At 36.4% G+C, this 72,089-nt stretch overlaps 1 long non-coding RNA gene across 1 annotated transcript; it reads left to right on the plus strand.

Moving 5' to 3' along the window:
- Positions 1–21,380: 21,380 nt before the first annotated feature.
- On the plus strand, positions 21,381–33,466 carry LOC134163881 (uncharacterized). Its single transcript, XR_009964883.1, has 3 exons — positions 21,381–21,882; positions 22,806–22,940; positions 30,987–33,466. It is a non-coding gene; the product is annotated as an uncharacterized LOC134163881 (long non-coding RNA).
- The last annotated feature ends 38,623 nt before the right edge of the window (positions 33,467–72,089 follow it).

The following is a 72,089-nucleotide window of genomic DNA, read 5'->3' on the forward strand; positions in this document are numbered from 1 at the left end:
GGTTAGGTTTTGCATGAGACTAATCATGAGTTCCAGAACTCAAACTCCCTTACAGACCTCTAACCAGATATATGTTGTGTATATCCCTGACCACTGGGATCATTTCCTGTTGAAACCCATTTTTAGTAAAAAAATAATCAAGATTGCTAAAGGCCTTCAAAATTTGATTTTGAAGAATCTGAATTCTCTGTTGTAAACATTGGATTAGAAACTATCCAACAAATTTGCGTAGTTACTGGCAATTACTGAGTGCCAAAACGTAACACAATGTTTTCTTATCTGTTTCATCTCTTGATCATGTATCATCATCTTTATGTTACAGTAGTTGAATGCTTTCAAGAAACATTGAATAGTCAATTGCTTACTCTTTTCCACTCTTTCAACATGTTGTGGTTTGTTTTTTTTTCTTGTTTGAGTTTTATTCAAGAGGCTTTGAGTTACCTAATAGTAATCTTGGAGAGCTCTTCTATCATAGCTATAGAGGTGAACATTTACCAAATCCTCAGATAGGTAACCCACATACTTTCTGAAATTTTGAATGAGCAACAATTTTGAAAATATGAATTTCCTTGGAAACAGACCAGTTGGCATTTCAGATTCATTTATTATTTTATTTCCATAATGCTTGTTGATTATGATAATTGATCACTCCAAAAATTTCAAAGATATAGTTAATTGGTAAAAGTAATTTAGTTGCCTTTTATGTGAAATATTCTTAATTAACAAAGAACATTTAAATTAATTACCATAATACTGAAGGTCTCACAAATATTAGCTGCAATTGTGCTCACTGTTGCAGAGATACATATTTCTACGAAGAGGCAGAAGGAATAAAATGAATTTCAATAAAATGCTAATAATATGTTTCTTTCATTGAAATTTCACTACAAGCATCTTATTCTACTTGGTCTGTTAGCTAACATCAAATCTAATGGCAGTTTAATATTAGATGTGGCAATGTAATTTAATCTACTTTCTACTTTGGTAAAGCTGGAGCAACAACTTGATTTGGTCTTTCTTTTCATCAAATACTGTAATTATTTTTTGCTGTAAAATCAAGCAAATATGATGAGGAAGTGACATACCAAAGGTTAACTGACACAATGACTTAATGAATTGTGTAGTACAAAGTGACACTACCACAGATCTTTTCCTGCCTCCATTTCCTTATCAAAATTTGCGGAAATAAGGCTGCTTTCTCGAGTGACTGGTAATAAAGCTTCCTCAGGCAGAGGAAGGAGAGAACTGCATTTGCCACTTTCCAGTTGGTAGCTGAGTCATTACTGTTAAAAGCAGAAAAGATGTAGGAGGAATTACCTTCTTCTTCACTGAATACCGAAATAAAGTTGTAGTTGTTACAGCGGTTAGCATGGAGGTGATGCAACTACCATGTTAAATACTGTCTTAGAAAGACCTAAAGAAATTTAGGAGAAACATTAGTTTCAGGATTCCAAAGTCAAAATTTGAAATGGTGCAAAAAATAAAAAATGAAATAAGAAAAAAAAGATATCTTTTTATCTAACATGTTTTTTATACACATTAAATATTAAAATTTCAAATCAAAATTAAATTCAATTTCAACTGAAGTAGTGACCTTCTCTAGCTGAAGAAAAAAATGTTGTTGACAAGATTAATGATATTTACATGCCAAATGACAGAACTAAAGCTGGAGTACTGATTAAAGATAATTAGTATAATGCCATTTTGAACCTATGTAAAATTTTATAAAATCAATAAATAGTCAGAGTTTGGATATGTTTTGAATCCATAAGCAGTAAGGATGTATTTGCAAAGGTGTCATCATGTTTACTTGTTTGCTTATGAAGACCATCTTTTTCTTCTGCTCTTTCAGTAGTTCTGAGTGCCACGATGACTTCTGCTGCAGTTGTGAAAGAAAAATATTTATGAAAATTACCCTTCTATAGTACATCCTCTTGAAAAGCAATTAAAACTGTTACCCCAGCTGTTGAAATAATACTTCACATGTGTTAGTACCTTGACTTTGACTGAATTTGGTATTCAGGGAACCAGGTCTGACTGAAGCTTTTTTCTTTGTACCTGTGCTACTTTTTCCAAGACCTCTCAAAACTTCTCTTCAGACAGGGAATTTACAAGGTCTGCCTAATCTGCTTGACCACATATTGCCAAAAATGATTAAGAACATAATTACCTTTGACTCTCTAATCACTCTGATGAAAATTGAAGGAAAACCATCAATAAATTCAAAAGGAAAGCATTGATCCACGGAAAAAGTTTGTCTAAGCACAATTTCCACAGGAAGTCAGATTAAAAGATCAAAGGGAATTAACACATAACTGAAGGCACAAAGGCTTTGTAGCTGTGAAAATCTAAGTACATAAAAGTAGCAAAATATGTAGGGAGAAATAGAGTATTTTATTAGGCAAACTGTTAGTATTGGAAACAGACACATTTTCAGTCATGCTAGACCTTCTGCAAAACATCTTGCCAACAGACAGATGAACCATAAAGAGTAGGTGCCAGTTGCTATTTATGCTTTCTGATCTGTTTCTGTGTCACCTAAATATGTGCAAAACTTGTTCTTAATATGAAGGGGATTAATGGAAATCCTAGTTCTGTTAGTCTTTCAGTCAAAGACTTGCTCAGTTATTTTAAAGGTTTTGTACAAATACACTTCAAAAACATCAGTGGAAGCATTGTGTGTTATCAAGTAGAAATCCTGATCCCAAGGAATGAACACTGCTTTGGAGGTAAACTGTATTTTTGCGTGGCTTGTTGCATACATCACCTTCATGTTTTAAACTTCCTTATAGTGCCATAAATGACACATTTAACTGTGTACATGTAACCTAATCAACCAAAAAAAACAAGTAAATGAACTCAAAGAAGCCTCTCTGTTGCTTTTCCATTAATGCTTTTTTGTGTCTAACTGCTTTGGGTTTTGATCAAAAGAAAAAATATTAAAGAAATACAAAAAAGGCTTTTTTTGCAATGGTTCTCATCTGTGGAATCATTCACAGAATAGTTAGAAGACATCTAATAGAAGAATATGAGCCATTTATCGTCTAATAGAGGAATGTGAGCCATTTATCCTACCTCTTCAGAAGTTTATCAAACATTACTCTTCCTGAAATAATTACACTAAGAATAGCACTGATCAAGAAAACAACATGCTGCAATCCTTCTAGATATTTTCAGGCTATAACAATGAAAAATGAAAGCAGAGTATTAAAATTATTCTATTAAATTTTATTAATCTTCTACAGATCAGAAAGGGTTAACAGCAACAAGAAAAAAAAAGTGGTCCTTAAAATAAAATGCTTTGGAGTAATGCTGTTCTGTACAGATGCCAAACAGAATTTACTCAGAGTACAGAAACTCCAACACAAATATTTAATGGAAAAAAACTTAATGCATTCTTAGCTCACTAGTCTCAAAGGAAATTAATTGTACTGGTAACTAAATAATTAGAAATGGGAATTTGTGAACATCTTTATTAAACTTATATTAATTTGCAAAATAAGAAAAGAAATAGAAAATTTTTCTCCCCAAAATTACTGTGTATAATATACAGAATAAATTGTAGCTGTAATAAAGGTCTGTTTCTCTCATTTATACAAAACTTATAAACCAAAAAACATTATAAATGAGGAAGTCAAAAATATTAAATCAAGCAAATTATTACCTTTATAGGAAGCATTTCACTTTCAGTAATGAGGGGTTAAACCAATAAAAACATACTTTTGGAGACTGAGGAGAAAATGTGTATTCTATTTTCAATTTTTACGGTAATAAGAGATTAGGTAGGAAAACATATCTTCATATCAGGAAATATGTCACTGCAGCTCTACCTTTCAAATTCTCTCTAAAGCAGGCTTCCTTGATCTCTGTGAGGAACAGAGACCTGAGGAGAATCTTATAGCTATGGGAGCTTGATCTTGCAAGCTGTCTAAGCATTGCTGTAAGAGCTGCAAGGCAAATAAGCACCACTGAACACTTAGGACAGATTGTGAACCATTTAGTCATACTAGTAAGCAATTAGATGTCATGTTAGAGCCAATGCTGGCTCCTGTTTGAGAAAACATTTGAGTATATGCTAAGTTTGAAGTCAGTGGGGCTTTAGTATGCCCAGCGGGATTTCCCTGAACTGAGACCCATAACAAAAATCGATTCTTAGCAAAAGTAGATTCACAATCTGGTCTCCATTGCTTACTAATTTTGTAGGGTAAAAAGCTTCCATAAACTAGAGAAACTGTTAACCATGAACATAATCCTCTATAATTCTGCCAAATGTACATGACTGAGGAGAAAGAAAAGCCTTTATGGTAGAGGGATAGATAGAATCTAGAGTACATACACTTAAAAACCTTACAGTGACCATATACATACAGGAACCATTTTTAGGAGTTTTAGCCATTTTTACTGTCAACAGAGGTGTTCTTGATTATGCTGAGGAAAATGGGAGTAAGGGCAGCTGTGCAGAGCAGACTCTGAAAGAAATGTTTTCAAAGTTTCTGTTGAAAAGGCTGTTTCTCAAAGGCAGTTGCTTGATGCCTCATAATGTATTCAAGACACAGTCTCCTTTCTTGGCCCATCACCCTGCTGCACCCTCTCCTCTAAGCTCACTTCACCTGAGTAGATCGTGACAAGAGTAACAAAGCGCTCTTCTCCAGCATCCCACAGAAACCTCAGCGATGCTTTCACTACCTCTTCAGCTGTACTGCTGCAAAGCCAAGCTCCTCGTTATAGACTGTATTTGCTGAAAGCATAAGGTACTAGCTATCTGTTTACCTTCCTTTCATTCTTCCCTGCTGCAATTTCTCTTTATGACTAAGCGACTTCTGCATGAGAAGTGCCTTGCTACTGCTCAGAATTTTAATACAGTGCCTGAGATCTTTCCTCCATTGAAAGTCTCAGAGGATGGTATTAATATCTAACTAATTTAAGATATCTTTGCATTCAGCAAAGGTGCTACTGGGCAAATTACAGATGACTCTATTGGCAAATGACAACATTTATCATCAAGATCTATTGAAAGATGTCCATGAGAGTAATTTACCATCATAATACAATTTAAAGCCCTGTGCTACCTCCATCAGTTACCTGAGATTAGGTCTAGCCTCTACTTTTAAAATCCCTGCTTTTAGTCGGGCTACACAGTATTCTGTCTGCATAGTGGGCACCAGAGGCTAGAAGATGTGCCCTGAGATTTCTGAAATATCAGTAACCTTTATCCTGGTCACCTGACAAGTCCTCTTACACTTTTCATTAGTTCCAGAACGCTACTACATCAACAAATATTTATTATGGCTTTTTAAAACACACTAATTCAAAATGTTTTAAAATAAAAAAGCATCAGAGTAAATCAGAACAGCAAAGCCCATAAATCTGCAAGTCATTATAAATAACATTTGAAATATGTACTTCTGCTGCAAACGTTTTTTCTGACTTTCATAGCTTGTAGTACCCTTTTATAAGTATTCTTCGAGATCTGAGCTGAGTTTTTAATTTTTCGGTAGAGTGAAGTCCTTTAGAGAGGGTTTCCTTTATTTTTTACACTAATGGGAGAGCTTCCTCAGTTGTGTCATTAGTACACCTCAAGCAGTTAGAATGGAAAAAGTTCCAAATACCCACGCAACCTGTGTCATAGAACTCCATCAGACTTGTCTGAAGAAGGGCTGAGTGTCATTGAGAATGATTTGGGCAGTAAGCAAACTGCAGACACAAATAGAAACAGAAGAGCTTTAGATGTTAAACAAATCTTACATTTAGCAAATTTGCACTCTGCTAAAGATTAATTAGTCTCCAGGATGCAGTTCAGAGCCTCTCTGATGAAAAAACATGTGTTGTAACATTCAGAAAATGATCACACTGTGCCTTTAAAATTTGCTGTTTCAGGCTTCTACAGAGGACATTCAGACAACTCTGGTTTAGTTTTCTCAACAAGGGACAGGAAAGGTTCTCCTAGATCCTTTCTGCATCAAGAAATAACACTGGAGTATTTGCTGGTACTTTGAATCATGAGATAAAAGTGCCTGACATTTCCAGAAACTGAAACAACCAACCACTCTAGCTATTTTTCTGCAGCACCTTACCATTTCTTTAGAATGCTGTGGCAAATCTACATGTTTACTATGGTATATTATTTCACCTCTCAAAGGAAAACTGAAACGTGGACATTTACAAGAAGAAAATATAATTATCAGGGAGTATTCTATCTGTGAGCACATAAAAAGTGGGCACATAAAAAGAATGAGATTATTTTCTCCCACAAATCACATATTTTAGATCAATCTATTTTACATCCTGTCCTCTCCATTGTCTGCCATTTTTCATTTTTACCCTTGCTCAGATACACTGTTGCCACTCTCTAGATAAAGATTTTTATTTTTTTTTAATGGGGATTCTGCAGTGCCAAAAGAAAAATATACAAAACTAATGGAACTCATCCCTCCAGGAAGAAAAACAATCAGCCTGAAAGGTATTCTTCACAGATGTTGCAGGAACAGTCCTCCCCACAGTGAGGACACAATTTCTGCTGAACATAAATGAAGCAGAACTCTTGACAGTAAAAAAATTATTTTTTCAGGAAGAGAGAATTAAAAATCACTGAAAAGAATCGGATAGTAGCAGGACTCAGTTATAAATATAATCCTCTCTCTACAGAGTCCTAGGTACTCAGAATAGCAATTGTAGTTTCTCAGAGCAAATATGATTTTCAGGCTTCTAAAATGAGTGCTTTATTTTTTATTACCAAGATTTTCCTCTTACAAACTACAGTGGGCTGGCCATTGATTTCAGAATTATTTTATTGTATAATTTGGGAGGACTCATTGGATCAGATTCAGCAGTCAGAGGCATCGGTTTGAACAGCTGTTGCAGAAAATTGTATTCCTACTTTGATTAATCCTGTGTTGTTTTTTTTTACAACTACCCTCCAGTTATGCATAACAGGTATCCAAACAATCAAACTTATAGAGTCAGTAGCAACAACCTGAGCTACTGTCAGGAGAAACATCAGGAATGACTGAAAGAATGTGAGCCAAAAGAATTTGCTTCTCAGGGAGAAAAATTTTCATTAAGTCCTCCTCTACTCATGCATTTGCAGGTCCCTTCCAACCCAAACTATTCTATATGCATGTTTGTTTCTAACAGCTCAAGGTTTCTCTGCTCATTTTCAAAACACCTTTCACATGAACAAAAATGGAATAAAAAAATACATTAAACAGTACGAGATATGTTGTAACAGCTGAGTAAGGGAGCTTAAAAGCTAGTTTGATGCATTCTAAAGCATGTTGTAACAGCTGAGTAAGGGAGCTTAAAAGCTAGTTTAATGCATTCTAAAGCCCTTATTCTTTTATCAGTGATAGAAGTAATAAAACCACTAGAATCAAATAGGTAGCAAAAGCTTGAATGTTCTACTCTTCAGCTATTCCCAGAGCCTTACTGTGACTAGATATGCTGCTTACCTCACCTGGCATCAGTCTGGGTCAATTTAAAACTTTATAAAGTATCCTGATTTAAAAAAAATTCAGAAGTCCCAATCATGAAATCAGATAGATACCTTTCAAAAACTGCACTGTATTATCACAAAGCAAAGTCTGATCTGTGGGCTACCTGCCAGTGAAGTAGGGGCAGCAGTTAGTACGACAACAGATGAGTATTATATAACACATGGTCTTAGAAATATTTTTAAATCTCAGGTGTTTTTTCTCAGATTATAAGGGGCAGAGAAAAGTGTGGTGCACAAAACTGGACTCTACTTTAGTCCCTACTCTCTAGCATTACAGCTGAAATCAGATACAACAGCTGTAGACACCCACAACAAGGCCTGAAAGCAGAAATTGCACCAGCAGCACACAGTGACACTGTAAAAAGAGACAAGGAGCACTCATAGAGGGTAAACCTTGGTTAAGATACACTGAGGCACCCGTCTGACAGCCTGACAGGGATTTACGAGAGGTTTGCTGCCTTCTGAGAGCTAAGGTCCAAAATGTTGCTGAGAGGGTGACGCAACTTGTCAAGAGCACAGACTACTATCTATGCTACTCTGCCATGTAGGCATGAATGATGACACCACAAGCCTGAACCTGGGCAGAATCAAGAAAGGCTGCAAAGTCCTGGAGGTGCAAGTAAAAAATATTGCTACCCAAGTTATCTATTCTTTCATTTTACCAGTTAGAGAAAAGACTGAAAAAAAGAAATAGATGTATAATACAAATCAACTTCTGGCTTCGGGGCTGCTGCTGTCAAGTTTTGGCTTTTATGACAGAAAAAAAAAAAAAATGCTTTGATGACTATTGCCTGTTAGGGAGGGATGGGATCCACCTGTCTACATGTTCCAGTGTTTAATGGGTAGCTACAAAGAGCATAAAGACTCCTTTTTACAAGAAGTCACATGGAAAAGACAAGGGGTAATGGTTACAATGGGTACAATGGGAATATTCCAAATGGACACAAGAGGAAAATTTTTCACAATGCAGGCAACCAGACATTAGAATAATCTCCCTAGGGAACTGGTGGATTCCCCAGCATTAGACACTTCTAAAATTTGGCTCGATAGGGTGTTGAGCTGTCTTGTCTAGATGATGCTTTTGCCTAGAAAGGTTGGACCAGATGACCCTTGAGGTTTATTTCAAACCTGGTATTTTATGATTCTGTGGTTATCACATAGTGAAAGTAAAATAAAGATTCATTTGTTTCATACATTATCTATTTTTTTTTTTTTTGTAGTGGTTTAAGCCCAGCCAGCAACCCAAAACCACGCAGCCACTCACTCACTCCCCCCGCCCCCTTCCTCCCCCTGCTCCCGGAGGGATAGGGAGGAGAATTGAAAGAATGTAACTCCCATGGGTTGAGATAAGAACAGTCCAGTCCAGTAACTAAGGTATAACAAAAACCACTGCTGCTATCACCAATGATAATAACGATAAGGAAAATAACAAGGGAAGAGAATACAACCGCTCACCACCCGCCGACCCATATCTAGCCCAACCCAAGCAGTCATCTAGCCCTTCCAGGTAACTGCCCCCAGTTTATATACTGGCATGACATGCTGTGGTATGGAATACCTTTTTGGCTAGTTTGGGTCAGGTGTCCTGTCTCTGCTTCCTCCCAGGTTACTCTCCTTCCTGGCAGAGCGTGAGACTCAGAAAGTCCTTGGTCAGACTAAACATTACTGAGCAGCAACTAAAAACATTGGTGTTATCAGCACTGTTCCCAGGCTGGAAGTCAAAAACAGCACTGCACCAGCTACCAAGAAGGAGAAAAATGACTGCTACTGCTGAACCCAGGACAACGGTTTTACAGCACTTTACCCAGGGTGTCCGGAAGCTTTCTAAAGCTGCAGCTTTTCCACTTATTTTACCTTACAGTATTACTGCAGGTAAGCAGACAAGGATCAGAGGAATTATGGCCTCTTTTCCAATGGTTTCAGGGACTTGCAATTCCTACTGTAATCATGAGAATTGAACTGAGTTGATGAGCAAAGCAAGAACATAAGTTAAATTACTGTGTAAATCATCTGCCTATAACAGTAACATTGGCAGAAATGGCATTCACACTCCTTACCCCTTCAATCAGGTAATAGATAAAACTGAGTGCAAAGTGTTTATGTGATTAAGGAACATCAAACAGTGCGGGTGCTCTCCCTCCTAGTACATGACACTTATGCAAGATGAGCTTCTTGACAATCAATATTTGACCTGTATCTGTAGATTTGACTCTGAGACCTGTGATTACACACTCTTGGCAGCTTTTCATTTTAATTACATTTATTTATTTATTTTAGTGGCTAACGTTTTTTTTGGCACCATGCACAGCAGTTATCCAGATGGTCATCTGTTGTAAGGTCAAGCAAAATAAAAGGACTTTTATGCATTCCTTCCCTGAAAGATAAACGGTGTCTGTACTATTGTCTCTCTTATGATATATTAAAAAAAATATACATTTTTAGAACTGGAATTGTAAAATAAGACCAGAAGACTGAATTACTCATGGGGAAGATCCATTTATTCTCAAGTGGACACTTGTATCTCGTTTTACTCCTTGAAAAGCTCTGATCTAATTATACATTGTATTTGGGTACTGTATGACATTGCAAAATAAATCGATGTACTGATAACAGACTAGTCATTCACTCTAATAAAAAGAAGAAATTTTAAAATTATATTACCTACTTTAAGTGTCCAAAATTAAAATTATTAGAATTACATTCTATCAATACACAGGTCATTTCTTTAATCATGAGGAAGCAGATAGTACAGAGAAACTTTTTAATTACTCTGTATCAAGCTCTATTAACATCTTACGATTATTATCTTCTATACTTGACCCCGTATCCAACAAACTATTGAAGTCACTCTTTTTGAAGAAATCATTATATATTTATTTTGCATCAGAGAAGTAATTTATGAGATGTGAAGTATTCAGTTCACCAGGACTTTCAGCATTTCACTGAAGCTGAGTCTTTTTCTGCTCAAAAATGTGCACTCTCATGAGAGGTAAAGCAAAATAAACAAATAGTTTCCTCTTCACATTTCACTTGCTAACAAACAGATGTACTGGGCTGAAAAATGCTTTACTGTAGTAAATATTTATCTTACTAACATGAAGGAAAAGAACTGTATAGCAGAATAACTAATACAAGTCGTTGTCATGTTTAATCTACACTTTGCAAAATGCAGGCTGCCATCATATGGTGGGTGTTGACCTGGAATCAGAGGTGAGTTCCATCAAGTGCAAGTAATAAGGCGTGTAATTCCATCTCAGCTTAATGTCATCTATATCCAACACACAGTGAAACCAGCCTCCTTCACTACGCTCAGTCTCCTTGGTTTCACCCTCTCCCCTCTGCCAATAGTCACATTTTAGAGACTAGAGCTGAACTCCTTTAGGAAGCTGATCCAGCTCAAATCTAACTGCCAAAAAATAAACAAACAGTACCAAAGGAAAGAAACCTTATTATGTTTTAATAGTGAATTTCCACAAGGTAATGCAGCTGTGGTAATGCATAGTGCATTACCACATAATGCAGTCGATATTTCAATTAGGCAGTTTTTGCCTTAAGAATCATAAATGACAAACCAAAATATAACAGGGTAACGACCACTGTAAGTTCAGCATTTACATAAACACACAAATATACTTTCACTGTGTATTTTGACTGTATTTAAATATGCTGCATATTAAGCATAGAAATTGTGAAATATGTTCACAGCTGTTCTGTTAACTGTTCAGATAACATAAATATTACTGACAGTATTACAGTGAATTTTAAGGTTCTAATGCAGATTTTAAATGTGTCTTCTAAACAGTGTTTCTTAGAACTCAGACTTAAATCCATTGATATATCATGCATTTTATTGAACAACAAGCTTCATGGAACTGTTTGGTATCAAAATACTATTGTAAAATGATTTTCAAAACACAGTAAAAGTTCTGTTCAAAAACCATGTGAAATAACCTGCTTATGTTAAAGATCCATTTTTATCGTATGTTAGGGCTGTGTTTCCCTGAATACATTTTCTAACTTTTTTCTGGGTGTCAAGTAGAACTTCTATTGCTGTTCTTGTTTGGTTTTCATAATTTTTTTCAGTATTACACCTTTCAGTCTAGTTTTCCTGTATTTCTGAGGTAAGAATTTGAACAGAGATAGAAAATATCTTTTCAAATCCTTTCCTTGCATGTATTAAGTGAATGTAAATTTCTAAAAAATATGCATTTATGATGGCATGTAGGTTAAATTTCACATAAAGGCTCTACACACCTTCGAATTGAGTATGATTTGAAAATCGAAGCACAAAGGAGTAACTAAAAAATCTAAGCATTTCTTGTTTTAAGATGAACTATAAATTGCTTTGAAGCCTTGACAGCATGAAAAAAAATATTTAATTTGTTTGCCCTTAGTCTGTGATTGAGAAACACTGTAAAGACCAATTAGTACTGACGTTTGCCTTCCCTGAAACAATATGTACTTTTGAATTTATTTAAGAAGTCCTTTTATGGAATATTTTTTCAAATTAGTAACTAATATTTCCTCAGGACCAAGATAAGAAGACTTCAGGAGCTCTAATAAAATATTTATACATGCTAAATTTTTAAATATCATTTAGTGACAGCTTCAAATAAAAATATGCCAGCCACTTTTTCAAATAAGGAACAGAGTCATATATGAATGGACTCAGATATTGTTTTCCACTAATGATATCCGTGTACCTGGCAGATGTTATTCACACTTTTTCTTTTTTTCATACAATTTTCTGCTATTCATATATAGTGTCCTATCGAAATTATGTTAATTTCTATTGAAGAATGGTAAAAAATATGTACTGAAATGTTCTGTGTGCATATTTATATGTATTTATTATATATATGCAATTAGACATACATAACTAAACAATTTCATGCTGCTAACTCTAAGAATTCCTCAAAGCCATTCTCCCTGGAACTGGGATTAGTTTTTCAGTTAAACATATGCTATTATATGCCAAGTACAAGCATAATGGTCATAAAATCATTTTATATATGTTATATATTATATATATATATTTTATATATGCGGCCTTATTTCAAGGCAAATTAAAAAGCCTCACAGCAAGCACAGCAGGTAAATATAGAAAAGTATCATTCTCGGTTCTTTCCTGTCATGTCATCTGAACTAACTCCTGCCATCAACAAACTAACTGGGTTGTTTTCCTTTTATTCCAAGGGCAATACAGATACCTGAGTCAGTTCCTCAAAAAAAAAAAAAAAAATGTGCAGAGCGTGTACGACTTGTACTAGAGGCTGGACTTTGAGCCTGGAAAGAAACAGCCACACAAGCTACGAAATGCACCACATCAGATTCAGTCATTTCATTCCATCTTTTAAACTGTTTCTACCATATTTCATCTCGACAAGTCTTGCCAAGCATTTAGTTTCAAAACTGAAGACATTTCAAGCTCTGAAAATGTATAAGCCTTCTGCAATATGCAGTCTCCTTGTTCACTATGCTCCCCTAGACTTCCTATATGGTCTGAATACAATAAGTGTTCAATTTGAACTACTGATGTCCAGATACCTCTGAACTGTTTCATTACTATTTTAAACCAGAATGTGAAAATAGATAACAGGGCTTCAGCTGGTAGTTGTAAAATTTTATGAGAAAAGTTTTGGGTGATGGGCATTCTTTATTAATAGAGGAATCTTCCCTAGGCCTTAAACATTCTCTTTCTCAGTGTTGTGGTTTAAGCCCAGCCAGCAACCCAGAACCATGCAGCTGTTCTCTCACACTCCCCCCCACCCCTTCCGGAGAGATGGGGAGGAGAATTGAAAGAATGTAACTCCCATGGGTTGAGATAAGAACAGCCCAGTAACTAAGGTATAACAAAAACCACTGCTGCTATCACCAATAATAATAACAATAAGGAAAATAACAAGGGAAGAGAATACAACTGCTCACCACCCGCCGACCCATATCTAGCCCAACCCAAGCAGTCATCTAGCCCTTCCAGGTAACTGCCCCCAGTTTATATACTGGCATGACATGCTGTGGTATGGAATACCTTTTTGGCTAGTTTGGGTCAGGTGTCCTGTCTCTGCTTCCTCCCAGGTTACTCTCCTTCCTGGCAGAGCGTGAGACTCAGAAAGTCCTTGGTCAGACTAAACATTACTGAGCAGCAACTAAAAACATCGGTGTTATCAGCACTGTTCCCAGGCTGAAAGTCAAAAACACAGCACTGCCCCAGCTACTAAGAATGAGAAAAATGACTACTACTGCTGAACCCAGGACACTCAGTCTCCAAAAGATGGGACTGTTGCATTCGGTTATCAAGAGCAACATTTTTGGTAAGAGATCTTTTCCCCTTGTGACACAATGCCACAGTTGCAAGCCATGAAGTTCCCTGTGAGTTTTAGATGTCATTCTCCTTTGTAAGGGTCTCCAGTCCCTTATGCAACTCTAAATGCTACTTGTTGTCTCAGCTTTCGTGACAAATTAGGTCAGTTGTGAGACAAAGCATGTGAAAGGAATCTTGCTACTAGTGAAGTATTTCAGACATGGGCTTTGCAGAAGCACGTAACTCTTTTCTAGTTCTTGTTTGTTTGTTGGTCTGATTTTTTTGCTAGATAGGAGTAGAAGTAGCTTACAGCTTATAGTGTTACATACAGTGATAGTGATTCAAAATATTTAGACAATTTTTTCATACCAGGAAAAAAGTGAGGTTGATTTGATATTAGACTAGCATATTTGAACAGAACTAGATAAAACAATGTTTTATTGTAAAAGCGTACCTAGGGGATGCTAAAATAGCTTCACAACAAAAGATAGTGTGCAAAACATGCAACATATCAAAAGTTTTGTAAGATTTAGACCTATATCTGAAAGAGGTCTTAGGTGCACAGCATAAACGAATTAAAAAGACTGCAACGAAAAATACCAGCTTGTATACATGGCATCCCATGAGATCACAGTGGGGCCTAATATAACTTGACTTTAATGTTATTGATTCCCTATAGTTCAACTTTGGCACATGCCTAGTACTGTGTCAGTACTGAACATTTCTTATAGTTAAGCTTCCATAAGATCTAGAAATGAGTGTGGATTAATCTTACCAGATTTCAGATCTCTACTGTATAGATGTTTTTATTCAAGCTAGGCAGCCTCTGTTTCAAGAGCAAAATAGGAAAGTTTAGAAAACAGATTATCTAACCTACTTCAGAAATCTACTCTAAGATGAGATATTCTTTTTTTTCTATTCAGTAATGAAGTCTGGGTGATTCAGTCGTAGATAGGCGACTACATTTGTTTATAAAGAATCATCCTCTAGTTGCTACAGTGCCTAAAATTCTTTAGAGCTGTGATGCAATACCCATATTCTAAGTCTGCTAATCACAGGCTGATGAAAAAGTTTATTTAAACAAAATCATGTTCTCATACCTACACTTCATACTAGCCTATGATCTACAGTATTACACCGACAGAAGCAGGCAGTGCTGTTTCAGTCCCATCCTTAGCCTGACAGAGGGCTGAGAAAGTTGGCGTTGTTCAACTTAGACAAGAGAAGGCTCCAGGGAGACCTTATTGTGTCCTTTCAGTTCTTAAAAGGGGCTTATAAGAAATACAGGGACAGACTTTTTAGCAGGGCCTGTTGTGATAGGACAAAGGGTAATGGTTTTAAACTAAAAGAGGGGAGATTCAGGCTAGACGTAAGGAAGAAATTTTTTACAGTGGGAGAGGTAAAATATTGTATGGGGTGTCCCAGAGAGGTGGTAGATGCACTATTCCCCATCCTTGGAGACATTCAAGACCAGGCTGAATGTGGTTTTGGGCAACCTGATCTAGTTGAAGATGTCCCTGCTCATTGCAGGGGTGTTGGACTAGATGGTGTTTGAAGGTCCCTTCCAGCCCAAACTATTCTATGATTCCATGATAGTTCTCATTATCTAAGAATTTTCCCTCAAAATGTGTTAGCTGGGAAATGCAGTTTCTTCCAGACATAGATTTCGTGGACATTATTTTGGATTTTAATAAGCTCATTTACTTCCTCTCTGTTCGCTAGTCCTCGACAGCCAAGCAACTGGACATATGGATATATATCTTCATGTGATATAGGATGGTAACAATACATGATGACTAGTAAATGTAAATCTCCAACTTGAAAGTAACCCAAAAAAGTAATCAGAGCTAAACAAAAGAAAAAAATTGTCAATCAAACAGATAAAAATACACACACAATCTAATTCACCATAGTTGCAAACTTAATTGTGCAAGCTGTTAAAACACTTGCAAAATATTGGTAAACTAAACTCCATTTTACTTTTTATAGCCTCTGCTTTGCATTGTACACGCTTCTTAGCTCATTTACATAGTAATGAGTCTCAGAGACGTAAAGCTTTTCATTTTCACTGAATACAACTTACAAGCATTATGCATGATAAATTGGAAAGAGAAAGACTTCAGAAAAGAAAATAGAAAAAAGTTGTATAGCTCTGTGATATATTGAAACAGAATTTCAAGTAAATATGAAAGTTTCTGAGTATTTGTAGGAAGAAGAGGATTGCATGTTTCTGCTATAGCCAAACAAACCCTTTACTGAAATGGTAGTGTTTCTATATTGTGATTTGCAGAGTCCAGAAAGTTTCTATATTATTGAAATCTAGAAACGTAAACCTAGCTTCTGTTTAAGGCATGAGTTCAATAGAGAAGATATGCTTGTATATGTTGTCCTAGAGAAATTATCACAAAATTTTTTAATCTCCTTTAGGAAGACTTCAGAGATTCCTCTGTGAGAAGGAAGACAGCCAGTAAAGGCTCTCCTTCTTTAGTGAGGCTGTCCTGACTAGTTAGGGGAAGAAAACTTTCTTTTGCCATACTGTTGGAAGTTCCAGGGCTTTTATGTTTTATTCTAGGTCTACTGAGGCAGTCTATGGCACAGTTCAACATATAATTTTACAGATGCCAGCAAGACAGCAATGCAAGAGCAGGAACACAAATGGGAGTTTAGTCATCCGGTAACACAGCTACAAACTCAACACTGGGTTTACACTGTTATGCAAGTAAACCAAAGGAAAAACACACAAGAAGGTAAAGTCAGTGAAATTTGAAGTTCTTCTAATATTAGCACTGTTATTTTTGCAATGGTTATCTCTAAAACGCTGCTTCTGGGGGAGGATGGTAATTATGTGATTGATAAATTATAAAAAATAGATTATATGTGAATAAATGCTTATGAATGAAGAAAGGAAATGTTCAATCCTGTATATATTTGTTAGGTCAAGTTTACAGTTGTGGTGATTGAACATGACTAAAGAATTTTAATGTATTATATATATTATATTCATATATTTCTAATTTTAATAATTTTAGTTATTAAATGAATACATAAGTATGTATTTTACAGATATTTTAATATATTTGCTTATGGGGTTAAAACATTTATTTTTCTTCATAATGATTATTTCAAATCAGTTTAAAACCATTCCTGGAAATCTTAACATACACATCTACTTTTGAAATAGAAACATAGGTTGTGTTTCTACATAGATCAGGTACATTAAACTTACATTATTCTTGCATTGTAAATCTATTTAGTATAACTTTAGGTATGAGTTTACATACTTCTATATCCAGGCATTGGAATTCATATCTTTTCATTGTCCTACACATATATGAATACTGCTTCTTATCAAAATGAGGGTTCAAGCAAGGAAGTTTTACAATCTTACCACATATATGGTTTTACGTGTAAGGACAGATAAAGTTGATGATAAGAACCCTTCCTACATAATGACTTTTAATGAGTTAGAATCACAATGTGGTGTGTTGATACGTTACATTATAGTATGGTCACATTTCTAAAACTATCCCTAAGTTCACATTTAATAAAACACTAGAACTAGCCAAATAGAGTTCTGCAAATGATAACATGATTACTTTCATAAGTGAATAAAATAATAAAGGAACATAATATACTCTAAAAGTGCATCAAGATTAACTGATCATTCTATGCGGGACTATGTTTGTCTGTTTTACCAGTTTAGATATTTTCATCTAACTTGACATGCAGTTGGCGGTATTTAATATAAAATTATGCTGTCTACTACACTGAAATAGCTCACAAGACTGTGATGGCTTAGACCATGATAATAACACATATTTCATAATATGAGCAAGCATCTTTGTGTGTACAATACATATTTGACTCATCGTTGTCAGCCTTCTTAGCACAGAAGTTAGGATATCATCCATTTAAGTACTCAGAGCAACCATGGCAAACTTTATAACGGGGCATGCACGTTCTGCCATCACATAGATTACTTTTATTCTCAAAATGCACCATTGACCCCAACAGTAATTTCTGTCAACAAACATCTTTTACCAAATCTGCTCTTTTTAACCTTTGGAAAGTCAGGTAGCCATCAACGTTATGTTAGTTCGATTCATCACAATAACAGATTTTTTCCAATTTGACTTCTTTTAGAGGAAAAACCATTGTTATACAGAAAACAGTCTATTCAAGTACTTGCTCATGTTGCCATTCTTTCTATCAATGCTATATATGTGTTCAAATTTAAACAGAAGCAGTTCAGTTCGGATATAAGGAAGAAGTTCTTTACTGTGAAGGTGGTGAGGCACTGGAGCAGGTTGCCCAGAGAAGTGGTAAATGCTCCACCCCTGGCAGTGTTCAAGGCCAGATTGGTTGGGGCTTGGAGCAACTGGTCTAGAGTGAGGCATCCCTGCCCATGGCGGAGGGATTGGAACTAGATGATTGTAAGGTGCTTTCCAACCATAACCATTCTATGGGTTTACGATTCTATGATTATGTGATTCTGTATTGAAATGGATGTTATATTTCACCACAAACAGTAATTATCTTGCTAATTTAATATGAAGTCTAAACTTAAAGCTTTCTACAGAGAAAATTTGCATAAAACAAACTCTTAACTGAATTAAGTAAGAGTAAAAACTTTAATTGCTGATAGAAATGGTACTATTGGCATTGCGATATATGAAGATAACAATGGAAAAATAGTATTTAAAAACTCCATATGGTCATAAAATTTGAGACATCTCAGTCCAGAAAACATTTAGCTTTATAATTCTAACTACCACAAACGACAGGGGTGCTGACTCTGTTACTGGAATGAGAAATGATGAGACACTTAAACACTTCTCGTTTCCATACCCAATTGAATCATAATATATTACAACCAAATAAATGTATATATACTTCTATTAGCAGTCTAAGCTCCCTAGCAGCTTAGGTCATGATATTAGCACTTATATGAGCATTTATACACCGTTCTATTAAAGAAACTCATCCTTTGAGGAACTGCTTATTTCAGCACTTACAAAACAAGTTTAGTCAGATGTTGACTTCTTTTGCCTTTACAATAAGCATTTATTTTTTGCCTTTCTTTCTTTCTTTTTCACCCTTTTGAGGAAAAAAAAAATAAAACTCCCAATTCCTTTCAGCAGTAAACACATTGACAGGAGTCTTCCAAACAAAAAACAATGTTAAATTTATTTTGTTTTGCTGAATGTTCAAATACTCAAACATCTCCAGCAGGAGTTCTTATGAGAGATGTACACCAGAATAACAATTGCCTTAGTAGTTTTGGGTCACCAGATAGGTTCAAATGTCTGGCTTGAGTCTATGAGACAGCTTAAGCTTGTCTCAGTTCAGCTACTGAGTTACTTGTAGTAAGCACAGTGACAAAGGTCTCAGATTTTGCCCAGAAATGTATTCTTATTGAAACTAATGTTTACATTGAAAACTGGTTTTAATAAACTGGCATATTCCTAATAATAAGGAGGTGGGGGAGAGAGGAGGTGAAGTAAAAATTGTCAAATAGATGTGACCACAATCTGGGCCTCAGGCAATGATACAGTTTGTCTACCAGATATAATATTAATCTAGCAGGATTTACAGCACTCCTGCTAGCAAAGGACCAATTTCCACATGAACTCTGTTTCAGGATGACTTCTTCAATTCCAATCAAAAACCAGTATTTCTTCTAATATACAGTTGGACTCAATGATCTTAAGAGTTTTCCTGACATAAATGATTCTATGAATCTATCATTTGTTAATACCTGAGGTTATGCTAATTAATCAGAAACTTGGCTAAAGTAGAAAAATTGGTAGCATATTAAAAACACTATGCAATGGCAGAGGGTGTGAATGGGAAGTATCAAAAAAAATATAGGAATGGCAGAAATTTCCGTATTTAATAAAGAAAAGTAGTATTACCACAACACAGATTTCCTACACATGCCATATCAGAACTAATTAGAAACTAGTACTAACATTTTATGATTAACTCCTATGCTGTAGGCTAGAAAGAATCACATATCTTTAAGTAAACAAGTTTCATAGCCACCAGTAACGTCAACATAATTGGATAGATGTAAAGTTAATAACAAGCAGTTAGGAAGTGTTATATATGTGTATTAGAAGTGTGTTACATATGTGTATATTTGTATATGTTGGTATGTTATACACACGGACGTGTACACAGGCACATACACTCACAAATATATGTGTGTATATAGTTTTGATTTCACTATTGCTATGTGTATTGCGTTTGTAAGGCAACATTTTGGTAGCAGGAGAGGCTACCAGGGTGGCTTCTGTGAGAAGCCTCTAGAAGCCTACCCTGTGTCTCACAGAGCCAAAGCCAGGCGGCTTTGGCTTGGGGGGGGGCGAGTTATCGGTCGGCTGGTGATGAGGTGTTGTATTCTCTTCCCTTGCTATTTCTTTTATCACTGTTATTATTGGTGGTAGCAGTAGTGATTTGTGTTATACCTTAGTTACTAAACTGTTCTTATCTCAACCCGTGGGAGTTGCATTCTTTTGATTCTCCTCTCCATCCCTCCGGGAGTAGGGGGAGGGAAAGAAGGGGGGGGGGGGGGGGGGGGGGGGGGGTTGAACGAGTTGTCTGGTTTGGTTTAAACCACAACAGTTCTTTTTGGCGCCCAACGTGGGCCAAGAGGGGTTGAGATAACGTCAGATCTGACCGGATTAATAGTCATTTGTCACAGTGCTGATTTATTGGCTCTCAGAGTTGTTCTTGTTGATCTCACAGCTTCAGACCGTTGTAACTTACTTAGAGCCGGTATTTGCTGTGTTAGTGTTTATCAAGTGTGGGGCTTGGGCTAAGGCTCTTGTCTCACTGTGCTTTATGGCAATGACTTGTAATACGGGCGGGCTTCAGCACCAGGGCAGGACGGACGTGGCCGTGGACTTGTACCTGGCCGTCCGGCTGCTCTTCACCGGCCTGGCCCTCGCCCTCGCCTCCGTCTTCGTGAGGCCGCGGGGAGCTGAGGGGGAGCGGCCCCGGGAGCCGGCGGCTGCTGAAGCGGCCCTGGAGAGCGGCCCCCGGGAGCAACCGGCGGCGGGAGCTGGCCGGGAAGCCGCGAGGGGACGGCTGCCGGTGGAGGAGGTCGGGGCGGTCGAGGAGCGGAAGGAGGCGGCTGCCGAGCTGCGGGAGAAGGCGGCGGAGGAGCCCCGCCCCGCGGAGGAGCCGAGCCCCGCGGCCGAGCCCAGCCCCGCGGAGAAGCCAAGCCCCGCGGCCGAGCCCAGCCCCCCGACGGCCGAGAGCATTTCCCGGAAGCCGCCCGCCGAGCCCCAGGAGGATGCAGGAGACCACGCAGCATTTCCCAGCAAGGCAGAGGAGGAAGAGCTGGACTCGGGAAAAGAGAAGCTGGCGGTGGGAGGCCCGGCAAGCACAGCGGCTACACCAGCCCCAGTGACAAGTACAGCAGCATCAACTGAGAGTTCTGAAGGTTTTGAATGGCCTTTGGGTATCCTTGGGACCTGCCTGCTGATTGTGATGGTGATCAGCACACGACACAGGAATACAGTTTAAGACTCCTAATACCTTTCAGCAACAAATACATGGACAGTAGTCCCCCAAAGTAGGCCGCTGCTGGCCAAGGTTCAGCCCGTCTGCAGCGGTGGTAGCACCTCTAGGATAATGTATTTAAGAAGGGGAAAAAAAAAAAAGCTGCACAACAGCCAGAAGAGAGGAATGACAAAGTGTGACACGGTTTAATGGTGGATTTGGGAGTCCTGGGGTAGAGGTTGGACTTGATCTTTAAGTTCTTTTCCAAACTAGTTGGTTCTACAGTTCTATGATTCTAAAAGGAAAATTTAAAAGGGTAAACCATAAGTAGAAATAGACGGCCACAGATTCTTTTCAAATCTCTCTTATACTTGTGTCTACAGTACCTTGAGAAAACATTAGAAATAAAAATTCCTTCTTAAAAAAGAAGTTGGAACCAGGTGAAGAAAGTAGAATAAACTATAAACTCTGGCTAAGTTCAGCTGCTATTCACATGAGACTGCTAAAGAAAGTACTGAAATTTCCAATCAGTTAATTTTCTGTATAGTCTCTTGATTAAATTGCTCTCAGGAATAAGGTAAGGAATGTAACAACAATTTCTAAACAGTGCACTGAATGGTATCCATGTAACAACAGAAACTTGGTACGTGTACCTGTCAAGCTAGTAAAAATTGTTACACACTAAAGTTAGCATATATGTGGATACACATTAATGAAGCAAGTATGAATCCCATAACTTTTGTAGAAAAGGATTTGCTGAAGTACTAAACAAGAATATTTATGAAAAGACTAGATTTGTGCTGCTTATTTATACAACCTAAAGACTTATCAAAAGGAACTCATATAGACGCTGACCTGTTGTGAAATTAATGAAATTTAGAGAGAAAGTAATTTCATGTATTCATAATTGATTTAAAAGTAGAATACAAAGATGGAATTTTGACATGAATGATTTATTGCTTTGGAATTAGTTCCACAGAAATCAGTGTTCAAATCTATACAGCTCAAAATATGCACAAGCAAACCTTGACTATGAAGACCTGGAGAAGGTTCTGACAATACTGAATAACCAGATAACAAAATAACATTAGCAGGATTAGAGAATATTAACAGAGTATCTTTTGTGCCCTTATAACTTCCTGTCTTCTCATTCATTCATTTTTGTGGGTTCGGAGCTTTAATTTTCTTTCAGGAAAAAAATGTTTTTTATCAGACTAAAAGGTTTGAATTAAATTTTCAAGGAAAGTATTGTAGTCTTTTGTGACAAGCTTAATTCTCATTTTTTTATTTTGCAGTGCGTTTGGATTTTTTGTTTTTTTCTTTTCCTTTTTTAAGACATTAACTTTATTATGGGATTTTTTTAAATTTTGTTTGTTATACAAATAAAGCCAGTGTAAAGTTCAATTCACTTCCTTTCCATTTACTGGAATAAATTCTTTCTAGAATGAAGAGATGGTATTTCATTTGTGGTTTTGGTGTGGTTTTTTTTCTTAGCTGCAGGAGGGCATGCTAGGAAACTGGTTTAGCCAACATGGGGAAGCTATGTCCCAGTGCCAGAAGCAAACAATACGTATGTCTCTAGAGCCTGTTGTCTACGACGTGGAATTAGAGTTGGGTCCTTGTTCGTACTTCCAGGTATTAACATTTCTTTTCATTGACAGTGTGGTTAAACTCTCTCTCTGACTTCTATATCTATTTCTGTAAAAGAGGAGAAATCCAGTGAGGGTGAAAGACCATGCTATCGCCTTTGATTTCTTGATCAGCTCATCCATCATGGCTCCCAGAAGGAGCGAGATGTTTGAAACTCCTTAGGTTCAGGAGGACACAACCCTGCACTCTCTTTTTTTGTGTTCCTAAGGCATTCCCTGAAAGCCTATGGAGATTTCTAGCAAAACATAGATACATACTTCCTATGTTAGGTAACATTCAGTGATGATAATATCTGGAAAGAAGAGTACCAAGTGCCTAAACTGCCTTTATATACCACTTTAGACATCTAGTGGATCTAACTCAGATGAGTAAGGGTTGCTATTCTTGTCATCATCCAAAGAAGAAATTTGAAACAGTATTTTATTGCTATTTTCTCTCCTCTAGTATGTTGTTTTGTAAACAAAACCCTCTGCTGTGTTTTGGTTCCTGTCACCAGTACAACAGCAGTTATTAGTAATTCTAGAGCCAGATATTTATTCGTCCTAAATCAGTACATTGTTTTATAGAAACATGGTGAACTACATAACCTAATGTGTTTACCTTCCTTGGGGTATCTCTGAGTTATACCAGAAAGAAGGAGCAGAAAACATGAAACAAAAACCTTAGTGCAAGAGAAAAAGAGTGAAAAGGATTTGGCTGAGATGACTCACTAAGAACTTGCATCAGTGCATCGATTCAGGCTTTTCACATTCTGGAGATGTAATCAGAGACTATAAAGGGTCTATTTTCTTTTAATTTACACAATATATTTATTATCCTTAAGCTGTTCAGACAGAGATGCCTTAGAGGCTCATTTGGGGACTGAGAAAATACAAATGTCATTTTCAGAATATTTTTTTAATTAAGATTTTCCATAAATGGTGTGTAAACCATTAACGCTTTCAGCACACAAAACACGAACTGGGTCCTGAACCTGCTGTAACACTTGGAAAGCATTTTAGAAAAGCAGAAAATTTTAATTATTAAAAGGTTACATGGGTGGTTCTGCTCTGTTTGTCCATAACAGTCTCAATATGGTGTGATTGCCTCTGCATTCTAACACCCAGGAGCAGCAGCAAACCGTGCTGCTAACACACTAAACCAGGGTGTTTTCCAGCAGTTAGTTAATTGGAAAATTGCAATAAAGTGTAAAGCATGTATTATGGCCCTATATGATTCCAGCTTTTGCCAGCACCTCTCTTGCTGCTTCCTGGTTAATTTCTGCTTCCACATCTATTGGTATTCATAAACCGATCTCATGCATACTGCCATTTTAGTCAGTTTGAACATCCTTTTACATGAAATGAGCACAGTATTTGTATTTCATGGCTACATATTTTGGGTTTATATGCTTTACTGTTAATGTATGTTCCAGTGATTATAGAATGCCCAATCATAGTGATAAAGGGTTGAATCACATAGCCTATAATTTATAGAAGCTACATTACCATGTGAAAAACAACATTTAGTACTCTGTGCTGTATTGTTACCATGACTGCTGTCACAATAGCTGCTTGGTTGCAATTCTTTAACTCTGGAAGCTTAAGGTTAAGCATTATCATTTCAGCATTCCCTGATGAAGTATATTAGTTTCCAAATGAAGAACTGTCAAGTCAATTCTAAAGAAGTAGTTATACTACCAGGATAAAATACAGTAACAATTTTACAGCACTCCACTGGAATTTATGTAGGCAAAATGCAGCATAAAGGAGCAAAATAATGAGCCAGAGATGAAATTTATCCATAACTGAATTTAACACCTTCCTCTGACACAGAGAGATGAGGCTGTACCTGACCACAAATTACATATTTTTTTTATTGTATGATCCTTAATTGAGTCGGGGGAAGCTGTTTCTTGGCATGTTACCAAATCTACTACAACTACACTGCAGCTAGCGTTACTCAGGTATCTAAAGTCGAAGTACTGAACTGTACATGGCCTTCCTAACATAAAAGGTGAAGAGACTGCAGTATATGGTTGTACTGCAACAATAGCTTGCCAATTTTACGACTCAACAACTCAGTAATTTTATTCAATATCTTTCCATTTCATTTGAACTAACCTATATTATATAGATTTATAAATGGTCTGTTCTCCATCCAGCCTTTTCCATACTAGTCCAGAGATTACTACTTCTAAATATCAGGTGAAACATTATTTAACTGCTTATATATTATCTTCAAGAACAGCTTTCCCACTTTTGTTCACATCCTTATCTAATTTCACTGAATTTGAGAGCTAAGTTATGTCAATCTGCTTAATCAAGAACTGGCAAATACTACAATGCCAATATGTACTAAATCTATCCTAAATGTACTAAATCTATCCTAAATGTACTAAATCAATCCTAAATGTACTAAATCTATCTCACTGACATCTTATTCACTTTCCCATACTGAAGAGCACTGGAGCTTGAAAATAGCCCTGAAGAAATTGTGCAAGTGGTAGGAAGCTGTTGTTACTACATTCATTTGTGTCGAGGTTTAAACCCAGTCAGGCAACTCGTTCACTCACTTCCCCCCCTTTCTTGCCCTCCCCCTGCTCCCGGAGGGACAGAGAGGAGAATTCAAAAGAATGCAACTCCCACAGGTTAAGAACAATTTAGTAACTAAGGTATAACACAAATCACTACTGCTACCACCAATAATAACAATGATAAAGGAAATAACAAGGGAAGAGAATACAACACCTCAGCACCAGCCAACCGATAACTTGCCCCCCCTCAGCCCGACCAAGCACCAACCGATACCTCCTCCAACCCTGCAGTCTCCCAGCCCTTCCGGCTAACTCCCAGTTACCTCCCGGGCATGACGTGCTGTGGTATGGAATACCTCTTTGGTCAGTTTGGGTCAGGTGTCCTGTCTCTGCTTCCTCCTGGCTTCCCCTCCTCCCTGGCAGAGCATGAGGCTCACAAAGTCCTTGGCCAAACCAAAACATCCTTGTTATCAGCTCTGTTCCCGAGCTGAAAGTCAAAACACTGCACCGCACCAGCTACCAAGAAGGAGAAAAATGACTGCTACTACTGAAACCAGGACAATTTGGTATATTGTATAGAAGAATAATACTGATTTGTGTATTGCAATTATGAAAAAAAGCTGCTTTGGAATTTGTGACAACAGAAAAAGACTTTTCTTCACTCCTGCTCTGGATATGGCACTGCAATTTTGTTGCAAACTTAATATCTTTATGTGTCGTGGTTTAAACCCTGTCAGGTAATTCGTTCGCTCACTTCCCCCCCTTTTCTTGCCCTCCCCCTGCTCTCGGAGGGACGGAGAGGAGAATCGAAAAGAATGCAACTCCCACGGGTTGAGATAAGAACAGTTTAGTAACTAAGGTATAACACAAATCACTACAGCTACCACCAATGATAATAATGATAAAGGAAATAACAAGGGAAGAGAATACATCATCTCACCACCAGCCGACCGATAACTCGCCCCCACCCAGCCCGACCAAGCTCCGACCGATACCTCCTCCAACCCTGCAGTCCCCCAGCCCTTCCGGCTAACTCCCAGTTGCATCCTGGGCATGACGTGCTGTGGTATGAAATACCTCTTTGGCCAGTTTGGGTCAGGTGTCCTGTCTCTGCTTCCTCCTGGCTTCCCCTCCTCCCTGGCAGAGCATGAAGCTCACAAAGTCCTTGGCCAAGCCAAAACATCGCTTGTTATCAGCTCTGTTCCCAAGCTGAAAGTCAAAACATTGCACTGCACCAGCTACCAAGAAGGGGAAAAATGACTGCTACTGCTGAACCCATGACATTATGTCATGATAATTTTGATATATTTTGCATTTCCAAATTATGAGGATGTTTCACCAGTGTTTACTAAGGCAAGCATTACCAGCATTTTCTAAGAGCTTAGCATGAAAGTATACAAGGCATATGGTAACTGGATAGGTCCAAACCTCATTCAAATGGCAATTTCACTCAATCATCTTCCGTGGCCTTACAGTCATGAAGTACTTTGGATCTACTAAAATCTAAGTTTAGTGCAGTGTATAGTATCACCATATTGATAAATCTATAATACAATCAAGAAATATATAGTGCAATGTAACTCTCACTTGCAATATATAAATGTGAGTGCCATATAACTCATGGCTTATGCTTTTGCATGTGCGCGCTTCTGTTGGAACGCAGTCTGAAGAGTCATAGTATTCGCTTATTGCTAACTTCTGTGGAAGCTAAATATGTTCATGCCAGTTTTGAATCAAGTTCTCCATTTTAAAGCAATCAGCATGCTTTGTGCTATTCTATTAGCTGCAAAATCAATCAAAGAAGCTTTTCATTCTTCTCTCTTTTCTTAAGCCAGAGACATTTTCCACAAGGAAAACAAAGTAAGGTTCAGTCTCTTTTGTTTTGCCTTCTCTCTTTCATAGGCTGTTCATTGTCCACTCTAAATTTCTTTTGTGGGTTTTGTTGGGTTCTTTTATTTCCTGTGGAAAATGGGCATAATTTTGTTCTGAGGAATCTGCAATTCTAATCTACTTCCTTAGCGACAGTCAATAATTCCTTTCTATAAAAGAGTAATACCTCCATCACTATTTACAGACATTATTAGAAATAATAGATACGTTTTCCCTTAGTTATTTTGATTATGGTGATTTATCACATATAGCCAGATAAGCTCACTAACTATGTAGAAAGAACTGTTCAACATAGACATTTCACAGTAAGCTTTGTCTGGTGAATGTCAAAACCAGTACCAGACTGGTTAGGTTGGACTAAAGTGGAAGCAGGTACCCAAAAACACAACCTTATATTTTGACTGATGTGCCATCAGTACCTCAGATTTGCTTTTATCACTTTCAAGATTCCTTACAGTACATGAGCAAAACAGATCAGTTTTGGTCAACACAAATTCTTATCTAAGCACCTACAGTCCACCTCTGCTTAACGTCCTGTGTGGCTAGGTTAAGCGTAGCTTAACTGCTCTCAGAGAAAAGCTAATCAGTGAAGTTCTATACAGTATGAAGATGGTGCTGCTGCTTTCTTTTTAAACTTGGTGATTGACATATATAATAATTTAATGATTATAGACACACTATAGTGAAACTAAAACCCCTCATACTTTCCATTGCCTAAAGGTATCCAAATATCTCTCCTAGCTGACAAATATTCTGGTGCTTTACAGGAACAGAATAGTGACTGTTGTTTCAGATTAAGACTGAAGAGTTTTTGAAATAAAGGCCATAAGTCAGAATTCTCCTTCTGGACTTCTCATAATCGTTATAGTAGAGAATCCCATGTATCTTGCCCATTATTTCAAGAGCAACAGATCTTACATACATGCCTGAAAAAGTAACAGCTCCAGGTCCTTCGGAGGAAGAATACAAAGAACCTTTCATTACCAAGAGCGTTAAGAGCAGCCTTCCTGGAGAAGACATTTTCTTCCCAGAATGGAGTGAATTTTAAGGCACTATCATCAAGTCTATCCTTATGTGCATGGCTGCCATTGGGAAGCTCACTGAATTTTGGTCATCTGATCAGTTCTGAAACGCTTAATTCTCCTCCCCTACCAGGGAGGAGAATTTCTACTTTTTTTTTTTTTAATAGCTATTTCTGGATTTTTTTTACCTGGGAGACTAAACCTCTAGAGTTATAAAATATTTAGCATCACGAGAAATGCAATCCTGTCTTTTAGTCCATGGGATTTGCAAATTCTAGAGACTATATATATTCTTGAGCACCATCTAGTGGTGCTTTCATGGTTTACAGAGACACAAATTTAGAGCTTCACTGTCAACAGATCTTTGCAACATTAAGAAGGATTTAAATAAGATCATTGCATACGTTGGCTAAACTCTTTCCATTTCTGTTGATGCTAGAAAGCTATGGCCTTTGGTTTTTCTGATAGTTCAAAGGAGTAAAGAATCCCGGGCTATTATGATATTCTGCTAGCCTGTTTCAGGGATATTTATTTAGCTAAGAGAATTTTTGCCTTTGCTTTTTAGGAAAAATTAAAAATGGTTTAAAGTTTTCTATAAGTAAAAAAAAAGGGGGGGAGAAGAAGAAGACTGTTTAAGTATATATATTCTAATATTCAGTTAACTGTAGGTTTACATATTTTTAGTTAAAAAAAAATACAAAGAAACCACACCTGGGAAAATAGTGACTAGATAAACTATGTAACTGCTTTCTTGAGAGAAACTGAGCAATTGATTTATATTCTGCCTTTTATTTTCTATTAGTTTTCTCCTACACTTGAATAGTAAATTTTGCATAGAAATATAATCAAGCTCTGATTATTATTTTTTTCTTGTAAAATCTATATTTAAAAAAGAAAATTAAAAATACTAGCCAAATTATAGTGGGAAAAAGCTTTAAAAAAAATCAAATTATTTTATTATACAAGATACTAGTTTTCAAGAAACAACATATTCTAAGCTCAACTGCATATTACATTTAGTGTTTGCTGTAAGATCTTCCTAAAATGGTCTCTAAGAGAAACAGCAGATGAAACCTCGAAAGCCTCTTGATTTTTGCCTTTATTTAGGCTTTCTTTCTAGGAGTTCATATGAGCTTGTCATCATGACATTATGCTAAACAATGATTTGTAGGAAGAATAATACTTTTAGTATTTTAATAGGGTACCTAGATACAGTAATTTGTCAACATAAATGAATGAGTCATTTCATAATCCTAAAACATACCCTTATTTATTTATTTTCTCAAGCAGAAAAAGAAGAACCATTATTTCTCTTTGGAATATCATATATAGCTCTCATATAGCAGAAAATATCTGTATAGAAAGGGGCCATCATGTGCTAGATTTTGGAGTGAAATGCAAAAGTTGGAAGAAAAATATGTCTACCAAATATATATTCGTTCTTATAACAGAAGAGGGGTGTTTCCTAGTAACCTGAAGTACAATGATAACTGATGTGTCAAAGTTCATAATTCCCCTGGATCTTTTCTGGACTTTCGCATGCCTTTGAACATGATAGAAATGGAGAACACACAAGTTTTATTTCAGTACTCTTATTAAAAATTGGTTACATTTAACTAATTTTAGCTGTTTTGGGGGGTAATTCAATATCTGAGAATATATGTGTTCTCCTTGTGTTAATGCTTTGCTCTTTGATGGAAAATATGAAGCTTCACATCATTTAACATGGCCTTTTATTTTGACATACCCCAGGTTCAAGAGGTCAGATACAAAAATCTTAAGCTGCCCAAGTAGTTTAACAGCTTCTCCAGAGCTCACTGTCCTGAGTACTTAACCTTAGCTAGTCTCACTCTACAGCTCATTCTACAACTTTAGCTTTTCCTTGCTAGGTTTTCCACCCCCTCAAGCCTGTGAGGAAGTTGGAATGGTTCATTGTTTGTCATGAAATGAGAATTAAAGGATGCACTGTTGAACGCTATAGGCAACACATATAAAAGGAAACAAAAAGCCTCACATTTAATCTATGAAACATCAATCTACAGGACATCATGGAAATTAAAAGCATAGAGACATTCAAAAAGTTATTTGAAAAAATCCAGCAGGATTTTAAGGATTGGTAGTTATTAAGCCTGAAAAGATGAAGAGACTGTGTATCAGTTTATGCTTTTCTTGAATGGATCACGTATTTTAAGAGGGAAAAAAAAAAAAAAATAAACCTGAAAACATCTAAAAAGTCTTTTTATTTGCCTGATTCTAACAAGAGCCATTATCAGTGGAAGAAACATTTAGCCATTTGTCTGGTATACAATCTACATGGAAGCATTGTTCTTTCTTATTAATGGTTTTGATGTTTGAGTACAGCAACATCAGAACAATCGTGATCTGAATAATTTCTATTGTATAGCAATGGCATCTGTTATACACATCCGCTTTGGAAAGGAGATTATTTCAGTTAGCCACATTTTAATCCACATAATATATGTTAAAAGTAAACATTAAATAGCTGACTTGGTTACAGATTGATCCTTTATTAATATTCTCACTACAAGATCCATCCCCATTGCTAGAGAAATTAATCATTCCTTCCTGTTTTTCATATTTCAGAATAATCTGCCTCAAGAGTTCCTGACAATACATCTTTAGGGTAATTAACTCTACTGAGATTCCATGTTATTATATTTCAACTTTAGCAAAGCATAGGGACAGAAATCCTACATGTTCCACTTCTTTGAATAGTTGCTACTGACAATTTTATTCCTTTGTGGGCTCAAATGTTTCTTAGAAGCCTGGGGTACACTAATCAGCTAATGGAAAAAAATGGTGGCACCTTCAGTAAACACCTATAAACAGTCTCTTTGTGGGAAAAGTAGTTGATCTCTGATTATTTCCTGCAGAAAACAGGAATTTATGTTTGTTATAAAAGAAATAAGGTTTTTTAAGGTGGTATCCTTACAGCTGAATTCTTTCTAACTAGAAGATTCCATTTTTTGTTGAAATGCAGGCTGGTTAAATTTGAACTCTGTAGTGAACAACTGGTTTCAGCAGCTTCAGGTAAGCTCTACTACATAACAGGTTTCAGGTGCTTCAGGCTTCCTGCCAGAAAGGCAGGAGCCTAAACTCTGTGCTCTTCATCTTGAACCAGAAAACCCAGCAGTTCCAGTAATCTTAAAGTTAGACAGTCCTCTGGCTTCTTTAGAAAAACAAGGAGAGCAATCTCATGCAAACACAACCCCAGGAAACATCATTTCAGTGCAAAAATACTTGTTTCAAAGATAGCTAAACAGTGTTTCTTAGCCTGTGTTGCTTGTGATTAATTTTGGGTTGTTTTTTTTGGTCACTTGTTTTTGATTTAGAATTAATCCAGATGTGTTGACTTTCCAAAGTTTTTGAAAATCAGAATTCTCAAGTTCAGGCCAAGTCCATTATCATTTCTAAAATTACTCACCTGAGCATCTTCTGAAAGTGGAAGAGCAGAAGAGAGAAAAGTCACATCAGGAAAACCTGGGAAAAGCTAATAAACACTGTAGGAAAAACAGGCATGGACAAGTTTTTTTTCTTCACTATTTATTTCCATAAAAATGAAATCTCAGAGAGGAGAACTGTAGCCAATATTTCTCAACAGCTGAAAACTGGTGAGGGAAATGTCAGTATTGTCAAAATCTGAGGCTAATCCAAGATTTATTCCTAGAAGTTAAAATAGTTTTATACAAAATGGACTACTGTGTGTAACAGCATCAGTATTCTCTGTTGAATACATCACTGTCTAGACTGTGAGCACAAAATATTTCAGTCCTCATCACAGATTCTCATCTGAAGATGGAAGATCTTGTAGCATTGATGGAGTCTCAAAGACTACCCATTTGAGCTACCAATATGGCACTAGAAACATGAATTTCTGATTCCTGCAATATGAACATGGACACAAACCTACATCTTGACCCATATCCGGTGACATGAGCATTCCTTTCTTACCATAAGTAGTTCCACTGGCTTTAGTAAGACTCATGTGAGTAGCCTAATTCAACACATTAAAGCTTAGAAGTCCAAAACAGCTACAGATACAAAAAAATAACCAATAAAACATGTGTCTGTTGCTTCTTTTATAGCATCTACAAATTCTGAGCTTTATTAAACTTAGATGAACCTAAATGTTTTAGCTGCACAGTTCATTGTTTTATCTCTGTGTGCCTTCATGCCACAGCAGGAGAGCTGCATGCCTTCGCAAAATTAATATTTCTAAACATCTGGCATCCCCTATATGAGTTCATAGACTGTTTGCAGTGAAAGCCTAAGAAAAAAAAAAAAAGTGAAACTATAGTTTAAAACAAGTTTCCAGAAATAAATCTCAACTAGCAGTATTCTCTAGAGCATACTCTAGCAATGTAACTCTTTTAATAATGTACCTGCTTCCATTGGAGGTATTTTTAAAAGGTGAGTTAAATTAATTGAAGAGGTAAACTCCAGCAGTGTGAAATGGTCCAGCACAGAATATACGACCCTGTATAATCTTTACTTTCACTCTCACAACAAGATTGCCGTGTTTACAAATTTTAAACCAGTCTCTAAGGAGAGATTTGGAAATTACACATACAGAGACACGTACATATGCATCCCTTCATATATACCTTTGGGAAATTACAAAGAAAAATATAAATAGATGTCATCTAATAGCATATTGTAACCATGTCAGTTGTTACTTGTTGGAAGTTATAAATCAATAAAACCAAAGTTCTGGTATTTCCATCATTGACAAAAACAACAAAACCAATTCTTATTTCAAATAAGAAAAGGGATGTAATTCTGTTCTTATTAAAAGTCTGTGGAGAGGGAGAAATGAGAAAAGCCTATTTCAGAAATTATTTTGTGTGTAATATTTTAAATGACATGTTGAGATACAAAGTGGACTTTTTTATTGTTCTCTGAATACTCGATTCCAGCATAGGAAACCTAGGCACCCTAAAAGTAATTATAGATGAACCAAGCAAATGTTTTCATCCATTCTGTATTTTAATTAGTTTAGTGCCTTGTTTTTACTGTTTTTCATAAAAAGTGGTAGGTGACACATCAGCTGAAAATATTATTCAACTCCCAGTGTCCATTACTTTCAGGATGATTAAAGAAACCACCTTATTCCACCTTATTGGATTATACCATTTGAACTCATTTAATTTCCTTAAAAAGTATGTAATTTTAAAAATACTATGGAAATTAAGGATTAAGAAATTAGGTACTACCAGATATAAACTTAGGCACTTTAATGTTCACTTTAATTGAGATAAAACTTGTAAACTATAAGCATATCTTGCATATGTGTCTTTTCCAAACAGAGTAATATGTATTCTTGGTGCTGTATGTGTATTGTTTTGACTTTCAGTGGCTTCTTCTGTTTGCTGTATGTACTTTCAGCAGGCTTATCTGCCTGTAGTATATTCTTTTTTATGTAAAACATTAGGCTTGTCTATACAAGGTGAAATCCTAACTTGCAAACAGCTACAACTGTGGATGTTAGCAGAATTAAAATGTCACAGATCTTTATATTTCTATTTTCAATCAGAATTAAGGTGAAGACAATTTATTTACTAAAGGAGTTGGCCAGTTAATATTTCTTGCAGGAAGTGAAAGGTTTTAAAAAGTAAACCCTAAAATTCAGTGGTTTAAAGTAGCTCACTCTCACATAATTAAGAAGGAATTAAAAAAATCTCACTTTCTGAAACAAGAATACTGGGTTGTAGAGTTACATGGGCTCTACTTCTGTCATACAGTTCCTTCAAATTAATAATACAGTTTGCAGTTTCATTATCTCCCTCACTCACATCCACAGTCCCTTTGATGAGTCATGCTCAGACTACTAATCACCAGAACGCACTTTTAAAACACAGCACATTTCAAGCTTCATTTACTTGATTGTAGAGTACAGGAGAAATCCGGAAAGAAAATAGGGAAAGTGGTAGATCATAGTTCTTAAACTTCAGTTTTATGGAACCAAAACTGTCATCACAAAAGCTATGTTATTCCTCCCAACAGAAGAACATTTCTTTACGGCAGAAATTATGCAGTGGTTTACAGACAAAACCAGCAATTGCTTTCCAAGACCTTGCAAATGCATGTTTTGTCAACCACAAACACCAAACAACACACCACAATAAATTTTTCAGATCTCTATCAAGCAATTGAATTCTTTCTCCCATACGCATTCTGAATGTAAATCATCGGCAATCATTATTCCTTTTCTCTTTGAATCCTCTGATTAGCGGAAAAATGGCTAATTTGCCAGTTGAATAATCATAAGGCTTTAAAGTTATTACCCTAACTGAACTGAACCAGGGAAACTTACTCCTCCCAAAACTTTGGCCTGTTCTCCTTCACTTAAAATAGGTAAACATCAGTTGCATCTCTGCTGCCTCCATTCATCACCTCTTTATGTAGCTCCAGCTAGTTGGAAAAGTTATCTTTCCTTTCACAGGCAATCTCCAAAGCATACATGGGCTGGAAAAAGATTGGTTTTACATGAAGGGACAGATGAGGAGCAGTATTCCAGAAGTGAGCATGACCAGGCAGATTGACCATAGCTGAGATGCATATATTCATATATAGCATATATTCCTCTATAGCTAGCCTGAAGTGATTAAAAAAAACACCAACTAGTAGAACCTGCTTTTTCAAGAAGAGGAGGGAAGCAATATAATCTAATGAATCCAGTAGAGATGTATTTTATCTCTGTCTTGCATCTGCACATGGAAAGCGAGGTGTAGGGCAGAAGCATTGATGGAATTATTTTGGTTCTATATTTCTCATGAATATATTGAATATTACATTATTTAGCTACAGTACAGACATTATAAATTTATGACTTTTATCACTCAAGTAGAATTATGGACATACATATCCCTTGCAGTTAACTATCAGTTTTGCGGTTGAAGCACAGACTCAATAGATTCAACCTCATACAGATGTGTGGGAGAAAAACAGCAATCCTTCCCAAGTTACAGCATTTATTTTTTATAGATATAATTGAATTTTATGAGGTTTTACAAGTAAATTGGTAGCTAATTTAACATCACAGTAATGATAAAATTGGCCTCCTCGCAGAAGTTCAGCAGGGTTTGGTTTTTTTGTATTTTGAAACAGATAACATTGAAGTTGCTTTGGATAAAAAAAAAGATACAGGTAATTATATACTTTGATTCTCAAATATATGTCTCAAATATATGTCTCAAATATATGTATCAAATGAAGGAGAAGATAACCAGGAATTTGTTGTTTCTTAGATCACAACAGATAGAAGATACAATTCAAAGGCAAGAGAATAAAACCAGAAAGTGATGCTTCTTTATAAAAGCTGCAACTATAATATGGAACCCATTGCCACTGGACATTTTAGCTGCCTTAAGAAGTAAAGTCCTCATAAACGTTGTAAACAAATGAATGGGAGGACTTTCCGTCAAAAATTCACTAAAGACCACCTATCGAACAGGTCTGTCAAGACCTATGCAAATACTATAACTGCCATTACAAGTCCTGGAGTGCCAGAACCTGGAGAGAAAATTTCAGTCTGTTCTCATCCTATACTCTCAAACTCTGTAGTGACTTTTGCTAGAGATGGAGAGATGGAGTAACATGAACACTTTGGTACAACTCAGGTTAGCTCTTACTATTTTCTTAGATTTAATTATTAAAATGTAGCTGAAATGTCAAGCTTCTTTTCAAAAGGTGATAAGGGAAAGACTCTGTTAAACAATCAAATCAATTGTAGCAAACATTTACTTTTGATGGGGTTTATAACAAAAAATTCCTTTTAAATAAGGCTGAAGAGTAGCAGTTTCCTCATGCAATTCTACACTGAATGGTCTGTTACATATGCTTTCCATATTCCCTTATTTTAGTGAAGTTGAACTATATGCAATATGCTGTCTTCTGTTTGACTTTTCTTTCTTCAGTCCAATATTTTTCCTTTCATTAGGACAATAGGACTAAAATGCTGATTAGCTATCTCTGATGTAGTCATCAGTTCCTCTCATCTTCATCTGTTGAAAATACAGAAAAAAAAAAAAAATAAAGAAATCTTGTCCCTTTTACACCTGTTGAGAAAATGGGGAAACTGACTACTTTTGAAAGAAATGTTTCTTTGCTAATGGTTTAACTCTCAAAAATTTTCAGATGGAAGTCACTTCCAAAAAAGAAAATGATTTAAGCATGGGGAAGAGTTACAATTTTTTTTTAAATACTGGGGTTTAAAATGAGTTACAGTAGTGGGATGCAGCAGAGTAGGGCTCTCCTCTAAGCCTTCCCTACATCCTCCCAAACACAAACAGCTGTAAGTCTGATAGTTCCCATCCTTTACCACATTCCTTGGATATTCTTGGGATATTTTAATATTTCATGGTCTTTAATTTTATAAATTATTTTCTAGGTATTTTATTTAAAGACAAGTGAAAAAGAGCTACTTATTCAAAACAATAGCACACGTTAAAAACTGGCTATTAGCAACTGAATTTAGGACCACAAATGGCATCCTGTTTGGCGCACAGGGAGAGGTGTTAAATACAGCGTTCACAAGGTATGAACCACAGCCAGAGTCAGAAGCAAGAACTTGCCTGTTGATTAGAAAATGTCACTGGGAGAACATCAAAGTTGCACCCAGTTTCCTATTCACATCAGGGATGTGCTGGCAATCAGGAGCACTACCAGCAGGTTGTGCAGAAAGAAATCAAGCAGTTAAGGCTGCACTTGACACAGGTGATGGGCACTTGGTGTTGCAGAGGCTTTGCTCAGGGCTGCGTCTTACTGCTAGAGCTGAAATAACAAAGGTGGTACCACAGGTCTCCTGTCCTGTATAGAGTGACTCCAAGGTCAGAGCCCTCAATACACACTCAATGGCAGGATGTGGCCATTCAGCAGTAAGGTCTCAGGGCACTCTTGTAACCCACGCTCTTTGTGAGGCTGATGCAGAGGGCAGAAGCAGAAGTATGGCTTGCAGGGAGTTGAGTTTCTGTGTCAGCAGGTGGAGGAAGGACTGGGGTGATAAAATAGAAATAACAGGCTCTTTATGGCCATGCTGCAGTACAGAGCCAAAGTCACGTATGGCACAGGAAGAGGAACAAACATATATGCTTAAGCAGGCAGAGGGACTCTCACAATGGTGGAGCCTCACGGCATGTGACTTCTTGGAGTGGACGGTGGGTCTTTCTCTTCTGAAAAATATTCAGCTGAAAAACAGGTGGAGGGCAACAAGTTCTGACAGTGGAAGCATTTGGGCTGCTTGTGACAGATTCTTAGATCAGATCAGGGCAACAAAGAGTGATGCATGACAGTGGTCAAATAGTTGCTGATGCAAGGGAACCATGTGCCACAGGGAGCTGCTGTCTCACAGGACTGCCACTTGCCAGGGACCAGATGTGAGCCATTGCAGAGAGATTGTCAAGGCTCCAGGCTTCTTGGTTTTGAAATTAAGACAAGTTCCAGTATGTGGACATTCAATTTTTGTTTATAAAGTTTTCAGAAGAAAAGAAATTCAGTAAGTTCTAATGGTGTAAGGCCAGCAGCCTCTACACTAAGTTGTATGTTACGAAGAGAAGGGCCATTTGACTATATCCTCTGACACTATTTGAGTGAAATTGCCCTCCCTCTCCTTCCTCATAGTTGTTTGATGGACTTAATTTCACCAGAGGGATACATTTGTAGCTCAGAAAGGATGAAGAGTGCTGTAAAAATCTAACACCATAGGATTAACCTGTATTAATCAATGCAGTGAATTTTAACTAATCAATGTGTTTTGTTTCTTCAAATTAAAACTCATGCAATATAGTTTCACTTAAGACATCCTAAATCAGCTTTAATGCTGTTAAAGAATGCTTGTAACTTTTATAAGTAGAAACTCTGCAGAAAAGAAAAACTCAATTACAGATCAAGCCAGATTTATCAAGAGCACGCAATAACATTGTCAATAAGTTACATTCAAAAATGGAATAGAAAAGTTTCCACTTTTAGCTTTGAGCAAGGACCTTTAAAATTTCTCAAGTAATGTCTTTTATCATCTTATCACAAAGCAGAAACTTAACAGTAAGTTTCTGTCCTGATTTCAAGTGCTTGCTACTAAAGTGTTCATAGAGGTTATCAGATAATTTGAAAATTAACACAACAGAAACTTAAATAGGTAACCTCGTTATTCATGAATTTGATACAAGTTTATGGCTTTCATTCACAAGATTTATTTCTAAACATACAAAAGGTATTTGAAGTAATGCAAATGTATAAATTCATTTTCCTCTGACCAGAAACAGAAAATTTGTTCTTTTCTTCCCAGAGCAATCTATAGATGAGTCAACTATATGAGGTGCTCTTTTCAACTCTGCAGGTGCAGATTCTCATTATACAAATTAGTAACTGAGAAATGATCAAAAGAAGAGGCTTGGGGAAGCATGTGGTTGTGGAAAACTTAGGATATTGCCAAACTAGGGCTTGCAAGTATGTATCCTCTCTGAAGATTTAGTACCCAAACATTCACTACTTAACTAAATTGTTAAAGGTTTGTTCCCAGCTACTTGAAGACTTTTCCTTAATAGGCTCCATGTTCAACTGGGGAGGGAGGCTATTCACAAATAGGCAATGTTTGTTACATAAAATGTATTGTGAATGCACTATCTAAATTTAAAATAACATGATTTAGAACAGCCAACTTGATGAAGAGTCCTCAGAGGTTACTAAAGCTTTGATTTTCCAGTTAGCTTATTTTATAGCTAGTGCTTTAGAAGCCATCAAAATCATAACAAGATAGATCAATCAGACTGCTTTTACTGGTCTACTGCGTACAATTCAATATAGAAAACAAGAGTATCCACTGAATCAGACTTTGGAGGAATTTTCAATATACCATGAAATAGCTTTAACCTTGAGAGAAATCAACAGCTAGATAATTAATCATGTGAATGTGCATTTTACTCTGAATAGTATACCTAATTAGAATGTACTTTTTTTTTTAAGAACATAATATAATGCTGATAATAGATTTCCCTGTAGTTCTTCAAATCTGCTGTTGTATTTTTATCAAGAGTTCTGAAAGGTTATCATTTGCAGTTAAGTCCAAATAAAAACAGTGCATTTTTTTCTGGTGCAATTCATTTTGTATTTTAATTTTTAAAAAATAAAAAAGTATATTTGAAAAATGTAGATAACAATATATCCCCATGATTGATGCATTGTTTTTACATGTTATTAAAAAGATAACATTTTTTTCTTAGAAAGTCTATATGAGTAAGGTCTCCAAGTGACAGATATGTCAGTTACTGAGATGAAAAACTACAGCATTTCAGAAACTCATCACCAGAGAAATATTTAAGGCTCCCTATGAATCTGACACTTACTGCACACAACAAAGGTCGTACGATTTTTGCAGAAGTTTTTGATCATCAGGTGATGTAGTGCAGCAGAGAAAAAGATTCCTGTAAGCAGTATGGAATTAGTGTATTTTTTGCTATTATAGTATCAAATTTTCCAGCTTAAAGAATAATAGTCTTACTACTAAAATATAATGTTTTCTTAAAAAAAAAAAAAATAATCTGTTAATAATATTTTTTTTGCATTCTAGTGGTTTAGTTTCCTATGTTTGCCTGTAAAAGTTGTCCAAAACAATCAATGCCCCAAAACATACTCTAAGAATCAGTGCCATTAATTTTAACTACACTATAAATACTCGTAAATATTCATAATATGTTCTTGTATCTTTAAATTGTCATCTTACTTTGATGCCATGTTTGTCTCAGGACAGGTTATATATGTGTTCGTGTGTCCTACAGGATGGAAAGGAAGACCAAGTTGCCAGTTTGTGTTGTATTTAAAGGTGACAACTCCAGCTCATGATTTGACTTCTGTAAATGGAACTTACAGTAAGTTACAAAGTTTTCAAGAGAGCAAAAATACATTCCACACTCTGAAAAAATGCAAGCGATACTGGACCTACTGTCCTGTAAGGTTTGGTACTTGAGTTACTGGCAGGAATGGCAACTCACACATTTTTGTTTACCAGGGATATTGTTTGTAAATTACCAGGTCAAGCAAGAGCAGATCTCTTGACTAGTAACAGGTTTTAAGAGAACTCTGCAAGATATGCTCTTCTGGAAGTAGATTAACATAGAAAATTTAACAACCAGGTGAGGAAGGATGATAACACACTGTGTAATCCTAGAGGACACAATCATCTTAGCTGCAGATGTAAAAGCAGAAATCAGGGTTTCCTTAAAGGTATTAGACTTAAAGGTAAATTTACAACCTCAAGGTTATTCCTTCACTCTAAATGAAATACCACAAGAAGCTGAGCCTAGTAAAGTAGCTTAAATAAATAAAGCTCCACCTGTCTGTGGTGCAAATAAGCTGCCAGAGTTACATGGGCAAAATGAGCTGCTTTCTGTGCAGGCTCCCTGCCAGATGATAGTCATAAACAAAGCTGAAGAAAGGCCAATAGACAAGTTGCCCAAGCAAAATATCAAAGACAAATTAGAAGTGAATAATACAGTGTGGCCACCACTAGTGATTACATGAACGATGGCTATGAAGAGCTACTGAGAGGTTTGTCATAAACTGATGCTGTCAGCTAGAAAACCACAGGGGACTAGAAAGTAGTCTTTCATACTACCAAAAGGAAGTGTTGAAAAAGAGAGTAAGAATTTGTAGTGCAGAATGTAAAACAGATTATTTGTATCTACTATTTAAGTTTGAAAATATTTAAAATCCAACTATCACATTATGTGGTCCTTCTGCTTTTGAAATAAATTTTGTTACTGCAACCAGTGCCTTTCAGAATGCACTAATTCAGGGGTATCACTAAAGTATTAATATTGCAGAGAAAGAGGCTTATTCTGATAGGGTTTTCTGCTAAATATATATCTTCAGGGAAATTATAGAAGACTGTGATTTCTGCATGAGTTATTTACTACAGTAGCTTCAAAGGTTACGGTCGCATAGATCATCATGCAATCATGCTTCTAAGGATAAAGGGATACGTATGATAGCATAAATATGCAAGGAACAATCTGTTTATCAGAATCTTGTTTCAGCCAGAACCAAAGACTGAGGAGTAGGCAAAATCAATTAAAGCCATATAGTAGGAAAAGAAGCTGGTGGAAAAGTCAGATTACCTATGCTGGATACTACCTCCATGTTGCCTCAGAGCCTCTGAGGAGGACAGAGGTTAAAAGCTGAGAATCACATGCTCACTTGACTTAACAGAAACAGCCCTAGAAGCAAAGAGAACTAATATCTGCCCTTATACTATGCTAACATGCTCTCCAAGGATGAGGAGTACTTTGACAGAAATTATCAGGTGAGACACTAGAATGTGCTAAAACCAGAGTATTTCTGTGAGACAATCCTACATCAGATTTCTCCCCGTGAGTCAGATAGCTGTGCAAGTCATGGTGAATTTTAATGTGCTAGAGAACAGACTGATTAAGAAATCACCTTGGGCATTTTCAATTACAATTGTAAAAAATGCCCAGTGGAGAGCTGGGGCTGTGAGAGCTTTAGTTTGTATAGAGCTCAGAAATGCTCCCCACTTCCACACACTAGATGTCAGGCACAAATATTTTCATAGTTTGTATTTAATCTCTGTCTATCATTTCATTAAAGTAGCATCTCAGGATCAAAGTAAAGTTTCTTTTCTGACAGACTGTTGATAATTTCAGGATGTTAGAATGCCCTCTATTTATGAATATAACAGCATCATCTGCTAAGATAATAAAGTTAACTAAAAAAGGGAACTAATTTATGTCTTTTTGTTGAAGAAAGAGGAAAGTAAAAAGAGAAAAAGAAAGAAAAAAGTAAAAAAAATAGTACCTTGGGGATTTTTTAAGAGTTACAATTAAGCTTGCAGGAAGCCTTCATCACCTTCCAGTGAATACAATAACTGCAAGGAGATGAAACTTCAAGTCTAAGAACTGGTTATTACAAGCTGCTGAAAAATCCCTTCTAAGCTGGAGAACAATATAACTGTTTGTAGGCATGATGATTTGAGGTATCTGAACAGCTTGCAGTTTCTGGTTGATTTATCAGACATCAAAAGTTTTTCTTCCATTCATTTGGCTTTCAGACTTTTAAAACATATCTGTTCATCTAAGGATAATAGTCTACTATGGAAGCTTAACATACAACTAAGGAAGTAAACAGTTAAATCAGATCTTGGCAAACCAACTTAAGTTTCATTTTAGAAAGCTGTTTGGAATTTGAATAGGAGAAAGTTGACAGCAATATTACAACAGGAGAAAGAGGCTGAAAAAAAGGTCTAAGAAGAGCATGAAATAAGTTACAACAGGATTCCCCTGGGAAAAGTTTTAACAGACACCAAAACAGTTTGCGAAAGGATATGGCTGAGCTTCCTTTTGTAGAAGAGAGCGTAATGTAGATATAAGGCCAACCGAGGTGAATCAAGACAAGTAACACCTTGTCTGTCTTCTTCAAACTGAGTAAATATCCATGATCTCCTAAAAAATATGAGCTAGATAAAAATGCATTCCTCTTTAAAAATATGTGATTTTCCAATGACTGTAATATTTTATGTTTATCCTCGTAAGTACAAGGAACGGTATGTTCCAAAACTTTGTGCAAAGATTATCTGTATAAGCACATTTGCTTACAGCTACTAGCTGCCATCTGAATCGTTTAAACTGTAAATCGCAAGACCCATGACTTCAGTGGGAGTCTGAGAAAAGATGTACATATTAAAGTGTGAATCTGGAAAAATGAACTAGAGACAAGCACTTGAACAATTGTCTTCAGCTATCAATGAAAAACACCAGATGAGGGACCAGCCACTTTAATCCTGAAGCGTATTCTGAATACAGACAACCTATCTATCTCTATTTTTTCTATAGAACTATGTTAAAACTTTTTAATAAAAGTCTAGAGATGTCTCATGATATCTCTTTAAAAGCTGTAGTTTTTCCTGAAGCGTTATTTTTCTGTACCTTCTCTGCATGAAGGTTTTTTCATTTTTTATTTATTTTTTTTTTACTCACTAGTGACAAAAGCTCCAGAGTTATTAAATGTTACTGTCACAGTTTAATCCCAGACAGCAACTAAAGTGCCATGCAACTGCTCACTCACTTGCCCTCCCCTTCTCCCCCCTCCCCAGTGGGATGGGGAGCAGAATAGGAAAAATGTAAAGCCTGTGGGTTGAGATAATAAGAATTTAATAACTGACATAAATTCAGTAACAATATTATTATCATTATTATTATTAACAGAGAGATGGGAATAAACTCCCCAAAAACAAAGACAAGTAATCCACAATACAATTGCTCATCACTCACTGACCAATACCTAGCCCATCTCTGAGCAGCAATTGGTCCCTTCCATGTAACTCCCCCCAGTTATATACTGGGCATGACATAGAATCATAAAATCATAGAATAGTTAGGGTTGGAAAGGACCTTAAGATCATCTAGTTCCAAACCCCTGTCGTATGGAATACCCCTTTGGCTAGTCTGGGTCAGGTGTTCTGTCTCTGCTTTCTCCTGGCTTCTAGTGCCCTTCCTCACTGGCAGAGCATGAAACTGAAAATCCTTGATCAGGGTAAATGCTGCTAAGCAACAACTAAACTGAATGCTGTTATCAGCTTTGTTCTCACACTAAAGCCAGAAGACAGCACTGTACCAGCTGCAAGGTAAAAAATTAAGAAATTATGAAAAAAATAAGAAATTAAGAAAATTAACTATAACTGAAGCCAGGACAGCCACCAGTTCAATGTCTGACATCTCAGAATTATGAAATGGTTAGGTTTAGTTGTTTGGGGGTTTTATTTGCTGGTTGTTTTTTTTTTTAAATTGAAATAATAAACTAGTAATAAAAAGAAAAGAGGACACATAGAAGCAGCTGATAAGGAACTCAGAATGCTGACTGTATGCATAAGAGAGAGTATATCTGTCATGTACTTTGCAAAGTAAACACAGATGTTGATTCCCCACTGAAAGATTTCCATTACAAGTGGAATTTTTCCAATAGTATAGCTCAAATCTTACTAAACTTCAGAATAGACTTGAGTAGGGATCATAGGCACAGCTGATGACTTTCTTACTACCATTGCTAGCAAGAACATCTGAGATAAAACTTAACATTCTAAAAATGTTCAGAAATTTAGTGACTTAACCAAGCATAAACTACAAGCTGTCCAGAAGCATGCGAGAAAGAAATAATCACCTACCATAAACCAGACATAAAAAGAAAGGTAAAAATTGGTAACTGTTTCTTCAGCCCATTAATGAGGGGTTCGAACAGGATTAACTGAAGTAAAACCAAATTTAAAATTTTAATTGTAATAAAACTGTCCTAATTCTATATATAAAGTGCTATCATTACTTAGAAATGGTATTTCAGAATAGTAATTGATAGCACTACCAAAATGCCAATTCAGTGATCCAAACAATTAATCAGATGTATAAAAAACCCAGGAAAGATTGCAATAAAATGAAACATGGTAAGGTTACTGAATCAACCCATAGCTCACACAGATTTTAAGCATGATGTTTCAGTCTAGGCCTATCTAGTCCCAAAAAGTTATAGTCAGAATCACAGAATCACATCATAGAACCATAGAACGGTTTGTTGGAAGGGACTTTAAAGATCATCTAGTTCCAGCTCCCTTACCATGGGGATGGACACCTTCTATTAGACCAGGTTGCTCAAAGTCCAGTCCAACCTGGCCTTGAACACTGACAGGGATGGGGCATCCAAAATTTTTCTGGGCAACCTCTTCCAATGTCTCATCATCCTCACAGAAAAGAACATGTTCCTTATATCTGATCTAAGTCTACCCTATTTTCAGCTTGAAACCATTTCCCCGTGCCCTTGTAAAAGGCCCCTCTCCAGATTTCTTTGTGGGTCCTTTTAGGTACTGGAATGCTGCAAAAAAGTCTCACTGGAGCTTTAAGATGGGAAGTACAACTTATGGTTGGAGTTGTCTGTGGAAGGGAGCTTAGATGACAAGCCTAGACTAGATGCCTGACTTCTGGACTGCTTATGGTATATATGATAAATGCTGGCCTAAGTCAAAAGTATAAAGAAATTTAACTATAAGACAGAGCTATACTTGAGTGGCTTATGATTTAATATCTTTAAAATATATATTTCCTGTGTAATAAAGAAATTACTATGCCTACATACATAGCAGTCATTACTAGCAATACCACTAGTCCTTTACAAACTGAGGTTTTTATACAGTAGTCCACCTGACATTTGGGCCACCAAGGTGCTTATATGGGTGTAACCAGTAATTCTGCAAATTCAGTCCACATTTAATTTATCATGACACTCATTCACAGCTCTGTAAAAAGAACAGGAGAACAGGAAGACAGGGATAAGTCATTCCTGTCGAGATTCATATCCTTCTGCTGATAAGCTTAACTGCTTAAAAGGCATGAAGAGCAGCATTAAGTGAGAAATAGAAACAGACCATGGATCAATTGTATTTTTCTCTGTACAAGCATGTGAGCAAATATGAAAATAATGTAAAGAAATGTTTATGAGAAAACTCATAGTATTTGAAGAATTTTGGTTATTCTATTAAAATGGGTCCCGTTGGATTGAAAAAACACTACTAACCATCTGCAATTGGGGTGTTACAAGCAGAGCCACATGAAAATGCACTGTTCATTAAGGTAAGCAGGTACTATTGCTTACTCACTAACTTACTAGATCTGTTAGCTAATAGATGCTGCCATTAAAAAAATACTAAGTTTATTTAAGAAAAAGAAAATACCCAACAGCAGAAAACAAGTTGCCTACCAATCTTTCAAATTCTTGTAAGACATATGTGCTGGTGATATATTTATTTCATGAAGAGTATTCCTTTCAACTTCTTTTAAATAGGGATGAAGGACTATTAGTTCTGCTTATTAATATTAAAGTGACATCAAAGTCCACATCTGTGGGAAAAAAGCTCTAAAATTCATACCAAGAAACAAGGAGACTCCACATTCAGCAAGTGCATGAAAAAGAGAAAAAAAAGTATTTTAGAAATGTTGTGTCTGGCACAGGTCTCTCTGACAGGCCTAGGCATATAGCATGTAAAATCTAAAAGCTGCTGGAGTATAGCTAAATGCTGTTATCCAAGCTGTCATAACTGTACTGCAGTTTAAAGATATTTCCTGACAAGAAAATTGAGAAAGCTGTCTGGCTAGTAAATCAAAACCTTCCTCCTCTTTTAGTGGCCAACCAACAGATGCAGTTTAGGTCACAGATGGTGTTTTTTTACGTTTTGATCTCCACACACATCTTCAGCAGAAGTACTTGCTTTCTTTACCACTAGGAGTGAAAAGTTCTTTTAAAAACCTTTGCCAATGCACCAAGCTATCCACAAACCACTATTCATTTCAGAAGGCAAAAAGCTGCTGAGCAGTTAAGGTTGAGAAGTGCAGCCTGTTTTTTAATGATCTCATAAATGAAGATGATAGTACGTTGCACTGTGGAACATGTTATTTTGTGATTACAGCCCTTTGGGAAGATTTAAGAGAAGCAGAAATACCATCAAAAATAAAAGGTATATAAGGAGTTGAAGGTCAAAAAAAAAAATACCCAGCATATTTAAGTATTTAATGGGCTTTAGAGTCTAAGTTAAAGCTTCAATGTGGGTTGAACATTTCACTTACAGGTGTCACATTTCCCTCATTTCCCTTGCAACCCACAGGTTGCCACACAGACAACAAGAGAAACCCGCATGGTTTCTCATCTTCTGTGCTCTCTGCAAGGGGGCTTTCTGATAGCACAGATGGCTGTCAGAAGTGTCAGCAAGTGCTGCTCAGTCCAGCATGCTCCCCTGGATGTGTGCCTTGCTGTGTCTTTCAAGGGTCCCTTCAATCAGGACAGCACCAAACCAGCACCGAACTCTAAAGGTAGTCTCTGATCTCCTGAATGTGCATTTCAAAAGATTTATATTTCTGGACCTAGTATCAAGAAGTGTTCATCACTGTGACCGTTATTTCAGAAAAGCATGACTCCAGAATGCTTAACTGAAGGGGAATTACCAACCCCCAACCTCCCTCCTGCCCCACCCTCAAATCAATGTGTAGTGGCGAAGTTGAGCAAAATAATTTTTATTCTTATTGCAAAAAAGTAACTGGTTGGCAACATGTTGTTTAAACCAAAGGACTGGGTGAACTCTGTATCAGCTGTCCATGAGAAAATATATAAAGCAACTTTGAGAAAATCCAAAGCTGATACCTATGCATGAGACTAGTGGGGTTCTGTTACAATCTCTGGAAGCAAATGTTTGTTTTTTCCAAGAGTGAGCTCAATGTCAGGGAGCTCAAGTTTATGAAAATACTCTTTGTCAACAGAAGACTGAATTCAGTGACTTGAGAAATACTTTCCAATCCTGTACTCCTGTAAGAGAAATAAAGCTTGCTAACAAAAATACCAATCTTAATTTGAACAAACCTAGAACAAATTTCATTAATTAAACATTTTGTACTATACAAGGAATTAATCATAACCATCTTTATGCAAAGTAATTTCAGTAAGGCAACAGACCTAATGAAGCAAGAGGAAGATGAAGATCATTGATGAGCTATCAGACACAGCTCACTCCCAATTCAGAATGATAAAGGGATGAAACAAGTGAAAATTTGAGTTTACCGGCCTGAAAAATACATAGTGCTAAAAACACTACTGGTTCTGATCCTTCTGCATATGGTAGCTTATGCACATTAATTTTTAACTAAACTTGTGATTTTCAGTTTTTAAGTATTCTGTAAATTTTCATGAAAAATGGGAGTGTTCTTCTGAACACATAGAAACTTTCTTCTTTGAATGTTTCATTGATCACTGTTCAAATAGTCAATACCTGACTGCAAGTACAGCACAAAGAGTGAATAACCTGTAACAGGAGTGGGAGACTTTCTGATGACTCTGCAAGATGGAAAGATGAACTGCACCAAGAATTCTTTCTTAGTTTTACCACCACCTTCCTACACGAATTCTTGATAAAACACTCCAGAAATTTATAGTCAAATCTTTAATTTCTACAGACTGGATCCCCAGAAGCATTTAATTACCTAATTCATGTATGCAGACAGATGACTTAATTTTAGTCTTTGAGGAATTATCAGTGAGTCATTTACATCCAGATCTTCAAAGAACTTTTGACACCTAATTTCCACTGAAATCAATTGATATCATCAAGACTAAAATAGGTAGTTGCTTACTGGTGACTTTGAGATAAATCCTTAAACACATACTCAGATTGAAAAAGAGCTTAATAAATGAGGGCAGTAGAACTAAGAAAAAAAAAAATCAATTTTTAAAAAAAAAAGTGAACTTGACAGGGCCCTAGAAATAAAATTTATGTTATAGAGATTCCATTAACTATTTTTCATTGGTATTTTCTGGATGACATATTCACTGTCTTTATAAAGAAAAGGTTTAATAAATCTAAATGTTCATACTTAAAAGACTATGTAATTACGAGTTTCTATCCTGTGGAAATAAGTGCTCCCTAAATAACTGCTTCAAAAGAAAACAGAGGTGTATGGAGGTGCTTAACTTGACATGAACATATATACCTAAGGAATACTTCATTTATTACACTCATATATAGCTCAAATTAAGGAAATGTTGGCCCATAAATAAAGTTTCCTGCTAAAATAATATCCTGTAAAAATATTCTATTCCCAAAAGCTGTGATAGCACTTCTGGACAGTTTAAATGCTCAGTTTTAATGTTTTAAAACAGTTTAAATGTTTTAAACTAAAGAACATATCAGCAATAAAGTCATTAAAGAAACTCCTTTCAAAACAAAACAAACAAAAAAAAAAACAAACTGAAAACCAAAAAGATAAAAATGTAGGTATCTTAGTGATCATGAAAGCTTGGGAAAGTTGCAAATTACTTTGACTCCATTCAACAGACATGCAGTATCTATTTCACTCTGTCAGTGCTCAGAAATCCATTCAAGGAGCAAGCAAAGCAAAATGACTATGGAAAGGCCTACAACTATATAGGAAAGTTTTACTTTGAAGCGAGTAAAGTAAAGAGGTTGTAACTAGCACTCTTGTTTTTAAAATCATCATGTTGGAAGTGCATAGTAAGTGCAGCAGGAGGATGACATAGAGAGTACTTGGAGCATATCACAGACTTGGAAGCATAGAGCAAAGAAAGGAACTTCCAAGATCAGGAAAGTCACAACTTGCTTAGATGTGGTCTCAGAACTCTTGCCCCTTAATGTAGCCAAAAACAATTTAAAAGAGAAATAACAACCTTCACAATGAAGAATTCCTTTTGTTTAATGGCTGATCCTTTTCAGATATTCATTTGATAAATACTATTCAGTAGCTAGCTCATGAGAAGAAGATATCAAAGTAACACAGCTTAAAATGAAAAGCTATATAGAAATTAGCTTTATATACTCTCAGTCACACAGATGCAAGTTAACAGTTGAAAAGGTGCAAGAAAAGCATTTGACAGAGGCTTGGAAGTTCTCAACTCTTCTGAAGCAAAGGATTATGGCAAAGCCGCACACTTGCACACACATGCACACTTTCTTCAATCCACAACTCCTCCAAATGAGAAATTCAGTCAAATAACTCAGTTCTATAAGGGGCACAATGCAGAAAGCACATTGACTGTAAAGTGTCTTGGACAAGAGTTATCAGAAAGAAAATAAATGTAACATGCAGTTTTTATGCTGACAGTTGTAAATACTTTTTTTTTTCCTGGCAATTTAGATATACCTCAGCTGTCAGGGCCCTAGAAAAATACCACTTGAGTCAAGCTCCGTTATTTCAGCTGATTGCTTGCTTTAGTTGGTTGAAGTTTCAGTTAACTTAATTTCTCATGCAGGGAGGTACATGAGACTGTTAGTAATGATCTAATCACTCCCTGTCACACACACAGGTACATTATTTTCCAATGATAGTAACATATAGCAAAAGACAGATTTTCCTTCTTCTAAAATAAAATCCATCTTTGCAGTTTGCATCTTCCACAGCTCCTCTTGAGTATGCATAATCTTTTGATAAGCAAAATGTAATCTTTTTTATTCTGCTAATATATCAACCATTTAATGAAGTGTTCAAATATATTACTTCCGCATGGTTACAGTGGGATTTTGTTTCCACTGTAACTCGTTCTAAGGCAGTACCTTATGTAATACACTCCAGAAATTCACAGATCTGTGTTTCATTCAAGCATGGGTTATGAATTGTCCTAGTTGCTTCATCATAAATAAACAGGCTGAAGATCTTACGGAGTATGGCTTTTCCGAGGGGGACTTCAATGGAGGTTAAGAATAAACTACATATAGTATGCTTTGCAAAGTCCTGCATAAGAAACTACACCCAAAGAAGTCAGCTAGTAATTGGATCCCAGATTCTCAAACTCCAGAGTTCTTCCTTGTAATTGAGATGTCTTCAACCAATGACAAGTCAGATTTTACAGCCTATTCTTGTGCCATTCTTTTACTCTTTTTGCATTTCATAGGCCTTGTAGAGCTTCATATGTTTTACAAGAGTAATTTTACAAATTAGAATCGAAACTGTTTCTAAGTCTGTTCAATACATGCTATTTTTAGAGTACTTTATTTGACCTTAAGAATCTTTTACCTTGCTTTAAATACATACAGAAGGATATCATAAATCATGCAACAGCATGAAAATTAAGCATTTGCTGTAAGTCAGAACTGTGATTTTCTTCATACTTAATAGTAAGAAGAAATTTTACAATTGATTTCATGATAATTTAGTTTTAAAAGCACAATGTAATTTAACTGGAATTTAAAATGCTGCACTTACTGGAATACTTTATTTGTCATGAGGTCTAGGGTTTGGAATCGACTAATAGACAGTGATGATGATAAATCAGTGTAGCAGAGTTAATTTCTCAGAGTTGCACTGGATTTAGTCACTCAGCCCTCAGAATAATGGAATTGCATGGCCAAATTCCTCCACTACTGGGAGAATTTAGGGATAATGGACTACAGCTACTTTTATTTTTGAGAGAGATGTTCTAATGGTACTGAAAAAGAGTAAAACTGCATTAGTCACAGCAGTCTAATTCATCATCTTCCCTTCCTTTTGAAATTGCAATTAAGATCACAGTTTGTAGTTGTTCCAGGCATGCTCGGAGTTCAATGTCTTCATCAGACAATCTAAAATAGTATGTGCCTGATTAGTGCATGAACTTTAACATCCAGCTAGAGAGAATTTGCAACAATAAACTGTTTCCCTAAAAATAAAAAAATAAAAATCTAGCATTCCCAATGTAAAAATAGTTCAAGCATTAAAAAAAAAAAAAAAAAAAAGGAAAACAAAGAAAAATATTTGTTTGCCACTGGAGATGAAAACGGAAATTTTATTACATGTGCAGTTTGCATTTGTGAATCAAAAAAGACATAATTTTGTTTCTTGCCTCACTGACAATAGCAACTAAATTAAAATGAGGCATAACATTTCACAATGATGTTTCTTAAATTTCCTGTTTGTACAGATGTATGTATCTATTTGTGTGTCATTATGAGTTTACATTTTCTCTCATTAGAACAACGAATCCTACCCATTATCAGTCACTAGTGACTTGCAGTGTCAGAGCTACCTGCATTATGCTTTACTTATTCCTATTTATACCAATGAAGGATTTTCATAATGGTGCTCTGACCAACCCGAGATAATCCATTCCTTCATGCCCCTTCAGCAGTAACCCCAGTCTACACCAGTCTTTGGCTAACCAGAACAGCAGGTGAACATTTTGGAAGTTCTGCCCAGACTGTGATTCAACAGTACTCTTCTGGGTGTTTGTTTAAAAATTGTTACAAAAGTGAATAATGTCCCACTTTGGTGGACAGCTATAAGACCCATGTTAAATTGCCAAAGAACAGCTGCTCTTTTAACTGAAGAAGTAAAAAGCATGTGTATTCTTACTTGTTTAAGTTCTCTACATAGATCCCCACTGTCTGAAATGCATTTTATCCAGCCACATGTACCCAGCAGGAACCATTTGTGTGTTACAAGAACTGTACTGTCTCAGGGCTTCAAGTCACATATATGTCAAATTACATAGGAGGTTTGTATTATATTTTTATTTAATAAGAACAAACAACTACAATGGATTTGTTAACTATAGTCTAATTGTACTTTTTTGTAAGCATGCATATAAACTTCATATTAAAACATCTCAGTAGTGCACTCTTTAATGTGCTTTATAAATTAAATGAACCAGAAACATTTCTAAATTATAATGGGAAATGCATCTGTGCCATAATCCCAAGAGTGAATTTCTCTGGTCAGTGTTTCCTTTTGTTGTCTTAATTTAAAATATTAAACAAATGTAAATATGAAGCACATGTACCAACCAACCTTTAACCTTGAGAGCTACCAGGCATAATTCTGTGTCATTTGCATTTCTATTACTTAATCTCCAGGCTTTAGACTGGAAACTGCATTCCTTCACTTTTGACAGACAGGTTATAGAGATGACTGTCTTTCATGAGCACTTCTTAAATGCCTCCAGTCATGATTTGATTACCTTTATTCCTCCTTTTCTCTTTTCATTCATAGCCTAAAACAGCAGTCTTGGCAATCAATGATCAGTGCTTTAGAATAAGCTGTCAGCCTCCATTATGAGAAATTCTTAGAACTCCACCAGGGTTTACGTACTCTCAAGGACTAATTTGCAAGAAAATGCCCCAACAGATACAAGAAATGTATATGCCTTCAGTATTCCATTAAGAATCATAAAGCTCAAATGTCATATTTCACCTGTTTTTATGCAGAATATGAGAAGCATCAGTCTGTCACACCACTGAGAATTTGTGCACAGCTTCCATTATTATCCCCCCCTGACAAATCGTAATAAAGCACCCACTATCATCCAGGGGTTGCCATGTTACCTGTCTACAATGCTTTTAGAATTCAGCTACCCTTGCCAGGTTATATTCCCACTACCAAGAACACGTAATTGTAGCTCAATAGTTTGGGAGGGAGGGGCATGACAGGAAAAGTTTAAAATAATCCCCTCCAAAAAAAAACCACAAAACAAAACAAACAAAAAAAATCCACCTGTTTGTTTTCTTCTAACCAGAGTAGAAAACCCCTTCTTTCAAAAATAGACTAAATTACATATAATAGGCTTTTTGCTGCCTGTTAGTGCCCATCAGCCAAAGAAGGACTGTAGTTTGTTGTATGCTGGTAAATGTTTTGGTGTCATTGACAGAAACGTAAGAGTATGACTGTACATGTGGAAAAAACATGGGCATCTTTGCTATCGTTTTCAAAGTAGAAGCTCTGTAACTTCTAGATTCCATCATTACTGCAGCTACTAACACTGAAAATTTGTGCATAAGGATAAATTCATACAACATCAAGTTTGAATAATTCATGTTGCAGTACCTGCTGCTAACACTGAACCATTTCATCTGCCCAAAAGCACCATACAGATTCTAAGGAAGATCTGAAGCATTTCCAAATTTTATTTCTTGGCAAGATGAGTAAACTTTCATCTCAGTCAGGACTGACAGCTGTCATTCTTTTTCCTCAAAAACACGGGCAGTCCTATAGTCTTCCTGCCTGAAGCAAGGATGAAGTGAAATGGAAGACATAAGCACATGCATGCACTTTATGGGAAACTATGGTTTTGTCTGTTTGTGAATGATCAAATCCTGGAGAGAGTGGTCATGTTTGGTACCCTCAGCAGCAAACGCAATATCAAGCAGCAGTCTAGATGATCTGAAAGCTCAAGATAATAATGAGCTGTGGCACAGTCTGTCAGATCTGACACTTACCAAGCGTGTGTCCTGGGTTTAGCAGTAGCAGTAAATTTTTTTCCTTCTTGGTAGCTGGTGCAGTGTTGTGTTTTGACTTTCAGCCTGGGAACAGTGCTGATAACACCAGTGTTTTCAGTTGTTGCTAAGTAATGTTTACCCTGACCAAGAACTTTGTGAGGCTCATGCTCTGCCAGGGAGGAGGGGAAGCTGGAGGAAGCAGAGACAGGACACCTGACCCAAGCTAGCCAAAGAGGTATTCCATACCACAGCACGTCATGCCCAGGGAGGTAAGTGAGAGTTACCCGGAAGGACACGGGGTCTTCTGGGTCAGACTCATTATTCGGTGGGTGGTAATGTATTCTCTTCCCTTGTTATTTTCTCTTATCATTGTTGTCGTTGGTGGTAGCGGTGGTGATTTGTGTTGTACATTGGTTGCTGGACTGTTCTTGTCTCAACCTGTGGGAGTTGCACTCTTTTGATTCTCTTACCCATCCCTCCCGGAGCGGAGAAGGGGGGGGGGGGGAAGAAAAGAAAGAGGGAGGAAAGTTGGGGGAGTGAGGAGTGAACGAGCTGTCTGTCTGGGTTTAAACCACGACAGCGTGAAACATACAAGCATGTTTGTCCTGAGATACACAGACAAGGTTATTCATACTGATGAACTCAAAAAGGTACCAGCTGTATGCATCAGCAGTAATAAGTAGGCCAGCATAGTAAAATGCTCTGTACTGCCAGGACAACATAACTATGATGCAGTATCCAAACACATTGCAATTATACTAAAATATCCTACATTAGATTTTTACTACTGTTCACAGGAAATGTTGATGGGAAAGAAAATGCACAAGGGTATATATATTTTATTAAAAAATAGGCAGCAACTTCAACATTTCTTCAGTGTATAATCATGCCATATAGAGAAAAACCAAGTATCATGGAATGACTGTGACGCATTCATTAAGCTTTATTGCTTTTCCATATTTAGTTGCAATAATCATGCATTCTTCCCCTGATTTTTCTTTTGCAATAGATCTTATAGTCACTGACATATTAAAGGTCAAAAATATAGCGTTATCTGTCATTTGACTTCTTTTGTTTGATTTCAGAATTGTTAAATGTTTACTTAATCTATTGAATATACTATAATAGTCATTAAAATCTTGCCACTGTTTCTTAAGTATATATGATTCGCTGTTCATTTGTTTTTCTACATTTACAGAAAAGTCTAAATTCTACAGTATATTCAAAGACAAATCAATAGAATTCACAATTGAAGAACTATTACACAAGAGGTATTTTAGTGCAAATGTATAATCAAAACTAATTTTGGCAGCTGCCACTAAAAATTAATCTTATTTTAAACTAATTTTTAGAATAGTAGCAAACAAATTCAGATTAATATTGAAGTTAGTTCTAAGCAAAACTCTTCTGGACTGTGAAGAATGACTAAAGCCAGAGAAAAACACATGGTTGAATCATGCTCAAGAATAATTGCATTATAGTGAAGACAACAAACTGCATTAAAAGTCCCAGCTCAGTCACCACCCCTGCCACTGCTGACTTGTCTACCTCAGTTTTTCATCTCAGTGTTCATTTAGGAATTAGAAACACTTTTCAGAGGGGCGGTATTGCTTAGTATTCAAAAATAGCCAGTTTATTTTGGTTTTCGACATGCCTGTGTGGGTACTGCATGGACTACAGCCTCATTGTACACTGCACAGATACTAAAGGCCAAAATAAATTATCTGGGAGAGCCCCAAGACACTGTTGTAACATAAATAATGTACCTTACCTTGTTCCAAGTTTTTGTCGCTTTTCTGTAACAATGAACGCTGGAATTGTTTACAATTATCACATGTCAATTCAGCAAAAAAAATTCACCACAGGAGAAAAAGAGAAATGAAAATGCACCTACCTTTCTGCTTGGTTTTCCTCATTATTTTTTTTAATATAACTTAGTTCTTAAATTGACAGGTACTAGTAGACAACACCACAACTTTAAGCTGATGATGTCTTGTTCACTTGTTCTAGGTGACTGCTCAGAAGTTTTGGGTTCTGGGATTTTTCTTTGTCATTTCATAAGTCAACCCAGATATTTACACAGCAATATGGATAAATGACTCAACTACCAAATACACAAACAAATTCAGTTGTCATCAGACCGTTTTCAGAACTAGAACTCTTAGTAACCATATCTCACATGAAATTTAAAGGAGTCTAGAATAATGTAAATTATTGTCCTTTTCACTCAGAAGCATAACTTCAATCTTCTTTCACATACTAAAGATGAAAAAAATGTCACTGTTGGTTTTGGTTTGTTTTTTTCTTTTTTTTTTCCTTTAGGCATCTGAAGCTGTTCTAGTTATGGCAAATTAGCCATAATCCTCCAGAGAAAATGCAATTTAATGTTTTATAGTTTAAGGATTTCAGTCCAGTAAGACTATTTCATAGTTTAAAACTATACACACCTCACCACTAAAAATAACTACCATTAAAAATGTCAACAGGATCAACTGACTCACAACATTCTTTCCTACACGGAAGAAAACTATAAGTAAATTGTCAGAAAATGCTTTTTAACTCTGGTTTCCAAAGGAAAGTCTTGTGAGATCATAATGTCTGTCTTTCCATCTTCAGCATAAAGCTTCATCCTACTAAATTTTTCAGCCCATCTCATCAATTTAAAGGCAGAATATATTCTCAAAAAGAATTATGTTTACTTATGTTTTCATGAAAATTCTATGAATAGGAAGGGAGAAATCAAATTAATGTTCTCACAGAGAAAAAGACAGAACTGTTTGATATTACATACAACTATTTGGCAACAGCTGGCTGGCCAAATAGTGTAAACCCAGTTGCCAATCACTTAACATGCACATAGATCAAGATTAACTAGCATATGTACTACCTCTTGCCCACAAATCTTAGCACTACTGCAATGAGGATAGAAAGTATTCAGATCCATAAAATGAGGCTACCATCAGTTGTACTGTTCTTGGAACAAACAGAGAATACTCCTATAATTAAAAAAAAAAAAAAAAAAAATTAGCTTCCTCTGTCAAAACTGTAGATTTAATATCACAAAATAACAAGTCACTTACTGATACCTTATTATTTTTATGCTGCAGCCAACTGAGAGTTTGCTGATACAGTGAAAACATCAATTACTCTGTAATGGCATAAAGTAATAAATGTAATACATTATACTGGATGCAGAAGGTTGTTGATAATTACTTGCCATCACATCGTGTAAGTTTCCAAATCAGTGATTTTGAGCTGGATACATAAGTGATTCAACATTCATATTCAGGTACCATGAAATCTCTGTAGCCCTCAAAGCTCAAAGAGCTTTTAGTTTTCAATAATACCCTTGTCTATTTTGTTTGGAAGTTATTTTGTAGCAGCTAAGGGAAATATTTAATGTCTACCCTTTCTAAAAATACTAGGGCACACCTTCTTCCTGAGCATCATTGAATATCTTAGTTCATCAAACCAGTTGCTGCAATTCTCACTCAAAGATAAACTTTCTCCATTTATTTGATAGTCAGTGTCAGTTGATTCCATTGAGGGATATACAAAAAAGGATCTGACTTTAGGCACATTATCCTTGTAAAATAATCTTAGAAAAAAGGGTATAATAAGAAAACAACTATACAAACATCATTGCAGGTAATGTTCCCACCAGCCTCTCTGTCAAAATTAATATTACCCTCTTTGCTAAACAAGCTATTTTCCTATAGCAGTGAAGTTGTTGTTTACAGTCATTCATGTATCTGGGGAGTACCTGTCTTCTATTTTCTCTCAGCACATCTGCACTGACATAATCTGTGCAATGTGTGAAATGAAAGCCAAAAATTATGGAAAACCTGAGTTCTTTACATAGTGGCAAGGAAAATTCAGTTCAAATGGACAGGAAAAGACTGAATATTGACTTTCCTTTGGAATCCAACAAAAAAAATTATACTGGCCAACCTGAGTTATGTTTCCTACATCAGGTTCTGTAGATGAACAATATTAAATTATGGTCTTAGCTCTTTCCACAGAATCACTGAGGTTGGAAGCGACCTCTGGAGATCATCTTAGTCTTAGTCCCTCGCTCAGAGCAGGGTCAACTACAGCTGGTTGTTCAACACTGTGGCCAGTCAGTTTTTAACTGTCTCCAGAGATGGAGACTCCACCATCTGTCTCATCAACCTGTTCCAGTGTTTGGTCAACCTCAGAGTTGAAAAATTGTCACACCTAGGTCCATTTCTGCAAAGCTGCTTCACAGACTGTCAGCCATCAAACTGTATTTTGCATGGGGTTGTCCTTCCCCAGGTGGGGACTTTGAGTCATTCCCATTGTTGAACTTCATGAGATTTCCATCAGCCCTTTTCTCCAGCCTATCAAAGTCCCTTTGAATGGCAGCAGAATCAACTGGTGTACCAGCCAGTCTCCCCTTGGGAAAGAGTGTACTTCCCTGGAGTACATGACTGGAGTCCAAATCCTGCCACTGATCTCAATCCAAATTCAGTCAGTTTTCAGTCTGCCTCATTGACCACTTACCTAGGTCATACTTCAGGAGTTTGTTAATGAGTGTTATGGAAGACAGTGTTGAAGGCCTTGCTGAAGACACACAACATCCACTGCTTCCCAAAGACAGTGACCTCATTGTAGGTAGCTATCAGGTTGCTCAAGTCTGATATTCCCTTTGTAAGCAAACTACGCCAAATCGCTTTCTTGCCTTTGTGTTTGTTCCAGTATTATTTGCTTCATCACCTTCCCATGGACACAGGAGAGTTTCCCTGATCTCCAGAAAAGGTATTAATGGCCTTGACATTTTCCATGTCTTTTTTTGTCACCAGGAATCTTTGTCCCCTTTGACAACATATTCCCATTTTTCTAATCTTCCTATAGCTCCTAGATGCCTTTCAAATTCTGTCCCCTTTTCCACTCCAGCAGGGTTTAAGCTTTCCTAACCTCATCCCCACACATTCACATACACATTTGTTCTGGGTCACCTAACTACATCCACCACTTGTACACTTCAGTTTTATGTCTGACTTTTTTATAGGAACTCCTTTCTCAACCATGCAAGCTTCCTGACACCTTTGCTTGACTTCCTACACCTAGGTAAGGATTATTTTTGAGTTCAGAGAAAGTAATCCTTGAAAATCACTAGCCCTCCTGGATCGTCTTCTCTTCAGGACCATATCCTATGGCTTCCAAGTAAAACCTTGACAGGCCAAAGTCTGTTCTCCTAAAGTCCAGGGTTTGGTCCCTGTATTTGCCTTATTCCGTCTGCTCAGGATCCTGAACTCCAGCATCTCATGGTCACTGTAGCCAAGGCTGCTCTGAGACGTCACATCCCCTTTCAAATCCCCTTGTTTTAGTTTACAGAAGCTCTGTGTTAGACTATAACTTCGCAAATGTTAATAGGCTTTCTCTACACTATTCTATCTATCTCAGAATGATATCATTTAAATGGCATTGCTCCTAAAGTGGTCTCTGTGTGTATCTGTGTTCTGTGATAATATTAAGGAAACAAGACCAGAAAGACAGCTAAGGCTTTTTATCTCAATTTTCATTTGAGACTACATAGCCTCCCCAGGAGAAGCCCCCCATTAGAAGATGCACTAATTTTGCAATGCATTATTTTAGTCAAGAACTTCACCACCACCCTTCAGTTTAGAAGGCATTTGGCTAAGATTATAGTTCAGTTGAAAAAAAACGCAATTTATATATATCCAAGAAAATAAACTTCATAGTATTGCTTTGTAATATAATGACATGATTGCTCAAATAGCTCATCAAGTGCAGGTCTGTTTTACTAAACCTGGCATAAGAACTTGTTAAGTCTGCAGCAGGTGGCAGATTCACATGCAAGCAGTCTGATACTTCGTAACTGCAAAGACAATCTATAAGGTAATATAATTAATCTCCTGCCTGATGCCAATATTGTATGCACTCAACAAATAAATGTAGTTCATATTTGTGAGCTTCCTTTTAGTCATACCTTACAAACCAATCACCCCAGTGAATATGTGGATCCAGGATTTAAACTTCTCTTTAAAAATACTTCATATGAATGTAAAAGAAAACTACAGTTAACTTGTCATTAATATGCAAGTAGGTTTTCTCACCTACAATGAATTTTCATTACATGGATTTGAAGCATCGCATAAAGAATAGTTAATATTAGAAACTAATAAAATACCATCGCGAGTCATTGGCATATTCCTATGACATTTTATGAAAGGCTGGCTACAAGAGGCACAAACAACAGGTTGATGCCTGTAAAAAAAGAAAAATGCAGAAGTAATGGTTCCAGAAACCCTTATCATAATATAAATTTTTAAAGGTAGACAGCACATTTCCTTGACTTAATAAATCTGAATATTACTATGGTCATTTATTATTCAGCCTTGAAAATTTAAAAAAAAAAAAAATCTACCTGTTCTGCAGAGATGGGCCAATATATTAAATTTTCAACATTGAAACTGTTTAAAGTCCCCAAACAGTTTAAAACCTAGCTTCCTGATTAAACCTTTATTCTTACTTCTCCTATATTCTAGGTAATAGCAGTGTACTTCATCTCAGCTGACACCTGAACCTCAGGATAACTTCAGGCAGCAGCAAAATAGACAGTTGCCTAGAGCACTAAATGATGAATATTTAAAATTCAAAGCCTTAAATAAAATAAAGTGTCTCAGAAAAGCAGTTGCAGTTTAGAGTAGAGCCTGTACCAGCATAGGACACTTGCCCCCCTTCTTCCCTCACTTCTTCAATGCACTGAATCTACACACCATGACATGCTAGAGGTGAGCAGCCACAGCACCATTCTTGCACACTCTGTCCTGGTTTGTGCCTGTCTCCAGTCAGGAGGCACATTCAAATGGCCACCCCAGCAAAAGAAGAGAGCTGAGTTTACAAGATCAGTGCACCTCCTTTTCTTCTCTTTATGCCAGCCACAATACCATGTGACCTTGCTGTACTTGGGAACCTGTACTCAGTAGTGCTATTTTGCCAGGAGTGGACTAAGATATGAACAGAAACAGATATGCTCTGTCTTAAGGGCTTGTCAGGATCACCCATTATTGATGCTGCAATGATTGTCTCAATCTCATGACAATTTAGAGAAGATATTTCTCAACTGCTCCCACCATATGAAGTTCTACCACCGCAAAGAACAACTAAATAAAACAGATTTTGCAGTCTTCACCCATATGACAAAAAAAAAATCTTTATAACATTGGAAGTACAGACAGTTCTCATATGTCCTGTAGATATTTCTTTACACCCTACTTTTCATTTTGAAAGCTTTCTTACCTATATATGTCGAAAATCAATTATATATAGCTATTTTGTGTTCTTTGTCACATTTACTTACAGCAAGCCATATATAGGTGTAGTGTATAAGGTATACACAGAACATATAGGCTGGCGGTTTACATTTCAGTTGGGTAATTCCTGCCAAACAGACTTCACAGTTAAGTGATCTTTTAAGCATTAACACTGCAGACACATCATTTTAAATACCCAGATTTCTTAGACATACTACTGCCAATATGTAAGACACCACAGGTACCAGAATGATTGAATGGCCAAAACCAACCTCCACCTTCTCTCTCGCTCATTTTTGCCTCTGCAATACATCAACATATCTAGAAATGGAAGCAAGAATCAAAATGATAGGACTAGAAGAAAGTTCCAAAGTTTAGACTAGCTTTTTATCCTTTCCAAGTAAAAGTCACGTGAGAACACTGGAAGGACCAGTCTATTTTGTCTCAGATGCCAACTAAAAAAGTAAGCAGTCTGTGTATATTTTTTGATGGTACTTCACTTTAGTCTTTTACATTTTACATTGAAGACTATGAATATCAAAAATTGCAGAAATACTATATTTAAAGAGTAACGACAGAAAGTATGATCACTATAAAAACTCTCCACTCCTTCTCTAGCATTTCTCTAAATATTTCAAAGCAAAAACAGACTATGATAGCCATTTTAGAACAGGACCTTCTCTGTCAGAACAAGCAAAACAAGCCTGAAACAGCCAATAACAGACCCTTCCCCAGAGTCGAAAATGACATTTGAACTTCAGATTGGGATTTCTGTTTCAAGTCTTCAATCCCTCATATACCTGAGTGAGCATTAAGTGGTATGAAATGAAATCTTCTGTTGCCATGTCTATCAGCCAGGATCATCTCTTATCCCTGCCAACCACAACTCACTCTTTGAAGTCCATTAAGCTTTAATTAACTGGCATTCTATAAAATGCCTAGGCTTTTCAAAGTATTCCCAGATCAGACCACATTAGGCTAACCTGTTATGCTCAAATTAAGTCTTCTGTAATATGTTTCTACATCCTGCATCACTATACTTTATTTTGGTGACCACTGAAACACATAAAGATAGCCAATCACAAATACAAGCTCCTGTTGCCAGCCTTTCTGTTGATCAAGTGCCTAGACTAAGAATGGAATATATTTGACATTTTGATCCCTGCTATAAAATTTTCCATCCCCCTTCATAAAAAAAGCATCAATGAAATAAAAAACTTAAAATTTTTAGTAAAAAGAAGAAAGGGGGGGAGGGGGGGAACTGCAATGTTTTGTAATATCATTTTATATCCTGCTGATTCTAGTCAGCTGATTCCTATTTTTTGATTGGACAGCTAATGGTTCCCTAGCAACAGGTTAATTGATTGCTGCTGTAAATCCCCCTCATTCAGCATATTTCTCCTATTCCTCTTTATAAGTGCATACACATACACATCTGCCAGGTAAAAGACAGGAGACAGAAATGTAAATAAAACAAAAATCAGGAGAGGAGCAGGATAGCAATTTGATGAAGAATGGTTTCAAATTTCAGGAAAAAAAATCCATGTTAAAAATAGGGATTAAAAATGTATTTCAGCATACTTTAGTCTTGTTCTTTCAATGCCATTCTTTAATGCAGGGATCAATAAATCTTTTCATTCACTATCATATTAATTAAAATTAACTCATTCCAGTTTTATATACAAAATTTCACCTACCTGGTAAAGCTGAAAACCATAATGGAAGAAAGAAACTTGCGGATAGAAAATTTAATGTTGTTCATAAAACAGGTGATAAAAGGGTTACCTTCCACACATATATCAGTAATTTCTGCGATATTAATTATTAGGTAAGAACTCGGAATTTTTTCTTCTATTTGTTCTAGAACTAGCTACATTTTATATGTAATATCAAAGAGGAACATTTATGTTCTCAGTACTAAAATAGGAAATAGATGTGAAAAAAAGGTTCAGGTAGTTTTCCAGGCCTTTGGATGCAGGCTGAAAAACCCTGCTGAACTACTATTCATAAACTCTCTAGGCACTGCAGTCTCTGATGTAAGCATTTGAAAAGCACAGTAAAAACAAGCATCAGATAGATGTTTTAAGTAAACTGTGAGACCTTAGGGTCTTACTAAAGAGGGACAGTGAGTGTAGATTTGAGAACAAGGAGGAGTGACTCTGGAATTACTAGAGAAGAAAACAAAAACAAAAACAAAATCAAAACCAAAAAAGCCCACACAGCTCCAAGAAAAGGAAGTTTTAGGAATTGCTTCTTTTATTCTTGAAGCACTGAGCCTTTATAGCAATATGTCCTGGGTTCCTGGACCAGACGAGTTCCACGGTGTCATCAACAGGCAAGAATCCAACACTGCACACCATCTCTCCTGCTCTGAAAGAGTGTTACAAGAGATGGCTCCCAACATCATGGACCGGATGAATTCAGCAGCTTTATAGGGATGGGTCTGTGTACTAAGGAATTATATCTCTTTCTCTTTGTGCATGGGGGGTGTATATATATGTATATGAGACAAAAGTGATGCTATATTGAAAAATGTGGGATCTGAGCATGACATGAATGGTATGGAATAAGGGGTAGATACTGTCCTGGGTTCAGATATAGCAGTCATTTTTCTCCTCCTTAGTAGCTTAGCTGGTACAGTGCTGTGGTTTTGACTTTCAGCCTGGGAACAATGCTGATAACACCAATGTTTTTAGTTGTTGCTAAGTAATGTTTACTCTGACCAATGACTTTCTGAGTCTCATGCTCTGCCAGGGAGGAGGAGAAGCTGGGAGGAAGCAGAGACAGGACACCTGACTCAAACTAGCCAAAGAGGTATTCCATATCCAGTACATAAACTGGGGGGGGACAGTTACGTGGTAAGGGCCAAATCACTGCTCTGGTCAGGCTGGGTATCAGTCAGTGGGTGGTGAGCAGTTGTATTTCCTCCACTTGTTGTTTCCCTTATCATTATTATTATTATTGGTGGTAGCAGCAGAGGTTTGTGTTATACCTTAGTTACTGAACTGTTCTTAACCCATGGAAGTTACATTCTTTCGATTCTCCTCCCCATCCCTCAGGGAGCAGGGGGAGGAAGGGCCAGAGGGGGACTCAGCAAGCGGCTGCGTGGTTCTGAGTTGCAGCCTGGGCTTAAATCATGAAACAATAGCACTGAGAAATTGTTATTTCTCCTACCTAAAGTAAAAAGAGTGAATTTTCATTTTGCTGGTCTTGAATAGGTGAGATCAATACATGGCATTCCCTTACATGGTCATTTTTCAATCTGAGTACAAGGAACTCCATTCTCCCTTTCTCCTTTCAGTAGCAGACACACCTTCTTTTCTCATGTTGTACTGGATACTTGCAAACCCACAAGAATGCCAAAGCCATCACAGTATCCTTGTTTAGGTAGAATCAAGAGGTCTTCATCTTTTCTATTGAAGCTGTTCAAACTTTTCTAGTCTGTAGAAAAGATCAGAGTTTTCCTGAGCCAGCAAGAATCAGTGTGAACCCATGCTTAAAGATTCTGTTTTCTTCCAGTTACTTCAATATTTTATCAATCAATTTTTCATGTAAAAACAGACCTAGGAACATGGAAATCATCTTTCCTCACCTATATCCATAGCTACTAGGTTCTAAGTCAGACAGTGCATATGAAGCGTTTGCCTACCTGATCTTGTACGTCACCAGATACTAAATGTCTTTCTGAAGCACTTAGCTATTTGTAGAACACTTAGAATTCTTAACTTTGGAGTGAAGAATCTATTTTGAGAACTCTGGCTTAGTGACATCTAATACTTAAGCGCCTATTAGATCTGTCCTAAAAATATTACATTCAGAAATACTCTGAGCTGAATGAAATTTGCAGCTTCTCAAAGTTAATTTGTAAAATCCATAGTAACATGTGAGAAATACATAGAAAATGTGAAGAAAAATAACCCCAAGTATCAGCAGATCATTCAGTAATGTTTTCATTTTACTGTCAGGCACATTAGTAAAAATTTCTGTCTTCTACTTGCAGTGTCCTGTCACTTTCCTCCACTATTGTTATTAACTAAATAGATAGCATTTTAAATAATTTCAGTGATATTCACTGGATATGGCATAAAAGTGACTTGGATACCTATTCTCTTCTTAAAAAAAAAAAAAACAAAACCAAAAAAAGTGGATTTCCTGTAGGAAGCTGCTAGCATGACCTCTGAAGTAAACCTTGGCAACATGAATCATAAAGTTATTTTCAAACATTTATATTAGCAGTTTGGCAGAGAAGAACATACTACAATCACATTGTAGCAAACAAATCATACTGTGGATTATAGATGCATGAAAATAATGAATAAATGACCAAGATTGTATTTTAACATAAATTTAATTTAGGATATAGATATTATAGGAGTAGCTGAAAGGAACCTATATATGTTGCCTAGTTTAATTTAAAATACAGAAGATATATATGAGGCAGAAAGAACAGCCAGACATCACGTTCTATTTCATTTTGTATAACAACGTAGAAAGTTTATTTTTCAAATGATCCTTATTATAAAAGACACAGTCATTTTGTCCTAACACCAACATTGCACACAAATCAATTTCACTTACATAAAGTGAAAATTAAGAATCATTATATTTAATATATGGAAAGACTTACAGTTAGAGTTCCTAGAATATGATGTGTTCTATGTCTTTTTCCCAAAAGTTTCAGTCTTAGGTTAAATACTTATGTTTCAGTTTGACATTTAGCCATATTTTCCTGAAAATTTATTTGGTCTTGCAAGAAAATTTGGAAGGTTATTAATAAGAACATTTCATACATGGAAAAAGGAACACCATGAATTTCTCTGAAGAAGACTTTCTCCTCTTATACATATAGCTCTGGAATTTATTTCAGCTGACCATCTAGTCTAGCCTAAGCATCACGAGGAAAATCACTGAGCATATGCTACCTCTGATAATTATTTTTTAAAAACATGCCCCACAAGTACTAAGAAAAAGCTACTGCTTTACAAGTGTCATATTTTTCACACACAGGAAAGAGAAATTTGCTTCTTCACCCCAACACCACCCTGCACCTTTAAAAGCATCACATGGACAATCTGTATTCAAGTTTGGGTGTCAAGTCCAGGAGTTGTTCAAGCTGCATGACTGCATATCCATCTACCTCCTATTTTGTATTAGCAAATTTAATTTCTGTTTCCTAAAAAATATGGGTTTACTTGTCACAATTAAATTTCATCTACTTGATTCTGGACTATTTATTGTTTAATCAGTTTCCTTTTTAATTTTAAGCTTTTCTTCTAAAGTGTTTACAACACTTTCCAATGTGATGGCATCTACAGATTCTATGAGGGAAGCCTAGTCCATACCTTGGATTTCTCATGAAAACATTACTATTAACATATGTCAGGCTCAAGATAAAATACTCAGGGTTGCACTTTCAAATATCCTCCAGTGATGAAGGATATTTAAAAGAATTAAAAAAGGGGCATTCTTCTTCCTACATAAGTACCCTAATCACTGTGCTATTATGCTGGTCATGAATCATTACATATTCTGTCTGGCTAGTCAAATAAACCTTGCAACTATGTCATGCAAAGCAGAAAACTGCCAACTGAAGAAATTAAGCATGAGGCACATAGAGATGAATTCTATTGAACAAAGTTTTAGAGAATTAATCTGTGTGTTTTGTAGCAGAAATTGTTAATTCCTGCTAATTTGGAAAGCTTGCAAACCAGCCATGTAATTATTTCAGTACTTTTAAACCAAGCTGCTATTAGAACTTTCACCAATGCAATAATATTTGCCTGATTATTATCATCTTCTGTTTCCATTTTTGTTAGAACGTTAAGCCAAATGGTCCATCTGGCATTCTCTCCCACTTGTCATTTTATAAGGTATAAAAACAAAGTACATTTTAAAATTCTAAATCATCAGTTTTGTTTTCTCACATAAGAACTGAACATAAGGACTCAAATTCTTTTACAGAATATTTTGAGGTGTGGGGTGGAATAAAACAAACAACCTCTTTAACTGTGTCTGCTTCTGTACTCTATGTCACTGACTGCCCGCTGACAATAATGGCCAGGAAGGAGCAGTGTACCAGGCTAGAACATAAACGGATGTTTCACAAAATTATCTCTTGAAATTTTCAAATAGTACAGGGGATTCAGCCACGTTTTGCACTAGAATGAATGTGTATTGTGTGTAGGAGAGAAAGAGATTCAGAAACGGACAAAATGCCTTGGTATTTCTTTGTATGGTGTTGTTTGCATTCTGCCAGTATGAAATTAAAAAAAAAAAAGGGTAGTAACTGCAGAATGTGTTCAACAGACTGGCGAACACCTCCACAAGCACAATCAACATGAGCTGAGAGGGACTCACTTCATGAATACATTTACATTATGTCTTGTGAAATTGCTGAGCAGCTGTTAGAGAAAAAAGAAAACATGATCAGTATTCTTGCAGAGGGACTTACTGAGCACCGATCATCAAATACACATGGCAAATAGAAATGGCAGTCTGAAAAGGTGATAAGCAATCAGGTACAGACAAAAGTGAGACACTGTGACCTTACATTCAGCATGAGTAGTGAATTAACATATCTGTGCAGTGTACTAGTAAATTAAGAGGACAATAAGGACAAAGTAGATTTAAGACCAGCCATGGGCTGCAAAAGTCTGAAATATCTAATCTAGTCTAATTACAGCCTATGTTACATCCCACATCCCAAACCTTGGGCACCTAATCTTTTCACCAGCAGCCAGCATTTCACAGCTAGATTTACAGACTTGACCTTATGATTAAGCAAGGCATATTTTGTATTTATAGGACATGGCCTAGGCATGAAACGGGGTAATCTGAAGACAGACAAGTGATTTAGAAAATGGACTCAATTAATTTGTCTTCATCCATTATGCAGCATTCTTTTTTTTTTCTCAACAGAAGTCATTCCCCTTTGACCTGTAAGAGATTCCTATTAGGCATGTCAAAGTACAAAATGCAAAAGAGAAAGTTATTCAGGTAAACTGATTTCTGTGCTCCAGGCATGCTCCGCTGCTGGGAGGACAAACCAAAAGCAGTCTGTTACTTACATCAGTGTTATAGCTGACATGGCTCACAGAAACATGTTGAAATTCTGCCACCAAATAAGAGAGACATTTGAGATGATTATCCTTGTTTCAGGAGTTTAGCGCCTTCTAAAATTATATTAATTTATCCCAGACAGATAGACAATAGCATTAGGGCTCATAAAATCACGTTTGAAGAGCAAGGTTTTTATCTTTGCCTCCAACACATTGCCCCATGTATTAACTAAATAAAAAAGAAAAATTCTCATAGATGCTTCCTTCAGAGGTCTTTATCTACTAGTTTAAATTGCATGCTGGTCTGGATTAGACTGCCGGTATATCTGATATGCATTTCAAAAACTGAAGGTTAATATTTCCTGCAGGCAAACTGTATAATTTTGCTTGCCCAGGAGTGTTGCTTTACTCCTTAGAGGAGGCCAGGCAAGAAACTTCTTTTGAAAAGTGAATATTAGATTAGTAGATTCAGTAGCCCTTCACCTGTTCCCCTGGAAATATACACACAAGACTTATGGATGCAGCTTTAATTTAGTAAGAGGTTCTTTTCCCGAAATAAGGATATTAATATAATCTGCATTCTTTAGGTAAGCAAAAAGAGATCTTGAAAGCATGTAAAATGTAGTTGTAAATGCCATCAAAATCTTATAAAAATATATATGTGGTGGTAGAATTTATCATTGCTTACATTGTTTAGCAATATGGTATTTAATTATAAACATTTACACAGCAGAAAGACTCTTATGTATTTCCAGGCATATATAATTGCAGATTTCCATAAAGCAGGTATTTCTATAGATTTCTGTATGTTCTAGACAGGTCCACATATGCACTGGCTGATCAGAGCTGCAGGTTATGCAGATGTGTAGTGTGTCTGAGAGACTTTGGATGTTCCACCCTCATGACACATATGGTACATCATACATTCTTATGTATTTGTCTGGGAACATTTAAACTGGTGGGACCACTAACTCCCTCTCTTCCAATATGATATTAAGAGTCACAACAAATTACCTAATTTGTGGTTTATTAGGAAAGTCTTATAAACCTAGTTAGATAATTTGGAGACTTCAAGCTGTGCATATAAAAATAAGGTAAAAAGTGAGTAGGAAGACAAAAACGGAAATGCCCATACAGTGATAGGAAATGCTCATACAATGATGACAGCTTGTCAAAGTCTTTGGTCAGATATCAGCACAGGCTAATCAAGATAATTCCATTTATTTTATGGACCTACACTAGCTCATACAAGTAAATTTCTGTCATCATTTTGCTGGTTTTGAATTGTAATAATTTGCATCTACATCTCTTTTCTTTGTCCATATTTTTTTTTTTTCATGTATTATTCTTAAGAATAAGGAACAAATGCACAACACCCTTGATCCATCCCTTCAGGATGTACATGACTTATTTAATGTGTGCTGACAGGTAACATTTGTTCACATTTGCATGGAGTGCAAAGGAAAAGGAACAGCTATGAGAGACATGGCAGGATTCACATGATTAAAGCTCTAGACAGGAACACTCTGCTGTAGCAACAACTAGAGACTTTCCAAACACTTTCTACTGCACAGTTTATAATAAATATACTATTTGCTAATATTACCGCTTCTCTCTAGAACTGAAAGTTATAGCCATAAGATACCCATTGCTTTCATTTCCTTTCATATGCTTCCAATTCTATTTGAGTTTAGACAATAATGAAATATATTTGGCTAACAGCAGATATCATCCACCCACCCACCCCTTCTTAATACATAGTGTAGGCCATTCATACAATTCAAGGTTTCCCACAAAGAGCCAGGAACAAATGATGAAAGTTATACTGATTCTAGGTGTAGGAGAATCGCTGGTACTTGTTTTCATTCTCAAGTCACAGTATAGAAATACTATTTAATACTCTAAATAACAGTATCTTGCTAGTGATAATGGTCAACAAATAGAAATCAAAGTTTACAGAGGGAGGAATTTCCTTCTATGAAGTTAATTGTCAGCTGGAGAAAAAAAATCTAATCAACTTTAGAGCATGGTCTGCTTAAAACAGTACATTTCAAGCATACTTGTACAGAATCTGATTAACTGTTGGGGCAACTGAGGAACCTCTTTCTCACAGGGCCTAGAAACTAATCCTTGTATTTCACAGAAATCTCAGAGAACTGAATATCAGAATTTCTATGTTCCATTAGTGAACCACTACAGAGAGATACAAAAATAAAGGGAGAGGAAAAGAAATTAAACCATTTTTCCTATGCTTTAATTTTGTTCTCTCACACCTTGTCATGCTTCATTGCTTTAACAAAAGGGCAAACAGAAGTTCCATGAAAGAGCTTTTAAGACAATGAGCTGTCCTGTGTCAGAAAAATGGCTCATTCTTTTAGATGCATTACCTCCCACACCCATATCTAATGAACAGAAGTGTTCTAGTGGATGGAAGTCAACTTGCATGGAGAAGAGGTCTTTTTATGTACACACCTGGCAAACAAATTCTCTGTTATGGAATTTTAATAATTCTATGTTCATATGACTATAATGCATCCCTGGAATAATATTCCAGGGAAGGAAAGGGTCTATAATGCATCTCTAGAATAGGGCTAGAATAGTATGTTGTGTGAATGGCTTATTAACTTTTTTTTTTTTCCCCCAGTAGTAAATTCCTATTTATCTGGTTGGAAATAAATAGATAGCATAGAGCTCTTAATAACTGATCTTATTTCTAAGCTGTTTATCATATAAGCTGCAATAAATTATTGCTTCTGACAGAAGGTTCATCATATATTGCCTGTGAACCTGCTGGAAAATGCAAATGCGCTGTTACTTCAGCCACATTCACTGTGCAAATCAAGCACTGAACCACAAAGCTAGTAGTTTTCTTCAGAGATAGAGAAAAGCCACAATTCACTCAGGAAATGCCTAAAATTTTGGAGCTTGAAGCTACAGTAAGCAAATAATACAGATTTGTATTTAAAAATGTAAATTTATATAAAATTACATTGTTCAGAGAGAAAATCTGGTATTTAAAATTTAAATTTAACTGTTCCATTTCAGCATTTGCAAAATGAACAACTTTGATATTTCTTAGTTGTTCAAAGTTGTTCGACAAAGTCTGCAGCCAAAGTGTTCAGCTCCATCTGAAAAATGCCATACCTTCATAGAATCATAGAATAGTTTGGGTTGGAAGGGATCATCTAATTCCAACCCCCCTGCCATGAGAAGGGACACTTTCCATTAGAACAGATTGCTCAAAGCCCCACACAGCCTGGCCTTGAACACTGCTAGGGATGGAGCAGCCACAGCTTCTTTGGCCAACCTGTGCCAGTGCCTCACCACTCTCACAGTGAAGATTTTTTTCCTAATATCTAATTTAAATCTAGCATCTTACAGCTTAAAGCCATTCCCCCTTGTCCTGTCACTGAATGTGCTTGTAAAAAGTCCCTCTTCTGATTTCTTGTAGACCCCTTTTAGGTACTGGAAGGCTGCTAGAAGGTATCCTTGGAGTCATCCCTTCTCCAGGCTGAACAAGCCCAACTCTCCCAGTCTGTCTTCATAGCAGATGTGTTCCAGCCCTCTTATCATCTTCATGGCCTTCCTCAGGACT

This window comes from Pezoporus occidentalis, unplaced genomic scaffold (genome assembly GCF_034315485.1).
Source record: "Pezoporus occidentalis ecotype Australia unplaced genomic scaffold, CSIRO_AGI_Poc_V1 ctg21, whole genome shotgun sequence".
NCBI lineage: Eukaryota > Metazoa > Chordata > Aves > Psittaciformes > Psittacidae > Pezoporus > Pezoporus occidentalis.